The following is a 72,089-nucleotide window of genomic DNA, read 5'->3' on the forward strand; positions in this document are numbered from 1 at the left end:
TCTACATTCTTAATGGAAAGTTGTGTCATAATCTTTGCTTCTCTGGATGTTCTGGAAAACTACTGCAGATACACGCCTGAGGCATGTTTTATTAGATTCGCCAGACCAATAACAACAAAATAAATGGAAATCGTGCTTTACTTTAACCTCCTACAGTTTTGCGATGGCTTCAAATTAGCGAAGTTGCTAGATTTCAGGCAAAATCTTTTATTAGCTGTAACTTCGGACCTAGCTAAACATTTGCGGGCCTATGTTTATATTAACTCAAGATCTACAGTTCTTGTATCGCATTCGTATGCATTACATATATCGTATGTAGCACATCGATAAATATTGCAACATTGGTAGGTTACCTTCATCACATGACAAAGAGTGGGGCAAAATTTTATCTCATTGAAGACACCATAATATACATTCAAGTTGCTTTTTTTAAAGGAAATATATATTATTGTTATCCAACATAAAGTAGGTTTGTCTTTAACATTTCTGTTATCTGGAACTTTCCCTTAAGGCGATGAGTAAAAGATATGAATTTTTTTTCTTAATAGCTCCTCGTCCCTTGAAGTCGCGAGGTCTCTCCAAAAGTCCTGTTTATTCTTTCCTTCGATCCTCAGATCGTATATACACTGATCTTTTGGCCACTTGAGTGAATTTCTGTTCATTTTGGGAAAAAAAGACTTCGTTGTTTACGCTGTCCCTCTCCTGTTGACGTCAACTACAGGCTGTCTGCGACGAATTAATTAATGGATAACGACTTTTATTCCTCGCAGAGCTACTGCTGTGACCGTGTGTCGCCAAGCGGCATGTGCAAATCTTAGTATAACCAGGACTCGGATGAACGCGCAGTAATACTCATATAAGGCAAATCTTCTGCTTAAATACTTTTCTTCTTCAGCTGACCGTTCCGCTAATAAGGCAGACGCACGGATGATTTGAAAGTAGAATGCTGAGTTACGTCCGTGGGAAAAGTTTGCAATATCGCGAAACAAACAAGGACTCCATACATCGATGTTCAAACAACACAATCTCTGATGTCATAGTCCTCTTTCATGTAATTCTTTAAAGACAGAATTTAAGGGTACGCTTTTTCTTGGTACGTAAGTGTTTAAATAATTCACTTCATATGAAATCATTGTCCGCAGCTCGTGGTCTCGCGGTAGCGTTCTCGCTTCCCGAGCACGGGGTCCCGGGTTCGATTCCCGGCGGGGTCAGGGATTTTTCCTGCCTCGAGATGAGTGGGTGTGGTGTCCTCTTCATCATTATCATTCATCCCCATTACGGTCGGAGGAAGGCAATGGCAAGCCACCTCCACTAGGACCTTGCCTAGTAAGGCGGCGCGGGTCTCCTGCGTCGCTCCCCTACGCTCTGTAAGGAAGTATGGGATTCATCATCATCATCATCATCATCATCATGAAACTGCACCTCGTCATTATAGTTTAAATGTCAGTGTTCACGTCAGCTATAATAGCAGTCACAGATAACGCTCCTGTTGATGATCGGAATAATACGTTTTCAAATATCACTCCGACGTTACTTCTGACTTACAAGCCAAAAGCGAACTACCAAAAATCACAGTTGTGTAGTATACGTTCTTCAGCAACGCCTAAGTGCCTTTAATAATTCTGTTCGATTCATGTTTTGAATCCACAATCGCTGTAATATCGTTCATTGATTTTTCTCTAAGCATCAGATCACTATTACGCTGGCTACACAGCCATTAACAGTTCGCAAAGCTTAATTAAGAATTCAGAACGCGTTGAATATAGAAGTGCAAAATAATGAGTCTAAATCTTTGCAATATAACTGCTACACTTCCGATCCTATTCTGTGCTTAAGAATACTTTTTGTCGTTTAACTGTCTATTTAAGCTATTATTAACGTCCACTGAGTTATAGGAATAGTCATTTGAAGTTGCCTGACTAATCTTAATGGAAACGGAAAATCTCAAAATTAAAAATTGCCGTATCAACCAATTCTCGCAACTAAACTATCTTAATTTGCCTTCTCCGAACTTTTTACGTACAAATCAATCACCAATACGCACAGACCTGTCGCAACGTTTTAATGGTACCAGTCGGACCTCAGATACAGAAGTGAATACAATACTATGTTCATTTATTAGCAAGACATTTTCAATAACTAAGTTCAGTCTCGACAGTGTCTTCCAGGTCGTCTGCCGCTAGCTGGCGGACCCCAATAACGCTCAGTACATCCACTGTTACGTCAGAACAGCAATGGGACGGGACACCTTGCTGAACTCGAACGTGGGCCATGAAAGAAATACAAAACAAACATTTTCAGTGCACTAACTCATACAAAAATCTATAATACAAAATTATAACATTTATTTCTATTGGCCTGGCGTCGCAATATATCGTAAACACTACACGTTATGCCACAAAGTGCAGCCCTCATAGTAGCCAGCATCGGTGTGATTGTGGTCTACGTTTCTCTCGTGTTTATACATGTTCTTCACTGTTAATAAGAGTGCACGTGGAGCATAATGGTGAGCCGGTGAGGTGCATTGTGCATAGTTTGGAATTCGTTGGAATTTTCCCACTAACCTCGGTTTACCACTGGGCTCTCACACTCGTTGGTAAATGTTGCTTATGAATGGTGTCGCATATCACTTGCCAGTTTGTGCCTTTGTACTTCTCTTCTGCAGTGTTCACAGCCTTGTTAATCTGTAGTATAAATCGCTTAAGTTTCTCTGTTAAGTGATGTTCTCACTTGCTTGTAACTGTATTCCACGAGAAAGGGCCTTAAATGATAGAAGTCTGTTCGATATGTGGTTAACATTTATAGGTGGGATAGGGCTAAACAGTACTACTTCAGTTACTACAGTACTGGCCATTAAAATTGCTACACCACGAAGATGACGTGCTAAAGACGCGAAATTTAACCGACAGGAAGAAGATGCTGTAATATGCAAATGATTAGCTTTTCACAGCATTCACACAAGGTTGGCGCCGATTGCGACACCTACAACGTGCTGACATGAGGAATGTTTCCAACCGATTTCTCATACACAAACAGCAGTTGACCAGCGATGCCTCGTGAAACGTTGTTATGATGCCTCGTGTAAGGAGGAGAAATGCGTACCATCACGTTTCCGACATTGATAAAGGTCGGATTGTAGCCTATCGCCATTGCGGTTTATCGTATCGCGACAGCGCTGCTCGCGTTGGTCGAGATCGAATGACTGATAGCAGAATATGGAATCGGTGGGTTCAGGAGGGTAATACGGAGTGCCGTGCTGGATCCCAACGGCCTCGTATCACTAGCAGACGATATGACAGGCATCTTATGCGCATGGCTGTAACGGATCGTGCAGCCACGTCTCGATTCCTGAGTCAACAGATGGCGACGTTTGCAAGACAACAACCATCTCCACGAACAGTTCGACAACGTTTGCAGCAGCATGGACTATCAGCTCGGAGACCATGGCTGCGGTTACCGTTGGCGCTGCATCACAGACAGGAGTGCCTGCGATGGTGTACTCAACGACGAACCTGGGTGCACGAATGGCAAAATGTCAGTTTTTAGATGAATCCATGTTCTGTTTACACTATTATGATGGTCGCATCCGTGTTTGGCGACATTGCGGTGAACGCACATTGGAAGCGTGTATTCGTCATCGCCATGCTGGCGTATCGCCGGCGTGGTGGTATGGGTTGCCATTGGTTACACGTCTCGGTCACCTCTTGTTCGCATTGACGGCAATTTGAACAGTGGACGTTACATTTCAGATGTGTTACGACCCGTGGCTCTACCCTTCATTCGACCCCTGCGAAACCCTACATTTCAGCAGGATAATGCACAACCGCATGTTGCAGGTCCTGTACGGGCCTTTCTGGATACAGAAAATGTTCGACTGCTGCCCTGGCCAGCACATTTTCCATATCTCTCACCAATTGAAAACGTCTGGTGAATGGTGGCGTATCAAGGCGTTATTACGGCGAGAAGTGGTTGTTCTGGGTACTGATTTCTCAGGATCTATGCACCCAAATTGCTTGAAAATGTAATCACATGTCAGTTCTAGTACAATATAATTGTCCAATGAATACCCGTTTATCATCTGCATTTCTTCTTGGTGTAGCAATTTTAATTGCCAGTAGTGTAAATGTTCGCTGAGGTTAGTAGTCATGTTTGTCCACTGCTTAAGTGTGTCGCTGAAGTGCTAACCTGGTGCATTGTTGTAGACGGTGGTAAGGTTGAGGCTGCCTTTTTTGGTTGCTCGTGTCAGCATGTTATACGTACTAGACTTTAAAACCATGACTTTTCTCCTGTGCATTTGTCCCGTAGCGGTGCAGGATCAGCATGGTTATTAACGAATTTGGCATGGTTAATTTAAGGGACTGGCGAATGTCCTTCCTTATGTCACCTCGTTATCCTCCCCCCCCCCTATCTCCCTTACCACAGGACATCATTTTTGTAGTGTTATTGACATGAAAGTGAGCGAAAGTTTTATTAATGTTTGTGAATGGTGTTACTGAGTCACGACTTGAGAACCAACTCAGAATTCATCTAGTTGTTTGTGGGAAACTACCTGAAATCCACATCCAACCTGTCCGTCGTTAATCCGCCTGGCGGAATCGATACTGAGCCGGCGCACATTCATGTCCCAGATGCGGCGACTTAACGTGCACGGCTATCCGGAAGGCAGTCTTCAAAAACGTGACCGCGACTTATAAAATGACCTAGAGGCCATATAATTCCTTTGGTGGTGTCAGGAGTTGGTGGAGGGATCTGGGCCACGTAGTTAATTTTGGATACCAGTTACACTTTGCTCAGGTGCTTTTTTTCCAATTCGTTGAGTTTTGTGATGCTATGATTTTGGATGGAAGCACGTATGCTGTTGAATAAACTATACTACTATTTAAAGGCAAGACGTTGTTTACCTTTGTATGCAAAAATCTCGAAAAGTTATTGACTGATTTTCTTGAGATCTTCATACAATTGTCTAATAAATATTCGGAGTTATGTATGGATAAATATAGGCCGCGTATTTTATTAAAAACATTGTACAGGTTTTCTATTAAAACCGAATGCGAGAAAGGAAATGCTGTGCTGTGCTGTGCTGTGCAAGTGTGCGGTTTCGTTTACATCTTCGCGGTCAGTTTTAATTACAGCACCAGGGCATTTAATCCATTACACAAAGTGTTTCTGCCATATGTATTCTTTCTCATTACACAGGGTGTAAAGGGTATAAGTTCTGTTATTCCTATTGGTGACTGAGGCCGGTGTACTGAACAACCTTACATCAGTAACTACGTCATTTGCAAACTAATAATTATAGTTATTACAAGTCGTACGTTTTTAGGTTGGGTCGTGCCTCCAAGTATGTATGGCAGGAGCAAGCCGTTAGGGTTCATCCTCGCCTGGGCAGCAACAGGTCAGGTATTGAAGTGTGGTCGCATCACGGTTACTCTATACTGACAGGTGCAGCTATGACCGTGCAGAAAACATCAGGTAGTAAATTATGTGACGTGCTAAACAGAGAAGTTGTAGTTACGGCTTATTTGCTTGCGTTTAGAATACTATTACGGAATCTGATTCGTCTGACTCTTTGAAATCTTACCCCATTTGAAGATTCAAAATACACGAAATATTGTCATTGAGACTGCTGTCTTCACGGGTACAGCAGCCATACCCCATACACCAATGATCTCAACAGCTTTAACCATTCATTTAAAGAGACTTCAGTTCCCAATCAAGCGTTGGTTTGCAGTACCAATAAACAAGGTTCAGTGCTAAAGAGTGTGAGAGGTATGAGGAAATGAACATAGAGTGGGAGGGGGGGGCATAGCGAGGGAAGGAGGACAATGAAGGGAGAAAGTGATATACAGAGAAAGGAGGGAAAGTGGATATAGAGGATGAGGAGAAGGAAATGGACAATGAGAGGGAGAGAGAAGGAGATTAGGATGTATGTCCAATTTCCGAACATATTAAGCAACAGCGAAGCATTTCCTACGATTTGCAGAAAATCTTTGTCCTATATTCCATCTGAAGTCGATGCCCAGGCAATGTGTGCTGTTTTTTTCTATAAATAATACTTGTACTTGTGCGGCTATTCCTCTACCGATGTTCACGTGCCCTGACTTGCTGATATTCAGGTTTGTGCAGGACGCTATCTCGTGTTTCTTTATAATGTCTGTGGCCATCGTTGTATCATTATTGATCAAGGCTAGGAAGCCTACAACATCTGCATAAATCTTGCAGTCGATCCGTTGTCCTTATGATTATGCCTCGAAGTAGCTGTGACAGGGTTGGCAATAAGTGTTCAATAGCTATTGCGAAAAGTGCCATTGACACTCGACAGTCTTGTCTTACCACTGATCTGCGGAGGCGGACTGAACAGTAGTATCGAAGAAATCGTAGGCGTATTTGGGGCAAGGCATACGTGTAGACGCTCGCAGCAGGGCGTGCACTAAATTTAGGTGGGTACACGTGGGCGCGCGTATTTCCGCTCGCGATCCGAAACTGCGGGGGCGGCTGCAGAAGCGGTACGTGATTCGCCGTCGTCGGCCCGTGGCCGGGACACGTCAGCAGGCAGCAGGCAGCAGGCGGCGGCGCGGCGAAGCGCGGCGTGGCGTGAGGAGAGGACGCTAGCGGTTAGGCGCAGCTGTCCCTGCGGGGCGGCCACACGCGCTGCACCACCTTGCTACGCTCCACACGCAGCACCAGCGGCATGCAGCACCACGAAGCACGGGGGCCCTATCCACCAGCGTGCACTCAGAGCAGGCGATGCTTCTTAAGACTCTGCCTGTTATTTTCTCCATGTCAAGGAGCAGCCTTATTGTGCTAAGTGCTGACTTTTCTACAGCTTGGCCAATCTTTTGAACTTCCACTATAGTTGCTCTACTTGTCTATTGCCCTCGTAAAATCTCCCCATCTCCTGTATCAGAAATGAGATACCACCCCTCTTGTCCATTATGATGGACATGTAGACTATTCTGTTTACTTTTCTATCCATTTTTACGTCCAAGGTCATTGTTCCTACAACTGTATATATCATTGATCCCTGTCTCTATGTGAACATTCACAAAGAAGTCAGGTCTGTTTCAAGTGCGTGAATTAGTCGTCGGTATTATCGCATGTCTACACTATTTACTAACCCACTGCGAGTATGGTGACAACAGAACGCCGTTTCAGCAATTCAAAGACAGTTGTTGTGGGCTCTGTCATATTATGTACACTGTACGTGTCTTCCTAGGTCCACAGAACGTCGCCATCAATAATTACCCTTGCTGCTTGCAACAGTGCTCCAAGAAAATATGGTGCTTCTAAGTAATGTCTTTAGAGTCGTTCATTTTTCATCTTGGAATGGTGCGTATTCTATGGTTAACGACGGGAAAAATGTCATAAATTACAAGTTTTAGGGGCTGCGTACCCTTACACGTTACGCACAATCTGATGGAAAGTATCCGGATACCCGTACGTAATGCGGAATTGACCAACAGATGCCACGCGAGATGATACGCCAGTACAGAAGGAGGCGCGGAATATTATGTTTCCGGTGTATGAACAGTAACAGCAGAATGGTTCGGTCAGGAGAGCTGAGTGACTTCGAACGTGGAGTAGTCATTAGCTGTCACTTGACTAACAAATCTCTCACGGACATTTCAGTCCATCTGTAGTTGCCGAGTTGGCGAGGTAATTATGAAGTGGAAACGTGGACGAACAACCGTAGCTAAATCAAGAGCAGCAGACCTCATACTCTGACAAACAGAATGCATCGAGCATTGCGGAGGGTAGTTGTAAAAATCGTATGAAATTAGCTTAAAAAATCACTCGTGAGCTCCAAAGTAGTAGTAGCAGTTATAACACTTCCACTGCTATTGTTATACCATAACTTTAAAGACTGGAGGCAGTACGTATTACCAAACACAGTACTATTAACTTTTACGTTTACCTGTTTTTGCAACACAACTTTCAAGCAGTACTGTTCCAGAAAGCAAAACTACGTGTGGCACCCGTGCTGCCTCTTATTCACGTAATGAAATTATTTTGTTAACGAAATATGGTATAAAAAAGCAGTGCAATGTTACCCTCTGAAAGAATTTTGTTGTTTAGACTGTGATGTGCCTAAAGGGTCAGGATTACGTAATTGGTCAACAGGTAGCAGATAATATTTTACTTACTCAAACTGTTCAAATAATGAAGAAACAACGGTCACCAGCATAAGTAGGCATAGAAATATTTAACATTCCTGTTCAAGAAATGGGTATAAATAACTTCGGTGGAAAGGCACAGCCTACACTTTCTCGTTTGAGAGTACAATGAGCCCAGTCACACGCATATGTTAACGTTAAAGAAAGTACTGACAGTCATAGCAGGACAAACCTATCTGCATGGACACAACAGATACTGACACACTTTAGTATTCAAGGCTTAGTCAAACTAAATAGCTTTAATAACGTTACTGTTGACATTCACTGCTGAACTGTAAATTTGCGCATAGATTTGGTCTTATTTTAACAGGTGCTTTTCTGCTTGACATGAAAATTAAGGAGAGTTCACTAGTAAACACATTCTCACTGTCCTTTCTTTTTACGGAATTTAAGTGGCATTATTCAATAAAAACTTGGGATTTAATAACTTCACTTTCCCAACTAGAACATTTGGAAGTTATAGTTGACAAGGACAGGACCCTGAGTGGTTATGTGATTACGGATAAATCAAGGTAAGATTTCAAAGTATTGTTTTTGGTTTGCCTTATTATTGGAATCAAACAAAACATCCAAGTAAGCTGATCCTTCACTATACTTTTCTACAATTCCTTCGTTCCGTTGCAGTGATTGCTCAATGTGGTGGCGAGTACATCTTAGCAGCTGGATTTGCAGTTGGTACTGTTGAGCTCTGTCATATGTTTGTGGCGATGATCCCCAAATTATTAAATACCATTTCCAAAATGGAGCTGGTTACTTAATCCATCCATCTGAGGCTTTGGCACAGTGGAAACCAGCACAAAGGCCTCTCTCAGCACCAGCACTAGTCACTGTTAGGACATAAGCTGTTGGCAGTTCGGTAGCTCGTCTCCGACTAACTCGTTGTCCCACCTCTTCCTTCATGCCAACCACATTTTGCGTGCGCTGCATGATTCCGTTCCCGAGGGTAACCACAACACATTTTATGCATATAAAGAACTAATAACCCTAAGTGAGGATCAGTATATACAAAGTAGCAACAAGACATTTTGAACAAAACATCGTTTGCACATATTGACAATTTTACAAAAAAATATTGAAACAAAATTATTTAGTCTTAAAGATAACCAAAGGGATTATGTGAGAAAGACAAAACATATCATTTTCTCATATTGTACATATTACGTAGATCACACTTCCTACAATCTAAAAGACATCAAAGAGACATCAAGCAGAGAAAATAGTATACACTTTCATACAGTACTGAATTAATCATACAATAATTACAGAAGCTCAACGATGGGATGTTGAACAAAACAGAAAGCAAAATAAATCAGCAGAGCATTAGTGCTATGGTGTTACACAGTATAGCTAGCAATATGAGTGTGTGTAGTGAGTTAAAAAATGTAGGGTTTAATGGTCGAGGAGCTCCTCATAAGTCACACATTTCTCTAGTCACTTCCATGTGACGCTTGAGGTGGTGTAAGGAGTCATCCCACTGGACAGTGGATGTCTGGAAACGCTACATCCTGGCTCAATCCAGTGGAAGGGTTCAGGTTTGGCAAACGCCTGGAGAACATTACTTGCCATCAGGTTTTGCGCCAAAAGTGAAGAATGGAGCAGGTAGTGTTACGGTATAGGATTTGGTTTCGTGATTCCTGGTTACAAAACGCCAAATCCGGAAGGATATAAACACATTTTACTGCACTGCGTACCGCGTTCAGTTGATGAACAGTTCGGAGACGATGATTGATTGTATCAGCACGACAATGCACCATGTCATAAAGCAACATCTGCCAGGCAATGGTTTGTGGACAATAACATCCCTGAAGTGGACTGGCCTGTCCAGAGTCTCGACCTGAACCCAATGGAACATCTTTTGGTGATTTAGAGCGTCGACTTAGCTCCAGTGCCGAGTGTCCAACATCACTACCTTCTCCGTTTTGGGCGCTTGAGGAAGAACGGGCTGCCATTCCTCCACAGATATTCAGACACCTCACTGAAATTGGCCCCCTAGAGTTAAAGCCGTCATAAAGGCGAAGGTTGGACGTACGCCATATTGATGTCAACTAATAGGTATGCGGATACTTTTCATCACGTAGTGTGGTGGCGGATGAAAGTTGCCTTGCCAGTGTTTGGCTGGCAAAAGGAGGAGAGGTGGTGAGGTAAGGTTCCCGATCAATAGACTTTGCACGAAACTCTGGAGGGGTTGAACTGCGAACCTCTCCGCAAGTATCTCATCAAGTGAAAGCATGTGACACTGTTGATAGTGATCGTCCTTCGGATGGGGACGTTAACCTCTGTGGCCCATGCGGCTTCATTCGAGATAAATAGGCTATGTCCTGGCGCCCGGTTTCACCCTCTCTGTTGTCATATCATCATACAGCACAAACGTAATACCATACTACACGGCATCTATTAGTCACCTATATTCCAAAAATGCACAAAAAACATGACTCTCATATATCCGGAGGGAAAAGGGCAGTAGTGCGGAGCAGAAGAAAACATTTCAGATTAAGTGGCTCAACCTACTCCTTCGAGTCTCCCAGCCACCAAAGCCATACAACTTTATTCCAGTAATAAGTACACATTGGATCAACCGTCACTTTCGGGGTACAGGTGGCATAGGTAGGTAATGAGTCAAAAATTTTATTTGAAGTTTATGATGGATAAACGTATTGTACACGATAGACAAGCCAGTGGTTAACCCAGTAAAACAAAATTTTATCAAACATTACCTTTACATATGACAGGATAAAAAAACTGGAAAATCGAAACTATTACTTGGAAACACGATATCTGATGACTGTCCAAATATCTATGAAAACTAAGCTCCACCCGAACAGGCCACGAAAGTCCAACGGTACCGACCGGACGCCGTGTCATCCTCAGCCCACAGGCGTCACTGGAAGCGGGTATGGAAGGGTACGTGGTCAGCACACCGCTCTCCGTAACGTATGTCACTTTACGAGACCGGAGCCGCTACTTCTCAATCAAGTGGCTCCTCAGTTTGCCTCACAAGGGCTGATTGCATCTCGGTTGCCAATAGCTCTAGGTAGACCAGATGGTCACCCATCCTAGTGCTAGTCCAGCCCGACAGCTGACGGGAACCGGTGTTACCACTGCGGCAAGGCCATTGGCCCAAACACCTACTTGGCATTAATATGGGCTGTGTGCAACGTTGGCCTTTATGACGGCTTCTCTGGGGGGACAATTCAAGTAGATGTCTGAATATCCGTGGAGGAATGGCAGCCCATTCTTCCTCAAGAGCCCATAACGGAGAAGGTAGTGATTTTGGATGCTGGGTCTGCAGATAAGTCTACGTTACAACTCATTTGAGAGGTGTTCCTTTAGGTTCAGGCCAGGACTATGGAAAGTCCAGTCCATTTCAGGAAGGTTACTGTCCACAAGCGACTGCCTCAAAAATGCTACATTGTCGTGCTGATAGAAACAGTTATCGTCCCCGAACTGTTCATCTACAGAACGCAGTTCATAATGCAGTAAAATGTGCTCATAGCCTTCCAAATTTAGCGTTTTCTAAACAGCAGTGAGGGGAGCACTCTCTAACTAAGAAAACAAACTCCATACTGTAACACTACCAACTCTGTACTTCACAGCTGGCACTGTACATGATGGCAGGTAACCTTCTCCAGGTATTCGATAAACCTAAACCCTTCCAACGCATTGCCACATAATATAGTGTGATTTATTCTCCAAATCATGCGTTACCAGTCATCTATTGTCCAATGGCATCGCTCTTTACACCCTCAATGTCGGGTGGAATTGACTAGAGAAATGTGTGGCTTATGAGTAGCTGCTCTAACATTATATCCCATTCTTTTTATCTCACTACAGACAGTCACTTTCGCTTCATAACCATGTCATCTTCAGAAGGTGGCAGGGGTAAAATACAGGGAGCGAAAGGCTATTTACAATTTGTACAGAAACCAGATGGCAGTTATAAGAGTCGAGGGACATGAAAGGGAAGCAGTGGTTGGGAAGGGAGTGAGACAAGGTTGTAGCCTCTCCCCGACGCTATTCAATCTGTATATTGAGCAAGCAGTAAAGGAAACAAAAGAAAAGTTCGGACTAGGTATTAAAATCCATGGAGAAGAAGTAAAAACTTTGAGGTTAGCCGATGGCATTGTAATTCTGTCAGAGACAGCAAAGGACTTGGAAGAGCAGTTGAACGGAAAGGACAGTGTCTTGAAAGGAGGGTATAAGATGAACATCAACAAAAGCAAAACGAGGGTAATGGAATGCAGTCGAATTAAGTCGGGTGATGCTGAGGGAATTAGATTAGGAAATGAGACACTTAAAGTAGTAAATGAGTTTTGTTATTTGGGGAGCAAAATAACTGATGATGGTCGAAGTAGAGAGGATATAAAATGTAGACTGGCAGTGGAAAGGAAAGCGTTTCTGAAGAAGAGAAATTTGTTAACGTCGAGTATAGATTTAAGTGTCAGGAAGTCATTTCTGAAAGTATTTGTATGGACTGTAGTCATGTATGGAAGTGAAACATGGACGATGGATAGTTAGGACGAGAAGAGAATAGAAGCTTTCGAAATGTGGTGCTACAGAAGAATGCTGAAGATTAGATGAGTAGATCACATAACTAATGAGGAGGTATTGAATAGAATTGGGGAGAAGAGGAGTTTGTGGCACAACTTGACTAGAAGAAGGGATCGGTTGGTAGGACATGTTCTGAGGCATCAAGGGATCACCAATTTAGTAATGGAGGGCAGCGTGGAGGGTAAAAATCGTAGAGGGAGACCAAGAGATGAATACACTAAGCAGATTCGGAAGGATGTAGGTTGCAGTAGGTACTGGGAGATGAAGAAGCTTGCACAGGATAGAGTAGCATGGAGAGCTGCATAAAACCAGTCTCAGGACTGAAGACCACAACAATAACAACAACCATGTCACCACAGTCGACGTTGACAACTATAGGATTGAAATGTCCCTGATGTACTTGTTACTCAGGTGATATCGAATGACTATTCCACGTTCGAAGTCACTAAACTCTTCTGACCAGCCCATTTTGCTGTCACTGGCCGTCTATTGGAAACACATCACTCCACGCTTACTTTTATACTGGCAGATCCACCTCTCGACATCTAGCGGTCAGTTCCGTATTACATCTGGGTGCCCGGATGCTTCTGATCAGATTGTGCGTAACGTGTAAGGGTATACAGTCCCTGATACTTGTAATTTCTGATATTTTCCGCGCAGTTAATGAAAGAATGGACACTGTTGCAAGATGTAAAACGAACGCCTCTAAAGACGTCACTTAGAAACACTTTATATTTTGGAGCATTGTTACAGGGCAACGAAGGAAATTGTTGATAATGACGTTCTGTGGACCTAGGAAGAGACGTACATTGTGCTTAACATGGGAGAGCCCATAACAATTGTATCTGATTTGTTGAAAGAACGTTGTGTTGTTACCAGAGTCGCAGTGGGTTAGAAAATAGTGTAGACGAATTCACGCAGTTGAAACAGACCTGGCTTCTTTGTTAATGTTCGCATAGAGATAGGGGTCAATGACTGAATATAGTTGTAGCAACAATGAGCATTGATGCAAAAAGGGATAGAAAGTGAGCAGAATAGTCTACGTGTTTAGTAAAATCGACAAGTAGGTTGTTATCTCATTTCTAATAAAGGATGTGGGGTCATTTGATGCAGGCAGTAGACACATAGAACAGCTGTGGTGGAAGCTCTAGAAAAGTATGCACTTAGCAGAATAAATACGGGTTCGAAAGCTGCTCCTTGGTATGGAGAAAAAAAAAACAAAAAAAAAACAGTAACCGACTTAAGAAACATAACCTGCTGAACAAGACATCGTGGGAATTAAAATAGCAATATAGTAAGATGGATAGCAAATAACAAAATCTGAATTACTTTGCATATGCAGTAGGATTAAAGGTTGCTATCGCATTTCTAATAAAGGATGTGGGGTCACTTGATGCAGGTAGTAGACACGTAGAACTGATGTGGTGGAAGCTCTAGAAAAGTATGCACTTAGCAGAATACATAAGGGTTAGAAAGCTGCTCCTTGGCATGGAGAAAAAAAACAGTAACCGCCATAAGAAACATCATCTGCTGAACAATACATCGTGGGAATTAAAACTGCAATATAGTAAGATGGATAGCAAATAATAAAATATTAATTACTTTGCATATGCAGTAGGATTCAATTTATCGGCGATTTGGGGCCGAACAGTGTCCAGTTTTGTCTTTGGGTGATGCGCCACTGTCTGATGTCGCACAAGGAAAGCTGAAACAGCAGTCGTCGTGCTGACAGCCCGCATTGCTCCAGATGTCGTCGTACTATCCGTGTGGAGACTTACACTGCTGAAAACAAGCCATTTGTCAACTAAAGTTACGTGAGGTAGCTGTACAATCCTGCAAGGGCAAGCGAACAATATGTCTGTCCTTGTGGGCGCAAGTCGCACGGGATCGTTTAAATCGTGCTTGGGGTTTTAGCATGAATCTCTTGAACCCATAGATTCCATATTCACACTACAGTGGTAGTACCACAATTAACGTGCGCAGGAATATCACTGAACGATAAGCTGCAGTCTCGAAAGGCCATGATCTGGATACGTTGCGGTATACGTTTCTCCTTGTTTTCACGAGGCATAACATGATCCTCAGCTAACAATGATGGAGGTGTGGACAGCAATCACTCACCCTTTTTTCCAAAATACACAACAAAGGCTAATAAATATTTAGAACTGGTGACTGTGGTTACCAGGAAAGATAGGACAATTTATCCTGGTGTTCACGAAATCAGTACTGGACGATGCGAGCTGAGAGAACAGGGCATATGTCGTCCTGGAAGACAGCATCACCATTGGGGAACAAACGTTGTGCCGTGGGGTGGACCTGATCAGCCAAAATGCTTGGCAGTAATGCGACCGTGCAGGGCAACTGTGGGGCCCACGGACTACCACGATACGACTGCCTAAATCATCACCAACCTCCACCATGTTTCACTCTTCGGGGTGTTTGCATCACTGATGAGTGGTTCTGGAATTCCAGCTCGCCCTGCAGTTCCATGCTTACGCAGCTCCCTTCGCGGTGCTTTGGAGCTGACAGGGTTCGCGAGTGCGATATTCAGTTCTGCAGTGACTTTTACAGGTGTCGTCCTCTTATTTTTCTTCACAATCATCGTCAATGACCGTCTGTAACGATCACTCAACACACACAACCAACAACCATGCAAATGTGATGTCTGAATGGGTGACGCGCTGAGAAATTTCTCCTTATATACACCACGTATATGGCGCTACACCAACCTACTTTCTGCAAAAGCGGTGAAATGCTAATCATTTGTAAACCGAAGCATGCAGTCCACGTCATGCGAATTTGACTTTTAATGCAAGCCGCTTTCATCATGCAGCGATTTTAATGGTCAGAAGTGTACGTACGAAACAAAACGTAAAGCCGTGGATGAAACTTGCGCTGGACTGGATGGTACTTCCGAAGAACTGCACTACCCGTTGAACGTCAGATTTCATCAGTATGCTAATTTATGTTCTCATGGTCCAAAAAAGTTGCACATGCTAGTCTAACCGGATATGGATGGCTCTCGCTTACAGAATAACGTCTCGACCGCTCGTTCATATGAAGAAGCACTGCTGATCATACCTAAAATTAGCCCAAATGTTTCATCCAGAACTATTACCTGGATAGCCAAGAACCGTTTGCTGCCAACAGGAATGAGAGCAAGCGTACGCACCTAGGCTGCCTTTCGCAACTGAACACCGTGTACTTAGCTTCCGCGGTGTGATGACAGGCATAAAAACCGCGCAGTTCTGTTTAGTAATGAGAGATAGTGACTTATCAGTATGGTCGCCTGAAAGCGCAGCGACGACCAGGAATGCGGCAGTTAACTGACAGCATCAGGCAACGGCATACGGGAACAACTCCAAGAATCACGCTGTGCCGAACCATACCCTACAATGTTCTGGAATTCCTTAAACAACCACTACACAGCAAATGACGGTTTCAGAACATCATCCATCCCAGTCTGTTGGCGTACCTACAACGTCAAGACGTGTTCTTTCGCCGGCCGAAGTGGCCGAGCTTTTCTAGGCGCTACAGTCTGGAACCGCGAGCATGGTTAGTTAAGTTTAAGTAGTTCTAAGCTCTAGGGGACTGATGACCTCAGAAGTTAAGCTTAGGTTAGTTAAGTTTAAGTAGTTCTAAGCTCTAGGGGACTGATGACCTCAGAAGTTAAGTCCCATAGTGCTCAGAGCCATTTGAACCATTTTTGTGTTCTTTCAGCAGGCCACTGGAACTACAAACGCACATTTTCTCTTTACCGAGCCAACTGCCACAATTTCAATTAACTCTCGTGGCCAGTTCGACCACCAGACCTGACCACCACTTGGCCAACATTTTTTGACCAACTATGGCAATAGGTGGAAGTATCATGTAACAGTTTCTAAGTGGGACTGGCTCTAAGTGTGATCGATTGGAATCCTGAATTGTCACGAGGGGACGGCAAACGTGATACTGAGATTGTTCTCGGTCCTAAAGTGAATGGCCCTCTAATTATTGTCATTTATGGAATATTTAGTAATAGCTTTGCATGGCTCAGATTTTATTTTCGACTAGAATAGAAGCTTTAAGGAAAAGAATGAAACCACAAAACTGTAGAATATTTATTTTGGCTCTTATTGAAACTACAGGTGACAAGAGATTTGTAAAACCAAAAAACTGATATTTCATCTAAGTTATACCTGTGAGATTTCTAGAGTCCAGACTTCATGTAATTACATATTCTGTTCCTTTATATGTACGTATAAGAAAAACTAAAATGTCGATGAACTGCACTGAAAGGACCCTTATTTCAAAGTTTTAAATCAATTATTTTTTTACCTATTTTGAGCTATAATACATATTTCAGAATATACTACATGATTTAACATATTTTAATATTATTGTGGAATTAGTATACATTTTCGTAAATCCCAGACATTTTCATTACATAGCAAAAAGAGAAAAAATTAAGTTTTATTATTGTGCTTCTCATGCGGTCGTCACAAAGCTAAACTGCACAACTTGGATGCAGATAATTATGACTCGCTTTACACGCTTTACTTTCTTGTTCTCAAGTGCTTCAAGATGTGTAACACGTCAGTTGCATTTAAGTTAACCATGGCACCTGCAGCGTCTTCGTTGTCAGCAAAGCTGAAAACATGGATTTCTATTGACAGTGCTTTAACAACTGATGCTAAAATAGTCCTCTGACAAACTTGTGATAAACGTGTAGGATGTACGATGAAATTTCAAACTGAATACATTTACGAAGGAATATACACACTAGGAATAAACAACGTATTTTTTCCAAGAATCAGGTTCTACTTACATATTTGCAAGGATAGCCTACACCAGCTAATAGTGAATTTTACAAAGGACTGTGTTTTGCATTGGTTGCAGAGAACATACCCTAGATCAATCTTCAGATACCTGAACCTAAACATTTCTTACAGAAATACTGCGACCGCAACATTCCCGACTAGCCCACTCTCACGTAGATTCTTGCTATATTGACATACTAGAAAAAAAATCAAGGCTGATGTTGACAGATCATCTATACAGGTTGTTGCTGGTCAGACGACGGATGTGTAGGCCGTTTCATCGGTACTGTAATTGTATGTGTTGTATCGTACTATAAATACAATCACAGAAAGAGGTTTTACTCGTCGTAACCCTCAATTACTTACATTTATATGGCAGAGGGAAACACTATGAGAGGAGAACGAGGAGATCACTGAAACACTGATAATGATTAGAGACAAGAACATACACATTTATGGATAAATATTGAAATTTGTACAAATCGGCTCAGGGAGCAGATCTTGTAGTTCAACTACTGTTCCAGAAGCTAAGGCTGGATAGTAAACAGTTCTTGTCCCACTGGAATGTTCACTGAAAGGGCAGGTGTGGACTCACTAGAAGCAGGCAATGCGGCACGAAGTACACAAGTAGAAGGCGGTCTTCTAGGTGGTCGGGCTGACTTGGAACTGCCGTTCTACGGAGGCGCCGGCGCGTATCACTTGTCTGGCAGCGCCACCGCTGAGGCTTCTTGGTGAGGCAATCGCTGGGCTGTACGCCGCCGCTGGAGTGGGTTGTCGATTTATCGAGGCCTGTGGTGCTGTCTGCTCATGCGTGCTGTGCTTTCGACACCACAGCAAGCAAGTTGGACTCTCAGACTGTACCTAACCCTCATTTAATTTATTGTACACAAGAAGTGAAACAATTGTTAGATTCATTAACAATGGACTTCAGATACTACGGCCGGGTTGTGTGAAAAAAAAGAGGGCCCTATTGATGTACACAAATGCAGTTCCATACATGTTGAAAGCTGTCAAATCGCTTAATATACACTACTGGCCATTAAAATTGCTACACCAAGAAGAAATACAGATCATAAACAGGTATTCATTGGACAAATATATTATACTAGAACTGACATATGATTACATTTTCACGCAATTTGGGTGCAGAGATCCTGGGAAATCAGTACCCAGAACAACCACCTCTGGCTCGTAATACCGGCCTTGATACGCCTCGGCATTGAGTCAAACAGAGCTTGGATGGCGTGTACAGGTACAGCTGCCCATGCAGCTTCAACACGATACCACAGTTCATCAAGAGTAGTGACTGGCGGATTGTGACGAGCCAGTTGCTCGGCCACCATTGACCAGACGTTTTCAATTGGTGAGAGACCTGGAGAATGTGCTGGCCAGGGCAGCAGTCGAACATTTTCTGTATCCAGAAAGGCCCGTACAGGACCTGCAACATGCGGTCTTGCATTATCCTGCTGAAATGTAGGGTTTCACAGGGATCGAATGAAGGGTAGAGCCACGGGTCGTAACACATCTGAAATGCAACGTCCACTGTTCAAAGCGCCGTCAATGCGAACAAGAGGTGACCGAGACGTGTAACCAATGTCACCCCGTACCACCGGGGTGGCCGTGCGGTTCTGGGCGCTACAGTCTGGAACCGAGCGACCGCTACGGTCGCAGGTTCGAATCCTGCCTCGGGCGTGGAAGTGTGTGATGTCCTTAGGTTAGTTAGGTTTAATTAGTTCTAAGTTCTAGGCGACTGATGACCTCAGAAGTTAAGTCGCATAGTGCTCAGAACCATTTGAACCATTTGAACCCCGTACCATCACGCCGGGTGTAACGCCAGTATGGCGATGACGAATACACGCTTCCAATGTGCGTTCACCGCGATGTCGCCAAACACGGATGCGACCATCATGATGCTGTCAACAGAACCTGAATTCATCCGAAAAAATGACGTTTTGCCATTCGTGCACCCAGGTTCGTCGTTGAGTACACCATCGTAGGCGCTCCTGTCTGTGATGCAGCGTCAACGGTAACCGCAGCCATGGACTCCGAGCTGATAGTCCATGCTGCTGCAAACGTCGTCGAACTGTTCGTGCACATGGTTGTTGTCCTGCAAACGTCCCCATCTGTTGACCCAGGGATCGAGACGTGCCCGCGCGATCTGCTACAGCCATGCGGATAAGATGCCTGTAGTCTCGACTGTTAGTGATACGAGACCGTTGGGATCCAGCACGGCGTTCCGTATTACCCTCCTGAACCCACCGATTCCATATTCTGCTAACAGTCACTGTATCTCGACCAACGCGAGGAGCAATGTCGCGATACGATAAACGGCAATCGCGATGGGCTACAATCCGACCTTTATCAAAGTCGGAAACGTGATGGTACGCATTTCTCCTCCTGTCACGAGGCATCACAACAACGTTTCACCAGGCAACGCCGGTCGTCACTGTCGCCAACCTTGTGTGAATACTCTGAAAAGCTAATCATTTGCATATCACAGCATCTTCTTCCTGTCGGTTAAATTTCGCGTCTGTAGCACGTCATCTTCGTGGTGTAGCAATTTTAATGGCCAGTAGTGTATTTTATCCAAACTTAGTGTATCTAACACGCACAACTCATGCATTGCAACGATTGGCAGTGACAGTTAGACAGCAATTGCCAGAAGTAAATATGATCAGCAACAAAGAAGGTTTCCCTGAAATGAAATTTTCTTATCGTGTACACTGCTACAAGCAGCAGCTGCCTGACGTACCTCTGCCCCTGGAGCCAGTGATAACAAAGTGTGCAACATGGACCGCAGCTGTGATTTTCTACAGTAAGCGCTTTGAAGCTGTGAAGTCAGTGATGGAGAACTTTCATTCTGATCCAGCAGCGTCTGTGAGTGAATCCTCGCCAGCATTCAGCAGTTCTAAAGTTTCATACATCACAAGTCACTTCAGCTGGCTACCAGACAATCATCAAGAAACTGGAGCCTCAAAGTATGTCTCTCCAAGAGGCTGTATGAATAATCGAAGATGCTGATCGGAAGGCCAGCGTTGTACCAGGGGGAATGGGTGGTGTAGTTTCCAGTAAACAGTAGTCTGCGCTGGGTAAGAGCCCTGGATATCTTCATCTCGTTATTTTGTCTCGCTAATTTAATAGTGAAATTGTAGAACTCCATAAGAACGTGCGAGGTGCCAGGGCTAGCAGTGTATTTAACACTAAATTCTTCTAGAATCTACAGATGTAAATGATGCTCTAAGCCCCCCCCCTATTCTAACTCCGACTTTTGCTGTTGCACAAGGATTAAAAAAAATACGCGAACTGACTCTAATCAACCCTGCCAGTGGAGTAGAAGAGAGTTTGGCACCTGCAATAATTTAATTTGATAAATAAGTTAAATAAACGAAGGTTTCATTAACATAGTGAGGAATGATAGGGTTGTTCTACCGATTAACAGAATGAAAGTTCTGTCCAAAATAACAATATGATTTATTAAGACTAAACACAAAATAATAAACAAAAACACATGAAACATTTATAATACATCAAATTGGCTCAAATTGGATACACAAACAAACGCTGTGAAGGTGAAGTTGTCCCTAAACTACACTCCTGGAAATGGAAAAAAGAACACATTGACACCGGTGTGTCAGACCCACCATACTTGCTCCGGACACTGCGAGAGGGCTGTACAAGCAATGATCACACGCACGGCACAGCGGACACACCAGGAACCGCGGTGTTGGCTGTCGAATGGCGCTAGCTGCGCAGCATTTGTGCACCGCCGCCGTCAGTGTCAGCCAGTTTGCCGTGGCATACGGAGCTCCATCGCAGTCTTTAACACTGGTAGCATGCCGCGACAGCGTGGACGTGAACCGTATGTGCAGTTGACGGACTTTGAGCGAGGGCGTATAGTGGGCATGCGGGAGGCCGGGTGGACGTACCGCCGAATTGCTCAACACGTGGGGCGTGATGTCTCCACAGTACATCGATGTTGTCGCCAGTGGTCAGCGGAAGGTGCACGTGCCCGTCGACCTGGGACCGGACCGCAGCGACGCACGGATGCACGCCAAGACCGTAGGATCCTACGCAGTGCCGTAGGGGACCGCACCGCCACTTCCCAGCAAATTAGGGACACTGTTGCTCCTAGGGTATCGGCAAGGACCACTTGCAACCGTCTCCATGAAGCTGGGCTATGGTCCCGCACACCGTTAGGCCGTGTTCCGCTCACGCCCCAACATCGTGCAGCCCGCCTCCAGTGGTGTCGCGACAGGCGTGAATGGAGGGACGAATGGAGACGTGTCGTCTTCAGCGATGAGAGTCGCTTCTGCCTTGGTGCCAATGATGGTCGTATGCGTGTTGGCGCCGCGCAGGTGAGCGCCACAATCAGGACTGCATATGACCGAGGCACACAGGGCCAACACCCGGCATCATGGTGTGGGGAGCGATCTCCTACACTGGCCGTACACCACTGGTGATCGTCGAGGGGACACTGAATAGTGCACGGTACATCCAAACCGTCATCGAACCCATCGTTCTACCATTCCTAGACCGGCAAGGGAACTTGCTGTTCCAACAGGACAATGCACGTCCGCATGTATCCCGTGCCACCCAACGTGCTCTAGAAGGTGTAAGTCAACTACCCTGGCCAGCAAGATCTTGGGATCTGTCCCCCATTGAGCATGTTTGGGACTGGATGAAGCGTCGTCTCACGCGGTCTGCACGTCCAGCACGAACGCTGGTCCAACTGAGGCGCCAGATGGAAATGGCATGGCAAGCCGTTCCACAGGACTACATCCAGCATCTCTACAATCGTCTCCATGGGAGAATAGCAGCCTGCATTGCTGCGAAAGGTGGATATACACTGTACTAGTGCCGACATTGTGCATGCTCTGTTGCCTGTGTCTATGTGCCTGTGGTTCTGTCAGTGTGATCATGTGATGTATCTGACCCCAGGAATGTGTCAATAAAGTTTCCCCTTCCTGGGACAATGAACTCACGGTGTTCTTATTTCAATTTCCAGGAGTGTAGATTGTGAGGTTTATGACGAAGTGGTATGTGGAGCCAATTCCTTGCCACTCAAATCTTAAGAGAGATACACAGCTAACCCAACATTAATTGCTGCTACTCAAGACAGAACAAAGAAAAAGACGGACAGGCGCGCTCTGCTGAGCTCTGATTATTACCTAGGAAAATCCCTATCTGCCGGTGCTGCGGACATACATTACGAAACTGTCTTCTTAACTGCCAGAACACGATCTGGCGTACCGGAGGGGATGGCTGGTTGCTTCGACGTCCTCGACCGAAAGGCGAGAGCCGACTACCTAGAGCACCCATACAGGCCGAACACACAACATTCCCGCCCCCACGACAGTGGCCGTGGTTAAATGTTCCAATCAGCAACTCGAAAACCGGCGGAAAATTCCACTCCATTGCCGGAGCACTACCATTCCACCAATGGAGATTCTTGGCGCCAATTTCTGCGCTGATTTTGCTACGTCACGGAGCTATGCCCTGAGCAAGCCAATCACAGTTACTATTTTGCAGAAAGCGCGGGAATTTTCCCACCACAACTGCCCGGGTACACAAGTCATTCCCACGCCTCGCTGGTAGCCCGCCAGAAAGTGTTTTCGCTAAGTTTCTGCGAAGTAACGGAACCTCTAGCCCAGCCGCTACTTCAGGCCCCTCCGGGCGTGTCTTTTGACAATGTCGGCGTCTGGAAAGCATTCACTTGACTCCCTCACACCCTTTCAAAGTCAGCAGAGCCCGCCTGTCACCGGACCACCCGGGTGACGAGAGACGCTGCGTGGGAAGTCCGCGTCTGAAGGAATAGCAACTTTCCACCGCATGCAATTAGAGAGGAGAATCGTAAGACAGAAATATGAGAGGGGGCTCATGCCACCTCTCAAACGTATTCCTAGCACAGTCCCTCTATATAAATGTGCGACGTTGACTTCTTGCGAAGTTCAGCGATTTTTCTCTATTTATAGTAATTTGTCAGACAGAAGACTGTGCATGGCACCTAAACATTTGGAAAAGTATGTTGTAATTAATTGTGCACCCCTTTCCAGTGTGACTTAAATGTTCGAATAGGAGACACTTGGACTTCAGTGCTTTGTAGCAGAAGTGAGCTGATTAAGAATTAACATAGATATTTGACTAGCCTACCCGTGAATTTACATTTTATAGCAAAAAATAGAATTTTGGATTTTACATATAACTAGTTCATTAAATATTAATTTACGTATTTCAACAATTTTGTTTACATATTCATTTACGAATTTCTTAATTTTACATTACGAAAAAGTAGCGCTCTAAATTGCTTTCAAATACGAGTACGAAAATGGAGAGGAGAACGCTGCTGCGCCTGGTTTGTATGCATCCCTGCACAACGTGAGTACGAAATTGCAGTATCAGTCCCTATCGTTCTTGTAGTTCATTCCGTCGTACAAGAACCGCTGCTTTCAAGATTTGGCACTTTTTTCTTTGCGGTATCTTGTTTTTACTGGTTGTGAATCGATTTTTTCCGAGGAAAGTGTTGACGACCATGGCAGCCTAAACGAGCTTGGATTAAAAGCGTTAAAAGCACATTCTAATGGCCACTTATATCATAGCCTGTCGTTAATTTGCAGTCGGCACTAGCAGGTTCACCTGCCCCTCTTGCATGTTAGGTCGTTGCGCAGTTGCTTTCTTTATAGGACGTCCATCCTACATTTTCACTCCGCCCCTATGCTTGCGATCTTCGTTGGCGTAGGGCTTTTGGCCCTACCATTTCACCTTCACTGGCGTTAGATGTGTTGCCATAAAACTGAGTAAATAAAATTTCTCTCTAAGATTTATCTTGTAGCTTTAATTGTATTTATACAGGAAATAAAACAGTGTGTGCCAAACTGGCACACACTGTCGTTGCTCCGTAACTGTGAGACAGTAAGTTACTTGTTTGCTACCACTGCCGAATGGACGAAGAGCAATTATTTTCTTTCATTCTTACTGTGGATGAAAAATTATTTGGTGCGTCCATTTGGTTGTCTAAAACAGCTATCCGTCACTAGCGACATGTTCAGGAGTTTGGTAAAAACATGAAAACAGAGCGAGAAATGCTTCCTGGTATATAAATGCAGATCCCAGCAAAGCCTAAAGGTGACAATGTTGTATTTTATCCTGAACGGGACCAGCGCAATGCCGTCAATACGTTGCAAGTGTGTTTCAAGACGAGGGCGCCCCTGTTCACACAGGTCGCATTGTTCAGGACTGGTTTTGTGAGCACCCGGATGGACTGTCACGTCTCCCCCGTCCACCACAGTCACCAGGTCTCAAAATTGGTGAGTCTTTGTGGTCTACTTTGGAGTAAAAGGGTGAGTGATGGTTGTACACACCTCCGCCATCGTTAATTAAACTTGCCACTATTTTGCGGAAAGAATGGTAAAAGATTTCCATGAAAACCACACAGTACCTGTATTTACCCATTTCGAGACGACTGGAAGCTGATTTGAGTGCTAAAGACTTTCGTTCATCGCAATGGGCGTGCTAATGTGTTTTTGGTTTTTCTATATTTTTGCCCACCCCTTGTACATTCACGAAAACTAATCTTCAGTCTGAAGTACGTCTTACAAAAAATCTTGGGAACTGTATCCGGGACACAGTGGAACAGTGTCAATAAAACAGTAACCCTACTATCAAATACCGTTCAAAAACATGCGCCTTTCATCCACAAGTATAAATGAGATCTAGAGTTATCTTGATTCGCAACAACGTACGCTCATAAGCGCATCGGACACCACGCACAGGAGACATCAGCTAATACCGTGTAACACCGGCTTCATCTATCATAATCGCCCCAATTAGGCGAGAAAAAGTGTTCGCAAGTTTCTTCAGGTGTGTCATACCCATCTGAATCATTCATTGACTGTTAGGTCCCACAGACCTACCAAGTTTTGAAGATTCAATCCTCTGTTCCAAATAGTCTCACACATTTTCTATGGGAGATATCAGACCAGTCAATATGCAATACGGTGCCTTAGTGTTCGCCAAGCCAGGAACGTATGCCTGGAGATCTGCGTACACTTCTGCTGTCGTCTTGAAAGACGCGAGTGCCCGCAGCAAACTTATCACGAAGGCATACAAGAAAGGGCAGCTCTTGGTCGCCAAGCATGTTTAAATGAACCACCTAGTTGACGTCCACGGTAACCTGGACGAGTGGGCCATGTGGATTTCCTCTCGTCAGCAGCTGCTTGTGACTGCTAAAGCGTGACTTTCACTTCCGGCCACTGGTGGTTAGCATCTTTTTACGACTAGTGTTCTTATGCTGCGTTGCGTGGATGCGAGTACAACCCCATTCTTGTGGGCAAATTAAATAGTTCTCGCTGTTACACCAAAAAGCCGGGCAACTTCATTCACGGTGTCGTCAACAGCACGACGAAACAAAGCAGGTGCGTTGCACCTTTGTGCCACATCCCCATGTCTACCGATCTTACTGCGCTGGCGCTATACAGCAGACTGGCGTACGGACACTCCCTGAGCGCCGTAGTTTATGTCACCCGTGGAGGGTCAGGTAACCATCTGGTACCAGTACTACGACATATGCAGCGCTCCATAGACATTAGTGTGCTATTTTTAAGGAAAGAATAATATTTTGTGGAATGAGGTTATGTCTAAAATCTGGCCTCGTTTACATTTCTCTCGATTCCTCAACACCACGATCGTTTGGAAGTAATGAAATTATTTACTAGGATTGTGATTGAGGGCAAAAATGATTTGTTACGTCGATTTGCGATCTGAAACAGCTATCTGCTCTCAGAAAATTATATTTTCCGAAATTCCAAAAACCACAAAGTGAAATAACACAAATAAATGACAACAATGTTGGGGATGTAGCGTATTTTTGAAGCTACGAGTATCCCTAATATTTTAAATCTATTATCAAGTAGTGTACAAAAGAATTGTGCCTTTCATAACTGGCGGCTCATATACCTGAGATCTAAAAGAGGCGACAAGAAGTTTCCGTTTGAGGGCGTTGCTGTGGCGTATATGCAATGTAGCGCGACTCTGATGTGGGAATGTAACCACCAAGATGTAGGCAAGGAATTAGTGTGGCTTTCCTGTCATTCCGGCGTGCTTGCGGTAAATGTAGAAACATGGGCTATGGCGACGTTATTGCCAAATGCTCTCAAACGGAACCAACGTCATCTTTTTCTTTTCCTGGCTCCCAAGGGACAGATATCGACAGACATCCATCGGGGAGTGAAGAATGTGCATGGGGCGGCATGTCTGTCGAAACCACCGTTGGGAGATGGTGCAGCAAGTTCCCTGCTGGCCGCGATTCGACACAAGACGCCGTTCGATATGGTAGGCCAGCCTCACGCATTGCGGAGACACTGGGACACATGCCCAATGGTTCTGATCTCTCCCCGTGCGACTATGACGCCTTCGGTCCCTTAAAAGAAAGCTCTGAAGGTCGACGATTCCTGTCGAATGAGACTGTGCAGCAGGCAGTTATTGAATTCTTCATACAGCAGCACAAAGTGTTTTACCAAACGGGTATCTTCAGCCAGGTGCGCCGGTGGGATGAGCGCCACGATGCTCATAGCGATTTTCCCTGATTGGCACACCGATCCTGGACTGGACGTCCTGTGAACGGAATCTTTTTGATTCGCCCTTATACAGGGTGTTACAAAAACGTACGCCCAAACTTTCAGGAAACATTCCTCACACACAAATAAAGAAAATATGTTATGTGGACATGTGTCCGGAAACGCTTAATTTCCATATTAGAGCTCATTTTAGTTTCGTCCACCTACGCTCAATGGAGCACGTTATCATGATTTCATACGGGATACTCTACCTGTGCTGCTAGAACATGTGCCTTTACAAGTACGACACAACATGTGGTTCATGCACGATGGAGCTCCTGCACATTTCAGTCGAAGTGTTCGTACGCTTCTCAACAACAGATTCGGTGACCGATGGATTGGTAGAGGCGGACCAATTCCATGGCCTCCACGCTCTCCTGACCTCAACCCTCTTGACTTTCATTTATGGGGGCATTTGAAAGCTCTCGTCTACGCAACCCCGGTACCAAATGTAGAGACTCTTCGTGCTCGTATTGTGGACGGCTGTGATACAATACGCCATTCTCCAGGGCTGCATCAGCGCATCGGGGATTCCATGCGACGGAGGGTGGATGCATGTATGCTCGCTAACGGAGGACATTTTGAACATTTCCTGTAACAAAGTGTTCGAAGTCACGCTGGTACGATCTGTTGCTGTACGTTTTTAGTGTCATTTGAAGAAAAGTAATAAAATGAGCTTTGACATGGGAAGTAAGCGTTTCCGGACACATGTCCACATAACATATTTTCTTTCTTTGTGTGTGAGAAATGTTTCCTGAAAGTTTGGCCGTACCTTTTTGTAACACCCTGTATAATTATCTGGATTGACTACAACTCACCTCATGTACTTCCGTTCGCTCTGTACACGCGGAATACGGCCAAAGCTATCGAGTCGAACATCTCCCCCTCTCTGTCCCCTCACCCTACAATTCAAATGTCGCATTCACACTCTTCCTCTATCTTATAGAACAGTTTGATTCTCAACTTATTGGATGTCGTGTAGCATTTCTAAATTGCCTGATGTCCCATGCTGCCTACTTGTGTTCAGAATCTTGTTTCACTTTAACGTATATGCTTAGAGAAGGCGTATATGCGTTAATCTGTCGATAGGTGGTTGATGCGCTTCTTTTCTGGTCGATCCTTAGTTGTACACAGTCTGTCATATACGAGGGTTATTCCAAAAGTAAGGTCCGATTGATTGCCAAATTGAAACCACAGTGAACATCAGAAATGTTTTACTTGTAACAATTAGCTACACCTTTCAGCTACTTCTCTACGTAGTCGCCGTTCTGACTTAGACTTTTGTCATAGCGTTGTACCAACTTTTCAATAGCCTCATCATAGAAGGCAGCCGCCAGTGCTTTCCGCCAATTCTCCACGCTGGCCTACACCTCGTTGTCTGTGTCAAAATGTTGTCTTCAAAGACAGCGGTTCATGTGACCAGCGATGAAACTCAGGGGGAGACAATTGCGGACTGTATTGTGGGTAATCTAACATTTCCATTTGAAAACGATGCAGGAGCATCTTCATTGCCCCTGCAGAATGCGGCTGAGAATTGTCGTGAAGACGAAACAGCACGACAGTTATGTAATGTTGGCTGCATAGCTTCAGGCGAAATTTCTCACCAGGCCCTCGTACTTGGCGGCAGACACTATTTTCTAGACATCTTTACGCACTCACTGCGAGCTCAGAAATGAGAAGAGCGACGTGATGCTAACTGGGGTTATACTAGAGACACTACCCAACACATCTGTGCAAAGCTTTATCGGATTTTCATAGTCGTTTCCATTTCGCGACCGATCGGACCTTACTTTTGGAATAACCCTCGTATTTCCTAAGTTCCACGATGTGAAAGAGACATCCGCATTCAGTGCAGAAACGCTACAGGCCCCTTCAATGAACACGAGTCGTACGCTACACTGTACTGAATTTGGCGCCCACGCACACCTTGTCATTCGTTACAAACAGCCCCCTCCCCCCCCCCCCCCGGAGGGCGTGACTTATGACGCAGTGTTCCGCAGCAGTGGCGTCGTTGTGCGCATGCGCTGTGTCCCGTGGGCGTCGGCAGGACACTGGTCGCATTGTGCCTTGTTCCATTTGAAGTCCGCCTCGCGTCTCATTTTGGACTAATTAAGAGCCACGTGATGGCGAGACAGGCGGATCAGATCAATCTGGCGGCATAAATAACGGGGCCACGGCGGGCCTGCCAGGGCGCATCCTAAATAGCTCCGAACGGCCTGACGGCCACGTCTCTGTCCGCCGCATCTCCGTTGCCACACACACAACTGCGCAGCAGCGACACCCGGTGTTGCAGTGCCGTGGCTGGATAAATCTAAAGAACTAAATCTCGTAACCTCTTCACAAAAGCAAACGACAGGGAGATGGTTTATCACCGTTACTTTTCAACTGTGAAGTCGAGTCTGTTATGAGAGAATAAAACCAGAAAAATCCGAAAAACCTAAGAATTCGAACCAAGGAAGGTCAGATAAATTTATATTCGTTGCGATTCGCAGATGACGTAGGGTTACTAACTAACAAGAAGGCCAAACCATCGCAGGCGCTCCTGTCTGTGATGCAGCGTCAAGGGTAACCGCAGCCATGGTCTCCGAGCTGATAGTCCGTGCTGCTGCAAACGTCGTGAACTGTTCGTGCAGATGGTTGCTCTCTTGCAAATGTCCCCATCTGTTGACTCAGGGATCGAGACGTGGCTGCACGATCCGTTACAGCCATGCTGATAAGATGCCCGTCATCTCGACTGCTAGTGACACGAGGCCGTTGAGATCCAGCACGGCGTTCCGTATTACCCTCCTCAACCCATCGATTCCGTCTTCTGCTATTGGATCTCGACCAACACGAGCAGCAATGTCGCGATGCGATAAACCGCAATCGCGATAGACTACAATCCGACCTTTATCAAAGTCGGAAACGTGATGGTACGCATTTCTGCTCCTTACACGAGGCATCACAACAACGTTTCGGCGGGAACACCGGTCAACTGCTGTTCCTGTATCAGAAATCGGTTGCAAACTTCCCTCATGTCAGCACGTTGTAGGTGTCGCCACCGGCGCCAACCTTGTGTGAATGCTCTGAAATGCTAATCATTTGCATATCACAGCATCTTCTTCCTGCCGGTTAAATTTCGCGTCTGTAGCACGGTAGCAATTTTAATAGCCAGTAGTGTGCCTAGTAGAAAGTCTAACAACAACGTGGACGAGAAACCTGCATGACAAGTAAGAACTAATAAAATGATAAAAGATCAAGTATTAATATGGTCTAAATACAATAAAAAAGTCTATCAATCAAAATTAAATTAAAATATTAAAAGACGGTGGTTTAACCAGAGGTGACATGCGGAAGTGAAACTCTTCTCAAAGTCACACAGAAAAAAAGAATCGAGAAAATCCTAAAAGTAGAGAGAAGAATAGCTAGAACACGCATAAATAAGAAATATAAAAGAGCTGTACAATGGCGGATAATGAGAAATGAAGTGGTGTACAGCGAACAGGAGCCCATTACACGTACTTTAAGAACAAAATGCATCTGTGTTTTTGGTGTCTTTATGAGTACACAAGAAACCAGATTAACAAGAAAAGTTACACATAAACTTCGGAACATGAAGCAACAAGTAGGAAGGATAAAGAAAATCAGGGAGCATATAAAGGGCTACAATTAACCCTGAGCGATTTACAAAACAAATCTGAAAACTTAAAGAAGCTGAAAAATATGAAAATAATGTTTAAACCAAAGATATACACACGACAAACAATGAAAAGCCTATTTACAGATGAGGACCAACAAAAGAGATTAGACCGCATGAAAAGATGCTGGGCATTTCGGAAAGAAAACCTATTAAAGAAGATAACCAGAAAATGATTGACTGAAGTGGGTCTATGAGGCCGTAAAAGTAGAAGACGGGAGTCCACCTCTGGAAAGTTCGGCGGCCCGGTGAAACTCTTTTTATTTGACGCCACTTATACGACTAGTGGGTTGGTGAACTGATGATTACGACAACCCACACATTCAATACCGAGCAGAGAAAAAGCCCCATTCAGCCGGTAATCGAGCCCGGAGCCCCGTGGCTGAGAGTCAGCAGCGCAAATCATTAGACCACGAGCTGATGACAAGAAAAGTCCCTGAATAGAATCGGTGGTACCTCGAAAAGAGGTTATAACATGAACATCAGCAAAAGTAAAAGAAGGGTAATGAAATGCAGTGGAATTAAACCAGGCGTTGTTGAAGGAATTAGATTAGGTGACGAGTCACTAAAAGTAGCAGACGAGTTTTTCTACTTGGGTAGCGCAATAACTCACGATGGCCGAACTACATAGGACATAACATGCAAACTGGCTATAGCAAAAACAGCGTTTCCGGAAAAAAAGGAATTTGTTAACATCTAAAATAAATCTGTTAGATAGTCTTCTCTGAAGGTTCTTGTCTAGAATGTAGTCTTATACCAAGGTGAAACGTGAACGGTAAGCAGTTTAGACAAGAAGACAATAGAAGCTTTTAAAAAGCTGCGCTACAGAAGAATGGTGAACATTAGATGGGTACATAGAGTAACTAATAAGGTACTGAATCGAATGGGGGAAAAAAGAAATTTATGGAGCAGATTCATACGACACGTCATGAGGCACGAAGTGATCGTCAAAATGGTAAATGAAGAAAATGTGTATGTGTGAGGGGAGGGAGGGGGGCGGTAAAAATTGTAAAAGGATACCACTGCATGGATACTGTAAGCAGGTTAAAATGGATGGTTGCAGTAGTTATATAAAGAGGCTTGAATAGGATAGGCTAGTGTGAAGAGCTGCACTAAACCAATAACAGGACTGAAGACAACTACAAGAATAACATTTAGTTAGTCGAAAGCAGTTGAGTATTGACGTTTCTGCCTTTGCAGAATACGCCGCTGCGATGAGACGACTTGCTTGGTCTCATTTCAGAGCAACAAATCACAGCGGCGGTTTATGAAACATGTTCAAAAATGTCGAGTACTGCTTCATGAAATGGAATTCATTTCAAATTTAAACCGTAAAGCATACTTCTACAGGCAAATCTGCATCTTCGTCTTCACCTGTACTCTGCAGGGAATATTCAGATTAAGCCAGTGCACTCATCCGTGATAAGCAGTGTTCAAATTCTCCTGCGCACGTTCAGTTTCCCGTTGTTTTCTTAAATCTGGATGTCGAGATGATTCTTTTTAAAAGGACATTGCTGATTTCCTTTACAATTCTGTTTCACTCCAAGATTGTGCTCCGTCCGTAATTAGCTTGCTGCAAACGGGACGCAACATCATATACTGCTTTTCTTTCCGTCCACAACAAGCCGTATAATATGTGGCAGACGGTATATATCGTAACAGTATTGCTTGTTCCTCTCCAAGTACATAACTACTTCAGAGCATTTGAATGCTAACCATTGTCTTGAAACTTTAACTTGAATGTAACAAACTGTTCTTAAACATCCTTTAACTGATTTTTAGCCAGTTCTAAGGCAAGCACAAGTGATACGATAATCCGTCTTAAAATAATCAGTGACAACGATTAAACTTTCGCAAGGACAACGTAAACTTTGTTATTGTGTTTCAGAAGGAAAGAAATTAGTTATTATTAGCAAAGGAGATCTGCAAAGCTAATACATTATTTGTGTAAAAATGTTCGTTCTATAGACTCGTGAAACACACACACACACACACACACACGCACACACACACACACACACACACACACACACACACACACACACAACGAAAAAAACTACAAAGGACGAAACTTGTCTAGCTTGAAGGAGGAAACCAGATGGCGCTATGGTTGGCCCTATAGATGGCACTGCCATAGGTCAAACGGATATCAACTGCGTTTTTTTTAAAAATAGGAACCCCCATTTTGTACGTAAAGAAATATGAATGCTTTAGTTAGACCACTTTTTTCGCTTTGTGATAGATGGTGCTGTAATAGTCACAAACATATGGCTCACAATTTTAGACGAACAGTTGGTAACCGGTATGTTTTTCAAATTAAAATGCAGAACTTAGGTACGTTTGAACATTTTATTTCGGTTGTTCCAATGTGATATATGTACCTTTGTGAACTTATCATTTCTGAGAACGCATGCTGTTACAACGTGATTACCTGTAAATACCAAATTAATGCAATAAATGCTCAAAATGATGTCCGTCAACCTCAACGCATTTGGCAATACGTGTAACGGCATCCTCTCAACAGCGACTAGTTCGCCTTCCGTAATGTCCGCACATGCATTGACAATGCGCTGACGCATGTTGTCAGGCGTTGTCGGTGGGTCACAATAGCAAATATCCTTCAACTTTCCCCACAGAAAGAAATCCGGGGACGTCAGATCCAGTGAACGTGCGGGCCATGGTATGGTGCTTCGACGACCAATCCACCTGTCATGAAATATGCTATTCAATACCGCTTCAACCGCACGCGAGCTATGTGCCGGACATCCCTCATGTTGAAAGTACATCGCCATTCTGTCATGCAGTGAAACATCTTGTAGTAACATCGGTAGAACATTTCGTAGGAAATCAGCATACATTGCACCATTTAGATTGCCATCGATACAATGGGGGCCAATTATCCTTCCTCCAATAATGCCGCACCATACATTAATCCGCCAAGGTCGCTGATGTTCTACTTGTCGCAGCTATCGTGGATTTTCCGTTGCCCAATAGTGCATATTATGCCGGTTTACGCTACCGCTGTTGGTGAATGACGCTTCGTCGCTTAATAGAACGCGTGCAAAAAATCTGTCATCGTCCCGTTATTTCTCTTGTGCCCAGTGGCAGAACTGTACACGACGTTCAAAGTCGTCGCCATGCCATTCCTGGCGTATAGAAACATGGTACGGGTGCAATCGTTGTTGATGTAGTATTCTCAACAGCGACGTTTTTGAGATTCGCGATTCTCGCGCAATTTGTCTCCTACTGACGTGCGGATTAGCCGCGACAGCAGCTAAAACCCCTATTTGGGCATCATCATTTGTTGCAGGTCGTGGTTGACGTTTCACATCTTTCTGAACACTTCCTGTTTCCTTAAATAACGTAACTATCCGGCGAACGGTCCGGACACTTGGATGATGTCGTCCAGGATACCGAGCAGCATACATAGCACACGCCCGTTGGGCATTTTGACCACAATAGCCATACATCAACACGATATCGACCATTTCTGCAATTGGTAAACAGTCTATTTTAACACGGGTAATGTATCACGAAGCAAATACCGTCTGCACTGGCGGAATGTTACGTGATACCACGTACTTATACGTTTGTAACTATTAGAGCGCCATCTATCACAAAGCGAAAAAAGTGGTCCAACTAAAACATTCATATTTCTTTACATTCTACACGAATATGTCATAAAAAATGGGGGTTCCTATTTTTAAATAAGCGCAGTTGATATTCATGTGACCTATGGCAGTGCCATCTAACGGGCCAACCATAGCGCCATCCGGTTCCCCCCTTCAAGTTAGACGAGTTTCGTTCTTTGTAGTTTTTTCGTTTGATGCTTATTTCGTGAGATATTTGATCCGGTCACTATCAATGAATCGGAAAGTGAGGAACGATAGGTCGCGAAATGGAAACCACTGTGAAAATCCGACGAGGCTCTTCACTGACATTTTGCACAGTGTCTCTAGTATGCCTGTGGATGGCATCCTGACGCTGTTTTGAGTTGTGAGCGCACTGTGAGCGAGTAAAGGTGCCTAGAACAACAATGTCTCCTGCCAAGTAGGAGGGCCCGCTGGGAGGCTTCGCCTTAATGAATGCACCCCACCTAACACAACTGCCACGCACTTCCTTCTTCATGGCAATTCTTAGCCGCACTCTGCAGGGGCAGTGAAGACGCTCCTGCTGCCTTTTCGATGGGAAGTGTTTGATCACCCACAACACAGCCCTAATTGGCTCGTTCTGGGTATCATCTCTGTTCACATGAAACACTGGATACGAAGACAGTGCTTGGGCGCAGGCTACGTGCAACAAACCAGCATAGAGAATTATCGGAAAGCACAGGCGGCTGCCTTCTATGACGATGGTGTTGGAAATTTGCCATAACGCTCGAAAAATGTCTGAGCGGCGACTATGTAGAGAAGTACCTGAAGGTGTAGCTAAATGTGCAAAGAAAACAGTTTTGATTTACAAAAAAATGGTTCAAATGGCTGTGAGCACTATAGGACTTAACTGCTGTGATCATGAGTCCCCCAGAACTTAGAACTACTTAAACCTAACTAACCTAAGGACATCACAAACATCCATCCCCGAGGCAGGATTCGAACCTGCGACCGTAGCGGTCGCACGGTTCCAGACTGTAGTGCCTAGAACTGCTCGGCCACTCCGGCCAGCTTTGATTTTCACTGTGGTTTCTACACTCCTGGAAATTGAAATAAGAACACCGTGAATTCATTGTCCCAGGAAGGGGAAACTTTATTGACACATTCCTGGGGTCAGATACATCACATGATCACACTGACAGAGCCACAGGCACATAGACACAGGCAACAGAGCATGCACAATGTCGGCACTAGTACAGTGTATATCCACCTTTCGCAGCAATGCAGGCTGCTATTCTCCCATGGAGACGATCGTAGAGATGCTGGATGTAGTCCTGTGGAACGGCTTGCCATGCCATTTCCACCTGGAGCCTCAGTTGGACCAGCGTTCGTGCTGGACGTGCAGACCGCGTGAGACGACGCTTCATCCAGTCCCAAACATGCTCAATGGGGGACAGATCCGGAGATCTTGCTGGCCAGGGTAGTTGACTTACACCTTCTAGAGCACGTTGGGTGGCACGGGATACATGCGGACGTGCATTGTCCTGTTGGAACAGCAAGTTCCCTTGCCGGTCTAGGAATGGTAGAACGATGGGTTCGATGACGGTTTGGATGTACCGTGCACTATTCAGTGTCCCCTCGACGATCACCAGTGGTGTACGGCCAGTGTAGGAGATCGCTCCCCACACCATGATGCCGGGTGTTGGCCCTGTGTGCCTCGGTCGTATGCAGTCCTGATTGTGGCGCTCACCTGCACGGCGCCAAACACGCATACGACCATCATTGGCACCAAGGTAGAAGAAACTCTCATCGCTGAAGACGACACGTCTCCATTCGTCCCTCCATTCACGCCTGTCGCGACACCACTGGAGGCGGGCTGCACGATGTTGGGGCGTGAGCGGAAGACGGCCTAACGGTGTGCGGGACCGTAGCCCAGCTTCATGGAGACGGTTGCGAATGGTCCTCGCCGATACCCCAGGAGCAACAGTGTCCCTAATTTGCTGGGAAGTGGCGGTGCGGTCCCCTACGGCACTGCGTAGGATCCTACGGTCTTGGCGTGCATCCGTGCGTCGCTGCGGTCCGGTCCCAGGTCGACGGGCACGTGCACCTTCCGCCGACCACTGGCGACAACATCGATGTACTGTGGAGACCTCACGCCCCACGTGTTGAGCAATTCGGCGGTACGTCCACCCGGCCTCCCGCATGCCCACTATACGCCCTCGCTCAAAGTCCGTCAACTGCACATACGGTTCACGTCCACGCAGTCGCGGCATGCTACCAGTGTTGAAGACTGCGATGGAGCTCCGTATGCCACGGCAAACTGGCTGACACTGACGGCGGCGGTACACAAATACTGCGCAGCTAGCGCCATTCGACGGCCATCACCGCGGTTCCTGGTGTGTCCGCTGTGCCGTGCGTGTGATCATTGCTTGTACAGCCCACTCGCAGTGTCCGGAGCAAGTATGGTGGGTCTGACACACCGGTGTCAATGTGTTCTTTTTTCCATTTCCAGGAGTGTATTTCGCGACCGATCGTTTCCAAGTTCTAGTGATTATTGAGAGAGCAGATCTGAGAAACAGATCCGCCAGCTGAACTGCGTTATCAATAAACAGCGACACAAATATTTAGTCAAAGGCTGAAATACACTAGTGCGCAAAACTTGAGGACGAAAGGAAGATTTGCACGATGCATCTGCCAAGTAACATCGTTGGATGAAACTTGGACGACACATAGAAAGAACTGCTACAGGGTAGTACAGAAGGTAACTGGAAGAAAAACGCGATGAGACGAACGGAAATCACTTATTCAAAGACAATAATTACACTGAGGTTACAGCAATTCGTGATGGTCTCCGGTGCATGGTCACCACGGTGGCAATGCAAGCGCTGCAGCGCGCTCCCATGCTGGTCGCAAGGTTGGTAAGAAGTTGCATGGGGGCTTAATTAAATAAAATGCAAATATTTTTAGTAGCTGTATGTCCGACTACGCTGTTTCGTAATCGATTGGCCCTGACTAGTATTTGTACGCAATCTGACTGCATAGAACAACAACAAAGAATGAAATGAAAATTTCCTGTTAACACAATTAATTAATTAAGTCCCCAGCAACTATAAAACCTATGAAACCAAAGCACAAGTGTAATTGTTCTGTGTGTGGGAGTGTGACTCAACGTACACATCTGGCACGGTTCTTCTTCAACAAGACAAGAAATTTCAAATACCATTTATACTGACGTGATAAAAAAATTAGAAATACTATAATTGCGCAAGAAACCCAGAAACAGACTACTACGAGTTCTCCCCAAGCACTGCCAGTGGAGGCGGCTGAATAAAACTCTTTGGCGCAATCTCTGGCGCAGTGGCTCAGTGTAGCCACCTTTCATATGCCCCTCCTCCACGGGCCAGAATTTGATGGTATTTTTGCCAGCATTGGTGGTCAAAATACCACCAAATTCGTCCACAAAAATACAGACAAAAATAAAAGATATTAATACTTAAATATCACATAATTAGATAAAATTTTTGGCTTTGCACTGACCTTTCAATAACCTACTATATAAAATACAGTAAGCAATACAAGTTCTTTTCATACATGTGACTTTACATAATAGTTCACACAATACACAAAAAGTCAGTTTATACAAGAAAAAACACCAACAAGTGACATCTTTTCAGTAGAAGCAATCCATCAGTGGCACCCAGCAATGTTGAGTAGGTGCAGACAGCAAGAAGTAACGTCATTTCAGTAGAAACAGTTCTAACAGTGGCACCCAGTAGTGTTGAACAAGTGCAGACACCAACAAGTGACGTTATTCCAGTACAAGCAGTCCATCAGTGGCACCCAGCAATGTTGAACAGGTGCAGACAGCAACAAGTCACATTTCTCAGCAGAAGCAGTTCCATTAGTGGCACCCAGCAATGTTGAACAGGTGCAGACACCAACAAGTGACATTATTCAGTAGAAGCAGTTCCATTAGTGGCACCCAGTAATGTTGAGCAGGTGCACACAGCAAGAAGTAACATCATTTCAATAGAAACAGTTCCAACAGTGGCACCCAGCAATGTTGAGCAGGTGCAGACACCAACAAGTGACATCATTTCCATAGAAGTAGCTCCATCAGTTGCACCCAGCAATGTTGAACAGGTGCAGACAGCAACAATTCAGTAGAAACAGTCCCATCTGTGGCACCCAGCAATGTTGAAGAGGTACACACAGCAACAAGTCACATTTCTCAGCAGAAGCGGTTCCATTAGTGACATCCAGCATTGTTGAACAGGTGCAGACAGCAACAAGTGACTTCATTTCAGTAGAAGCAGTCCATCATTGGCACCCAGCAATGTTGAACAGGTGCAGACACCAACAAGTGACTTCATTTCAGTAGAAGCAGTCCATCAGTTGCACCTAGCAATGATGAGCAGGTCCAGAGAGCAGTCCATGATATTCACTATCACTGATCACACTGTTCATCAGAGTTTATAAGCAGAAATTAAACATGTCCTAGTGGTACCAATCATGTAGAAAAAGTGCAAGTAACAGTCCATAATATTCACTATCACTAATCAGACAGTTCATCAGCAGAAATTAAACATTTCTAAGTGGCACCCATTATGTTGAAAAAGTGCAGCTAACAGTTCATAATATTCACCATCACTGATCAGACAGTTCAGGCATGAACAATAGTTTGAATCCACATACAAATGCTTTTACACTAAACATACAAATCATAACAAACACACAAATGATGTCAGATAATTGTCATATTAACTATTACAAATACTCAAATATCAGTAAACCTATAATATTTATGGGTGTCAGTGCAAGCCACTACAAACAAATAAAATAATATTTAGGAGATAGGTGGGTAGGATTAGGAAAGGAAAACACACAAAACACACTCACTCATCTTTCATCCACATTAAGTACTACTGTGTAATTGAATAGTGTTAACTGTGTAAATATAACTCTGTCCAAGATTTGATGTTCGACATGTGTATCAAGTAGGAGTGGCAGCAATGTATAACAGTCAATAATAGTTAGTCAACGTCATAGTCATCATGTCTAGACCAATATTTGCCAAGCCAAATCAAATGTACTGTTGCTGAACAACTGTCAGTGTGGCAAGATATGCAAATACTTCCTCTCTCCAAAAAAAAAAAAAAAAAAAAAAATATGTACTGCTTATTGACTTAACAAAGTGTGTGTAGACAATCTTTCTTCTACTTGAGTGTTCTAGTCTGCTATCTTCATCCTCCTTGTTCCATATAGACCAACAAAAAAAATATGCTCCTCACTTACTTTACCTCTTATACACCAAAACTCCAATAATCATCAGCATCACATAATCTCAATACTTCAATAATACCTCTTACGTCGATACCTATAAATCTTATCATCAATATCATTTACCTTACCTTTTGTCCACCAAAACTCCAATAATCATCAACTTCACATAATCTCAATAATACCTCAATAGTACCTCTTCAATACGTCGATACATATAAACCTTATTACCAATATCATTTCACTTCCATAAGAACTCTTTCCTCTAGTCAGTCTCCTCGAACAAGTACAGATAAAATCCTAATGCAAACCTCATCATCCCATACAATCCGAAGACACATTGTCAACACACAACCTCTGTGTAATCCATCTGACCCAAATCTTCTACTCATTATGAATTATAAACAAAGAAATGCATACATGACCTCTAACAGACTTAGTTCGAATAACTCTCAGTAATTAAGTACGATTACGGAGTGTGAATGATCATAATATTTCACAGTGTGTACACCACTTCAAGAATCATGGCAGAAGCAAACATGTGGAGTATTTCTTGTGTCAAGTGTCACTTCCTATTTCAATTGCTCACGAAAAATGCAGTGTAATAACTGTCAATGGTCTAAACCTAGTTTTGGTATGTCATGTCGTTAGCTTCCTTCCTATTAGCCTAAATTTATACAGCTTCCATAAAACCTCCAGCTCATGTGACTTCTATGAAGTTTCTTGTACTAATGTCGTTTATGTCGAATTATAGCAGTTCATTTTCTTATCTTAAAAATATAAGGCACTGAGCGTAAGCAAAACAAGCAATAGCGAGTAAATATACCAGTAGAGAACAGAATGTCAACAAGTGGATGCAGCACAATTCTTACAACGAGGCTCTGCCAAGCGAACAATCTATAATTAATACAATAATGTGATCTAAACTCTATGTTCATACACAGTATATCAGCATTTCTATATACCAAATTAAAGAGTAGTTATGACAACAAAACAGAAATGTGTAAATATGCAATCCATAAGCAAGGCAGCAAATATGTTATCTAACATAATAAAAAGGTCATTAGCATCATATCAGCATAAGCAAATAAATGTTCATATGTAATCTTAATAAGTAAACATGAAGGCGCAAGCAGATAAATCACAAAGTATAACTTACATACCCAACCACATCAGCACAATTAATCAGGTGACAATTATAATTTAAATAAATAAGCACAGCAGGCACATCATAAAAAAAAATATGACATCAGTGAAAAAGCAGTGCAGCCAAGCGATGCATAATATATACAAATAACAACCCTGTTCATTAATAATCATTGTCAAAATCAGTTTACGTACGCAAGCACGTCGCTTCACAAGTAAATTCATAGAACATGAAATTAGCACAAAGTATGAATCACGTAATTGCGAGCATCAAATTACGTCTAAAGTACGTACCTAAGTGGAAATATGTTACCTGAAAAATGAACTCAATTAAGTTACCTTTTTTTAGTTTATTAGTTTCTTCTTCGAAATTACATTCTTCCTGAAAATTTCTCGATAGCAAGTCGTCTTAACGTCGGACACGCACAGAATTTACCTGAAGTTCTTAAATATTTTATAGAACCGTATCCTGAAAAATACTGAACGTTAATAACATAATTCATCAAGTCACTATAGCTTTATACTGAATTTAGTCGGAGAAATTAGACTGTGTATTTGTTTACGGCTGTCAGTGCATTCGCACTGAGCGCTCGATCAGCTGTAGGCGCGTGACGTAGGAAGCAATTGTTTGCGGTCAACGACTGCCTTGTGCGGCGCGCAGACTTGACTGTTGCTTTGAGTATGTGCCGCCGCCAAAACACAGCGCGGTATCCTTGTACTCTCCGCATGTTTACATGTAGCTGTTGGTTTCTCTAAAGTATGTCATTCCACAAAAATTTTTCAAAAGTATATCATTCCACAAAAATTTTGGAAACTACGAACCTCACGTTTTGTGGTAGGAACAGCATAGTTACGAATAGCGTCTAATTTTTCTGGATCCGGAAGAATACCTTCTGTAGAAATAATGTGACCGAGAAATTTCACCTGAGAACGACCAAATTCAGATTTTTCTAAGTTCACTGTAATGCCAACTCTTGCAAAGATACGTAATAATGAATCCAAAATTTTGTTGTGTTCACTCCAAGAACGTTTAGCAATAAGAATGTCGTCAACATATGAAGTAATATTGTAACGAAGATAAACAGGTAAAATTTCGTTTAAATTAGGAATGAATGCTGCTGAAGGTACAGTATAAAGTCCAAATGGTAATTTTCGAAATCTCTTTTGGGTAAAATCGTCATATCCGGTTATTGTTTACTTACTCTCTAGATAGATTGATAGTCGAAGAGTTGTTTTGACAGAAGCAAAGAATAGTAAAAGAGTAGGCAGCGGTACAGAAAACTAAAAGAGAAATAGCACCACTACAGCTCGGGGCCCTATGCTCGCTACGGCACATATTCACTTAGAGTAGTGAATCCCCTGAGGACATTAATAGCCGCACATAATTTCCAGTTTGTGACTTAGTGGCAAATTTGGCGGAAGTGCGTACTTAAATTGATCTAACCATGAACATGGATGTATGTCATTCGTAGAATTGCGGAAGATCTTAAATTTCCGAACAGTCAAAAAGTGTTTATAGTCAAAGTTTTCGCCTCGTGGCGACAAAGACCTACCGCGTCTGTCCCAGTCACAATGACGATTATTGTTAAATTCACGCGCCTGGCGCTCTCTTGTTGCATCCCGTAAATGAAACAAATTATTTTCTTCAAACCCCTCTGGTATCGGTGACTCTAAATTTCTTTTGCCGTCTTTTCCTACGATTTCGCCTTCAATTTGTTTGACTTGCTTTTTTAATGCCTCAAATTCCCTTTTCACGCGTTCATTAAATTTTCCTTGATTTTCAACATGCTTATTTATGTTCTGGTACTCTTCGGTTTCTGCAAATGGCAATGGTGCCGTATCATCTGAATCTCTGTCCCCATTTAAACTAAGACTTGTCAATTTGTCTGAAATCTCCTCAACTCTTTCCGATAAATCACCTATTTGTTCTTTCTGTTTATTTACGTCTTCCGTAAGTGTCGCGACTCGCGTTTCAGTATTAACACATTTAGTAGTTAACTGTTCATACTGTTTTGTTAGGTTATTTAATCTGTCATTTGGTACGGATTCCTCGATTCTCTCAAATATTTCTTCCTTATCTTTTGCACGTTGTAAATTTAACTCTGAAATTTTCTGTACTATCACGCGATCTCTTTCTTCCTGTTCTCTATTCTGTTCCCTTTGTCTAATCTCTACTGCAACTAATCTATTATTGTGAGCATTCAAAATCGGTTGTACTTCTTCTCTGATTTCTTTCTTTAATTCATCTCTCATATTTTTGAAACATGTCCCTATTCGTGAATCTAACCGTGTTTCCAAAGTTCCCATCTCTGTTTTAATTGTTCCAATCTCTGTTTTAAATTCAGATCCTAACCGAGTTTCCATTGTTCCCATTTGTGAGTCTAACCGTGTTGCCAAAGTTCCCATCTCTGTTTTTAATTCAGATCGTAACTGTGATCCCAAATTTAATATTGCACTCATCAACTGCTCCGTACTAACTTGTTCGAAATTCTTTTCGCCCCCAACATTTCCCGCAAAACCAGTTTCCTTCGTCATAGCTGTAAAGCTATCTGTGTTCGATACTATTCCAGAATCTTCTATCGTTAATCTCGTATTCTGTGAATTTTCTGATTGAGAAAAATGTTGAACTGATTCCGGACTATTTTCCCTGGTTATTAAATTGTTTTCAACACCATTATTCATGATACTGTTTTCCTCTGTTGGCGAGTTCGCCATGTTAACAATTTCGTCATTCTCACTATTCATCATTTTTGCCTTTTTCATCGATCGCGTAATCATTTACAAAACATACAAAACTCGTCACTGTACGAAAATTACACACAATGACTCTTTATCTCCAACAATACCATTTACATGAAATGTTTCCCTCAAACACGATTAATCGAACAATTGAAATAATTGCCCTAAATTGTCAAACCCATTGACAAGACAATAAAAATTAAATTTTGAAAAATACCATTAGAAGAATGCCAATTACCAAATCTACACATGCAAAATAGACTACAATTACTAAACTACAAATTACTACAACAATACTACTGTCTACTATTTTTACAATCAGAATAATTCCAAGGGACGATCCGAAGCAGCGGGCGCCACGTGCGTAGGGGCTTAATTAAATAAAATGCAAATATTTTTAGTAGCTGTATGTCCGATTACGCTGTTTCGTAATCGGTTGGCCCTGACTAGTATTTATACGCAATCTGACTGCATAGAACAACAACAAAGAATGAAATGAAAATTTCCTGTTAAGACAATTAATTAATTAAGTCCCCAGCAACTATAAAACCTATGAAACCAAAGCACAAGTGTAATTGTTCTGTGTGTGGGAGTGTGACTCAACGTACACATCTGGCACGGTTCTTCTTCAACAAGACAAGAAATTTCAAATACCATTTATACTGACGTGATAAAAAAATTAGAAATACTATAATTGCGCAAGAAACCCAGAATTACACTCTAATACAAGAACACACGCCAGATGCCCTGTTGACTGAACCTGTAATGACACATTATTTAAGACATTGAGATAATAAAAAGAAAAGGAATTTCTTTTTTTTTACCTTCATATATTGACGAAAATCACTCTAATCATTACAATATATCTCCACACCGACTCTCTACTACCACATCTCAACAAGAACTCTCCAGTATCACATCTCAGCAAGCACTCTTCACTACGACATCTCAGCACAGACTACTAAGAGTTCTCCCCAAGGCACTGCCAGTGGAGGCGGCTGAATAAAACTCTTTGGCGCAATCTCTGGCGCAGTGGCTCAGTGTAGCCACCTTTCAAAGTACTTGCTTTAGGCCGTTCCATTCCTCCACCAGCGCGGGTGACAACCGCTGGAATGTTGTTGGTGCATGTGGACGTGCTACGTTATATCTTCTCAATGCATCTGACATGTGCTCGATGGGGTTAACTGGGAGCAACGGACGGGCCAATCCATTTACAGAAGACCCTCTCGTTCCACGAGCTCCTCCATCTGGGCTGTCGTGCATTGTCATGCATAAAACGTAAGTCAGGGACGAATGCATCCCTGAAAAGGCGCATGTAGGGAAGAAGTACAGCGTCACAGTTACGTTGAACGGTGAGTAAGCCGAGATCAAAGATTTGGTGGTCGGTACGTCCGTGCAACACTATGCCTCCCTGTACCATAACATCTCGACTACCAAAACGACAGACCGAGCGAGGTGGCGCAGTGGTTAGACACTGGACTCGCATTCGGGAGGACGACGGTTCAATCCCGCGTCCGGCCATCCTGATTTAGGTTTTCCGTGATTTCCCTAAATCACTCCAGGCAAATGCCGGGATGGTTCCTCTGAAATGGCACGGCCGACTTCATTCCCCATCCTTCCCTAATCCGATGAGACCGATGACCTCGCTGTCTGGTCTCCTTCCCCAAAACCAACCCCCCAACCCAACCAAAACGACAACATTCCTTGGTGTATTATGTATTCTCACCTTCCACCACATGAGGTTGCGTCCAGCAGTGTCGAACATAACTGTTTTAGTGATCCAGTCGTGGTGTGGGGAGACACAATTTTGCGTGGGCGTACTGAGCCTCAGCTCTTTGAACTCGGCACACTGACCGGTGAACGTTACTGTGACACTGTTCGTCCTCCCCAACTGCGTCTTCTCAGAGTAATTTCTTACCGACTTTGCAGCCAGCATGGGATCACGTAATGACACACTCAGGTAAGAACCATCCCCCAGCCCTCCTTGTAATGTTCGGGACACCACCATGAATCGTCCTGATTTCAGTGTAGTCTCACAGCCGTTTTCTTTCAGTTACCTTCTGTACTATAGTGTGGCAGTTTTTTCTATGCAAGGTCCAAGTGACATCGAGCTATGGCACTTGACAGGACACATCATGCGAAAGATACTTTCGTCCTCTAGTTTTGCACCAGTGTATTACGTGCAACAAACGAATAATGTGTGACTGCGAAACGAAGTGAGTGCATTGATAGCTTAAACTGAGCTGTTAAATAGGACAAGAAGTCAGAACAGTGTTAGTCGTAAACAGGCAAACGATGTGGTTCCATTGCTAGCAAACGAATGCAGATACTATTCCAAATTCAGTCTAATGTTCACTATTTGAGATACATAATACGCAACTTTACACTGGCGGCAACCGGTCTCAGGCATCGCACAAAGGGACACAATATACACTGCCCAGTCACATTAACATCACCACCTGTCAAAAATCTGACTAACCACCTTTTTCAGCGCAGACCGCTGCGAGGCGCCCCGAAAGAAGGTTTTGAAAGATACCGACATGGATGTGGTACCATGCTGACTCTAGTGCCTCGATCAGCTGCGCTAGGTTTCTCGATTAAGGAGCAATATCTCAAACAGCCCGATCGAGGTGGTCCCACACATTCTCGATTGAGTTTAAATCCGGGAGTATGTTGGCCAGGAGAATACGGTGCTCTTCGACAACGCACGTACTCTGCGAGCTGTGTGATACGTTGCATTGTCCTGCAGGTAGATGCCATCGTACCAAGGAGTGGACATGGTGCACAAGATAGATAATTACTTGTGTTAATCCATTTTGCCTGACAAAATGAAGATATCACCCAGGGAATGCCACGAAAACATTCCCCAGACCGCAACGCATGCAAAGTGTTTGCTTTCAGACGTTTCACACCTACGCGCCAACGGACCGATAACTTCAGCAGTTTGGTACCTTAGGAATTCACACACACGCCAGCGAGCTTCGGTTCGACGGAGCATAAAAGGGGTATTACGCGACGATTCGCCGCGAACGATACTGGTCTAGCGCGACATTCATCTAGCGGTAGGGCGGGTGAAATAACGAAAATAAGCAGACACATTACCCACGCGCTGGAATAGAGAGCAGTTCTAAACTGCCGTCAATCCGCGCATGCGCACTCGGCAGCAGAAGGGGGTACCGTTCTGCTTGTTATTTTGTTATTGTTAAGTGGCTGTTTGCTAATTTCAGATTTTCGTGTTGGAGATTGCCGCATTTTTTATAAATGCAATTTTTTTGTGGCCGGTAGGCTTTTTTTTATACTAACTGTTTGTGGAAGCATTTTTTCTATTGATTACTTCGTAAAAGAAATGGAGCAAAGAGACGTTGAGCGTCCTAATTCAGGCATACAGCGGGGACAGGTGTATGTATGAGCCACACGACCCGCTGTATCATAATAAGGTACGCCGGCAGTCGTTTACTTCTGAGCAATATGCATGTAACGTCACGCGGTGATTTTCGATTTGTATCATAATGCCTTAGCTTACGAAAGGTCATGTTTGATTTGAAGGCATCTCCTGCTTTATTTCAGCACGACAGGAAAGAGGAACTGGCATTGAAGGCGAGAGAGTCCGTGCAGTTTCACCCGGTGCGACAGACGAGGGCTGCAAAACTCTGACTGGCACATATACATTCGAAACACGGAAAAATAACCCAGGTGCACCTTTAAGTACTGGTCCTTTAAAGTGTTGCAAATTGAAGTGCGTACATCCACACCAACTTTTGAAATGGTGGGTTGTGCGTTTCTGTGGCTAAAAGCCAGACTCTCAAAAGATTCCCAGTCGCCAGGAAACGTAACGTTACAACCGTCTGCAACTTAACAGGGCCTCTACCGATATTTCATCAGTGATCTAGGTTTGTATGATCACAAAATATATGATTTAATTCTTACTTTCGAGAACGTGAGATAGCCTCCCTCATGAATGTGTCACACTTGCTAATTCCATCTTTTATCATAGACAGCAGCTTCTCGAGACGGGCCATGTCCATTCTCACGAAGGTCCGAAATTCTTGCGGAACTTCGTGCCTCAATGCTTTTATAAGAAGTGAATGTACTCCGCTGGCTTTGTCCCTTCTTTTAATCCGGGGTTGAACCCAACTACTTCTCGCTTTTCGTTTTCGTCGTCGTTATGTTCCAATACGAAGATTTATTGTCGCTGCCAGGGCAATAGCTCGAGAAACAAGTGGGTCCTCCATGTGCAAAATGTTGTATAAATGTAAATTTAGATATACATATACCTGTGTAACCAAGTATTGCAATATAAAACTAACTGTTTAGTCTGTAATTCAGAACAGAAGTAACCTAAATATGAGAATAACAATTACTTAATAAGTAATGATAAGAACAATTTCTTATGAAATAGGAACATTTAGCTCACAGAAATAATTTGAGCGAATGACGTTACAATGTATCACACGTTCGTACTTGTGTTTCGCGCGGTAGAACGAAAGACTTTTCAAGAGATCAGACAGTTCTGTTTGCGTTTCGCGCGTTATTACCGTCTACTGCGCATGATCGCCAGGTGTATCCCTTGTGGATGGTGTAATAGGTTATTTTGTTTGTGTGTAGTGTGGACTGAAGAGATCTTTCTTGATGACTTATTCTTCTAGGATGGGATGTAAGGATAAAAGGAAAACACTTTATGACACATTTAGTTAGGCTTGGGCATGCAATGAGTCCTTTAGCCTGCTGTCTTTGGTGATGTCTATCTCCTGTGGAGGGTGAAATGTGTCGAGGCTGTTATGTGTGACTGCTTCCTCGTGTTATGACAGATTGCCTATGGGGGGGTGAAACGTTATTGACTTGGGTACTCGATACTTGTGCCATCTTGAAGGGTTTAACATTCCTACCGATTCTAATTGTCGAACTTCGTCCCTAAGGGCATCGATTTTATCAAAAACTCGTAGAGCCTTGTCATGGACCTTCTCTTGTATAATGGTCTCGTGGAGTGCGGTGCGGATGTCGACGTTTCTTGTCCACCATGGAGCTCTGTGATCTATCGATAGCAAATGTTTTGCAGCGCTTGGAGTTTGTTGTAGTTGGAGACGCACGTAGTTCCACGAGGTGGAGCCATATAACATTGTGGGTTCCACCGTTGCCTTATACAATTGGAGTTTAGTCTTAGGGTTGAGATCCTTACTCTTCAGGAACGGAATCAATGACCTTGCCATCTTCTGGACTGCCGTCGTCTTGTCGTCAATATGCTGCGTAAAGAGTAATTTTTTGTGAAGGTAGACACCGAGATGCTTCACTCCCAGCGACCATGGGATAAATTGATCAGCTATTTGGAGTCTGTCGTTCAGAACTGGTTTCGTCCGTGTGAACAGAACGACTGCCGTCTTCGTTGGGTTGATCATTATCTTAATTTGCAGCGCCCAGCGTTCCATTACAGCAAGTTGCCGTTGCATCCTAGCGATTAGCTGGTCCAAGTGTCGTCCAGTTGTCAGAAAGGCCGTATTGTCCGCATAAAAACTCGCCGTAACAAGGGAGACTGTTGGGATGTCATTTATATATAAGTTGAAACGCAGAGGCGAAATGACAGAGCCCTGCGGAGATCAGTTTCATTTCGGAGTTTTTATCGTCGACTCGGACATGCAGTTTCCTGTCCTGCAGAAAGCTGTCTATGAGTCCAATGTACCCCTATGGGTAGTGCGAGGTGTAATAGGTCGACTTGAACCAGGCTGTAGTTACAGATATGCACGCTTGGAGCGCTGATGCATATGTGTGCGGTTTGGGCGCTTCGTGTAATAGGGGCTTAAGACGTCATTCTTCTGAAAAGGCCAGATGTCGCCACTCAGTGGACACCCAGTTGCGGCACTGGCGTACAAATTCCAGCCTTAGTTGCCGATGAACAGCAGTCAGTATGGGTGCATGAACCAGGCGTCTGCTGCAGAGTCCAACGTTCGCTGAACGGTCGTTGAACCCCTGTTGGTAGCCCCTTGGTTCATCTGGACGGTCGGCTGCTCAACAGCTGCTCGTTTATTCGTCTGTACACATTTGAACAGCCGCCTTTCACGCCGGTTTGAATAGTTTAGGAAATGCTTCCACCCTTGGTCCGAAAGACAATGATCATGCCCTTTGCACGTCATATAAATCGTTGTGATTCCGCTTTGCAACAAGGCTGCATTCTTTTCCGTGTCCCCCCTGACACACTTTATATACCATCCACTGCTAGGGCTGCCACGTGAGTCGTTATTGAATGTTGACGTCAAACATAGGTGGTGGTAATACACTACTGGCCATTAAAATTGCTACACCAAGAAGAAATGCAGATGATAAACGGGTATTCATTGGACAAATATATTGTACTAGAACTGACATGTGATTACATTTTCACGCAATTTGGGTAAATAGATCCTGAGAAATCAGTACCCAGAACAACCATCTCTGGCCGTAATAACGGCCTTGATACGCCTGGGCATTGAGTCGAACAGAGCTTGGATGGCGTGTGTACAGGTACAGCTGCCCATGCAGTTTCAACACGATACCACAGTTCATAAAGAGCAGTGACTGGTGTATTGTGACGAGCCAGTTGCTGGCCACCATTGACCAAACGTTTTCAATTGGTGAGAGATTTGGAGAATGTGCTGGCCAGGGCAGCAGTCGAACATTTTCTCTATCCAGAAAGGCCCATACAGGACCTGCAACATGCGGTCGTGCATTATCCTGCTGAAATATAGGCTTTCGCAGGGATCGAATGAAGGGTAGAGCCACGAGTCGTAACACATCTGAAATGTAACGTCCACTGTTCACAGTGCCGTCAATGCGAACAAGAGGTGACTGAGACGTGTAACCAATGACACCCCATACCATCGCGCCGGGTGATACGTCAGTATGGCGATGACGAATACACGCTCCAATGTGCGTTCACCGCGATGTCGCCAAACACGGATGCGACCATCATGATGCTGTAAACAGAACCTGGATTCATCCGAAGAAAATACGTTTTGCCATTCGTGCACCCAGGTTCGTCGTTGAGTACACCATCGCAGGCGCTCCTGTCTCTAATGCAGCGTCAAAGATAACCGCAGCCATGGTCTCCGAGCTAATAGTCCATGCTGCTGCAAACGTCGTCGAACTGTTCGTGCAGAGAGTTGTTGTCTTGCAAACGTCCCCATATGTTGACTCAGAGATCGGGACGTGGCTGCACGATCCGTTAGAGCCATGCGGATAAGATGCCTGTCATCTCGACTGCTAGTGATATGAGGCCTTTGGGATCCAGCACGGCGTTCCATATTACCCTCCTGAACCCACCGATTCCATATTCTGCTAACAGTCATTCGATCTCGACCAACGCGAGCAGCAATGTCGCGATACGATAAACCGCAATCGCGATAGGCTACAATCCGACCTTTATCAAAGTCGGAAACGTGATGGTACGCATTTCTCCTCCTTACACGAGGCATTACAATAACGTTTCACGGGGCAACGCCGAAGTCCCTGACCCACTCAGCATGCCACGCGCATCGCATCACAGATGCCACAAGCACCCAGTGCATGGTAGCGCATCGACAAAATTTCTTCCTCTTTGGCAAATAGTTAAATGACAAGTAGTGTGCTTATGAAATGGGTCGATGTGAAAAGCAAAATTGTCTGAAACTCTGTTGTTGTGGTCTTCAGTCCTGAGACTGGTTTGATGCAGCTCTCCATGCTACTCTATCCTGTGCAAGCTTCTTCATCTCCCAGTACCTACTGCAACCTACATCCTTCTGAATCTGCTTAGTGTATTGATCTCTTGGTCTCCTCTACGGTTTTTACCCTCCACTCTGCCCGCCAATGCTAAATTTGTGATCCCTTGATGCCTGAAAACATGTCCTACCAACCGATCCCTTCTTCTAGTCAAGTTGTGCCACAAACTTCTCTTCTCCCCAGTCCTATTCAATACCTCCTCATTAGGTATGTGATCTACTAATCTAATCTTCAGCATTCTTCTGTAGCACCACATTTCGAAAGCTTCTATTCTCTTCTTGTCCTAACTATCCATCGTCCATGTTTCACTTCCATACATGGCTACAATCCATACAAATACTTTCAGAAACGACTTCCTGACACTTAAATCTATACTCGATGTTAACAAATATCTCTTCTTCAGAAACGTTTTCCTTGCCATTGCCAGTCTACATTTTATATCCTATCTACTTCGACCATCATCAGTTATTTTACTCCTTAAATAGCAAAACTCCTTTACTACTTCAAGTGTCTCATTTCCTAATCTAATCCCCTCAGCATCACCCGATTTAATTTGACTACATTCCATTATCCTCGTTTTGCTTTTTTTGATGTTCATCTTATATCCTCCTTTCAAGACACTGTCCATTCCGTTCAACTGCTCTTCCAAGTCCTTTGCTGTCTCTGACAGAATTACAATGTCATCGGCAAACCTCACAGTTTTTACTTCTTCTCCATGAATTTTAATACCTACTCCGAATTTTTCTTTTGTTTCCTTTACTGCTTGCTCAATATACAGATTGAATAACATCGGGGAGAGGCTACAACCCTGTCTCACTCATTTCCCAACCACTGCTTCCCTTTCATGCGCCTCGACTCTTATAACTGCCATCTGGTTTCTGTACAAATTGTAAATAGCCTTTCGCTCCCTGTATTTTACCCCTGCCACCTTCAGAATTTGAAAGAGAGTATTCCAGTTAACGTTGTCAAAAGCTTTCTCCAAGTCTACAAATGCTAGAAACGTATGTTTGCCTTTTCTTAATCTTTCTTCTAAGATAAGTCGTAAGGTTAGTATTGCCTCACGTGTTCCAACATTTCTACGGAATCCAAACTGATCCTCCCCGAGGTCCGCTTCTACCAGTTTTTCCATTCGTCTGTAAAGAATTCGCGTTAGTGTTTTGCAGCTGTGACTTATTAAACTGATAGTTCTGTAATTTTCACATCTGTCAACACCTGCTGCCTTTTGGATTGGAATTATTATATTCTTCTTGAAGTCTGAAGGTATTTCGCCTGTCTCATACATCTTGCTCACCAGATGGTAGAGTTTTGTCATGACTGGCTCTCCCAAGGCCATCAGTAGTTCTAATGGAATGTTGTCTACTCCCGGGGCCTTGTTTCGACTCAGGTCTTTCAGTGCTCTGTCAAACTCTTCACGCAGTATCTTATCTCCCATTTCATCTACATCCTCTTCCATTTCCATAATATTGTCCTCAAGTACATCGCCCTTGTATAAACCCTCTATATACTCCTTCCACCTTTCTGCCTTCCTTTCTTTGCTTAGAACTGAAACTCTATGTAGGAAAAACTATTGGTACGTATCTGTTCAAGTCCGAGTAACAGTTGAGCACTAGGCCAGATGTAATTTGGAGTAATATGTTTCTTGACTCATCTAGCACCAAGGCTCTCGGGATTGCGTGTACGAGGCTTTTCACGAGCACAATGCCTGCCGTATAACCTTTTCCATTAGAATCTGTTGTGCAAGTAAGGACGCTCTCGTGATGACTAAACAAATATGTAGCCAATTGCACTTATCTTCTTTGAATCTTCTCCAACTGTTCAGTTTAACCAACTTGATAAGGTCGGTAGTGCCAAGATGATTACACAAAAATTTGTGAAACGATGGTTCTATAAGCGGCGTTCTTCGTGAGTGCATAGACTGCCCTAGGCAGATTCTGGTAACTCGGACTCTGATATTTGCCTTCCTCGCAGCGATGTGTATGGTATAAATGAGTTCATGTCTCCTTAAATAGCTTCGAACAGAGGTTTCTAGGTATTTGATGGGTACAACTGATTTAGTGAGTGATCAGCGGTCACTTAGTCAATTGGTATATGGTTCGTCTGTTTACACCTACAGGAATAATTCTGCCTACATTATTGTTACGATAAACGTCAGGGGGAAATAAAAATGAATAACATGGTGCAACAAACCTTGAAACGTCACAGTACCAAACGTGACGAAGGAGAAAAAAATACATACTCAATACTTCTAACTATCTTTATTACAGTGAAACCAGTCTCTATTGAAAATTATTGTGATTTCTAGATATACAGGGTGGGCAGAGACAGTTTAAAAGGTACTCGAGGGCGCTAAGATGCGACAATGCTCGGGCATCTGTGGGTCCATGTGTTATCACTTGTTCAAATACTCCGTAAAAATATGCCTTTTTCGGAACTGATAAGTTAGGAAACCAAGCGAAGACCACATCTGGAGACAGTGTCTCTCGGAGGCTGCTTATATTTGTGCGCGCAACGACATGGTTGCTAACTTCAGTGCCAAACAACTTGGAAATAGCGCAACGTGTCGATATTTTTTCTTAACAATTATTTAGAAATTCTTCTAATCCATATGTGGCAAACAGCTAACCAGTGTTTAACAGTATTCGTTAAAAAACAGTCTTGGTTGCAATTTATGTTTTTTATTTTTCAACGACGCGTTTCGCCTTATTTAGGCATCTTCAGGTTATCTTTTCTAGATGGACGGGAGAGGCACCAAGCTCTGCATAACGCGTTCCCGTTCACAGGAGCGAGTAACAAGATGTGGGCTCAGGTAGTAAGCATAATGCATTATACTTACTACCTGAGCCCCCATCTTGTTACTCGCTCCTGTGAACAGGAACGCGTTATGCAGATCTTGGTGCCTCTCCCGGTGCCTCTCGCGTCCATCTAGAAAAGATAACCTGAGGATGCCTGTCTCGCGTCCATCTAGAATAGATAACCTCAAGATGCCTAAATAAGGCGAAACGCGTCGTTGAAAAATAAAAAACAAAAATTGCAACCAAGACTGTTTTTAACCAATACTTAACAATTATTTCTTAGCAGAACCTTCCCTGCAACACCTTTACAAGGTTTTCAGAATGTTTCTGACGACCCTTTACATTGCTGCCTTCTCAAAAATAGATTCTCCGATCGTTAACTACTTGAGATGTTGCACAGCTCAGAATAACTAAAAGATCAGCAGTTATAAAAATTAACGTAATTGTAGTATTCATTACAAGTTTAGTTGAACAGCATGATTGTCGATTTCATGGTTGGGTTTAATGGAGCCCTAAATGACAGAGTTCATCATTGTGGAAACTTGGACTCCTCTCTCCCTGTTCGTCAGTCGGTGGAAACAAGAGGATCACGAACCAGTAGTGTTTTTACTCTTTAATTACTGCATGCCACTGCTATCAAACAATATCCAGTATGTCGCAGACAAAAATATAAAATCTAGAGTATGTGTAAGTTATTAGGATACTTCGGTATGTGTATGCATAGAAAAGTTGATGATTTGTTCGACATATGCAGTGTAGGTATATCGCTCCGGATCACAGATGGCGACGTACCAACTGTTCGTCTTTGAACCTGTACTTCAATTTGTCGTTATTAAGAAATTCGTATTCCATAAAGACTTACTTTTAAGAGTGGAGAGAGGTAATTTGTGTGCGACACTGCAAACTGCAAGAGATGACGGCTGCACCTGCCACTAGAGCGGGACCCAGTGTACGAGGCGTGAGGAAAAGCACGGGCGACCCTGGCCCCCACACCCCGCGAAGCAGCCGTGGCATCTTCCCTACTCGGTCTCTGGGCCAACGCTTACGCCGGCAGCCGCGCGTGGCGCTGCCGTCGCCGGCGCCCTTGGCGGCGATTATTCGCGGCGCGCGGCTACTGAATAGCAGTTGCTTGTTTTGCTTGCGAGCGATTGCATCGGAAAACTGTCAAACGCTTCGCTCCGTGGCAACAGTGTGTTCGTGCTCACTGATCGGGCTGCTGGGTGGTGATTCTTACAGGTATGGGATCCAGTTTTGGTACGCGTTGTCACTGAGAGGGTAGTTCTGTCTTCAATGCCATCGAGTTGTGTTGCTCAGGTAGTTTTGTGTACGTTGGCACTCTTACTTCAGAAGTGCCGTGCGCCAAACGTTGGAACATCCCGAAAGTGTTACAAAAACTTGCAACAAAGAAGCCAGCGTGTTTGAAATTGCTGTCATTATTGTTACTTCACACACTGAGTTGTTTCGTAAGTTACTCGTCTTTAATGGCGCCAATCACCAGTTTAACAGCATGTACTGATTGTCTTTTTAGCGTAATAACCAATTCGTGTGGAGCTCAGCTACGGGCATACAATCTGCCGTCCTGATGCACTAAAATAATTTGAGTTTTATGTTAATTTTGATAAAGTGCATTTCAAGAGTAGCCCATTAATCTGATTCTCCCACACTTACACTGGAATATCCGCTCAACTATACTACCGTGGGAGTATCACCAAATAATAAAATTTTCTGGCAGATGACAACTGTGTGCTTAACTGGGAGAAGAACCGAATACGTTGGTCATTAGTGACTGAGCTGTCCTTGAAGCTTCAAAGCAGCGCACACTCCACTGCAAGGCGAATGACTCAATCTGGTAACAAATGAGTTTTGCCGACACACCGACGTGCTTTGAATTCTTTTAATCTATATTTTTATAAATGAAAAAGTTTGTAGTACTAACGTTGATACTGCTGTACATTATTTGTTTTTAATGAATAGAAACAGATACTACATCATTAGTTACATTCTTGCTTCTCGCGGGTTGATACACGATTTAAAAGAGTTTACTCTGTACGAAAAATTTTCCTGTTGACAGAGTCCCATACACTTCATGCGTTCTGACAGAATGTTGCCTTTACATCCTGTTACGCAATCATGACCCCTCGAATATTGAAAATCAGAAAGACCTATTCAGGCAGCGTGCGGTGTACCTAACAAGAAGACTTGGCACGAGATTCACTAGCCAGAAATCGTCAAATGCTGATGAGATATTGCTTTCAACAGATTACGCAAGTACATTACTACGACAATTTACTGTGAGATACTGACATCTTAATACCAGCTGTACGCCTTAGTTAAACATTGTTTACAAAGATACCAAAAGTTAGTTTTTGGAAAGAAAACCGTCGACCAGCTACAAACCGTTCTACTCAGATGTCAGCCATACGTAAGAGCTGTGCGAAATCACTTTGCTTGTATGTCCTTAGCAGGCGACGATCAACTCATGGCAGCTATTGTTGCACATTCGAAACTAGTGCTCTTTATCTAATGACATCTAATTTCGTGCACTTTATGAAGAAAATTTCTCGATCATCGTACTGTGGTTTAGAGTTTGATAGAGCAACATGACAGCCTGTTAAGCTATTTATGACGTCGTCATAGCAGAGATTGTGCCGCTCTCTCTCTCCGTAACACAATACTATGCTCAGGAAAACACTGTATGGACCGAACACGGAAATAGCTAATTGCCTTTTTGTGTTTGTATGGAATAACGTATAAATGTTAGGTTCAGAAAGTGTTCAGTCGACATAATATCATATAGGTGGACAACGATATAACAGCAGTGAGAACGCTGTCTGAAAAGAAAGGTGCAAACTTACTTGTGCTATCGATTAAAAATATCGTGCTTATAGTAATATAAACCATCTATCAAAAAAGTTCCGAAACTGATTTTATTCCTGGCGACGTCTGCGCAGTGACTATGGTGGCGGTTTGAACTAATAACTGTGAACAACAGATGTGTATTGGATCCGTCAGTGGTGAGCAGCGGCCGTAGTGTCAACGTCATTTTGTTACAAATGGCAATAGAGCTAAATCTCTAAATCAAGTGTTCAGGGCATTCTCCAGAATCTTTTGAAGAAGAGAAAAGTGTGCAGAAAGCTTTTCCCGGACACAACTCCCAAACGAAAGCAACGATGCGCTGACGCCTTACGCAACTTGATTGAAATGCAAAATGCGGAAATTCTTTTCCGGGAAAAAATCATCATCGGTGACAGAATTCGACGTTATCAATACGAACCTACTACAAAGTGCAGAAATTCACATGAAAGGTTGACGCTTTCACGACATAACCGACACTCAAGCCAAAAAGACGCTCGAGTTGAACAACATCCCAAAGAAGAACATTTCTGAGTGTTTCACGTTGTTATATTAACGTCCTCTGCGTTGAATTCGAGTGGAGGGAGACTCTGTAGAATACATGAAGCATGAAGCCACCATCGTTACTTTTATCTACTATCATTAATCCAGTCTCGAAGCTTTTGGGACCGATGGGATGCGAGAGAAGGCTTGATGCTCCTAATCCTGCCAGGTTAAATACACAAATGTTGTTGTTGTTGTTGTGGTCTTCAGTCCTGAGACTGGCTTGATGCAGCTCTCCATGCTACTCTATCCTGTGCAAGCTTCTTCATCTCCCAGTACCTACTGCAACCTACATCCTTCTGAATCTGTTTAGTGTACTCATCTCTTGGTCTCTCTCTACGATCTTTACCCTCCACGCTTCCCTCCAATACTAAATTGGTGATCCCTTGATGCCTCAGAACATGTCCTACCAACTGATCCCTTCTTCTAGTTAAGTTGTGCCACAAACGTCTCTTCTCCCCAATCCTATTCAATACCTCCTCATTACTTATATGATCTACCCATCTAACCTTCAGCATTCTTCTGTAGCACCATATTTCTTGGCTACACTCCACACAAATACTTTCAGAAACGACTTCCTGACACTTAAATCTATACTCGATGTTAACAAATTTCTCTTCTTCAGAAACGCTTTCCTTGCCATTGCCAGACTACATTTTATATCCTCTCTACTTCGACCATCATCAGTTATTTTGCTCCCCAAATAGCAAAACTCCTTTACTACTTTAAGTGTCTCATTTCCTAATCTAATTCCCTCAGCAACAGCCGACTTAATTCGACTACATTCCATTATCCTCGCTTTGCTTTTGTTGATGTTAATCTTATATCCTCCTTTCAAGACACTATCCATTCCGTTTCAACTGCTCTTCCAAGTCCTTTGCTGTCTCTGACAAAATTACAATGTCATCGGCGAACCTCAAAGTTTTTATTTCTTCTCCATGAATTTTAATACCTAGTCCGAACTTTTCTTTTGTTTCCTTTACTGCTTGCTCAATATACAGATTGAATAACATCGGGGAGAAGCTACAACCCTGTCTCACTCCCTTCCCAACCACTGCTCCCCTTTCGTGTCCCTCGACTCTTATAATTGCCATCTGGTTTTTGTACAAATTGTAAATAGCCTTTCGCTCCCTGTATTTTACCCCTGCCACCTTCAGAATTTGAAATAGAGTATTCCAGTCAACATTGTCAAATGCTTTCTCTAAGTCTACAAATGCTAGAAACGTAGGTTTGCCTTTCCTTAATCTAGCTTCTAAGATAAGTCGTAGGGTCAGTATTGCCTCACGTGTTCCAACATTTCTACGGAATCCAAACTGATCTTCCCTGAGGTCGGCTTCTACCAGTGTTTCCATTCCTCTGTAAAGAATTCGCGTTAGTATTTTGCAGCCGTGACTTATTAAACTGATAGTTCGGTAATTCTCACATCTGTCAACATCTCCTTTCTTTGGGATTGGAATTATTATATTTTTCTTGAAGTCTGAGGGTATTTCACCTGTTTCATACATCTTGCTCACCAGATGGTAGAGTTTTGTCAGGACTGGCTCTCCCAAGGCCGTCAGTAGTTCTAATGGAATGTTGTCTACTCCCGGGGCCTTGTGTCGACTCAGGTCTTTCAGTGCTCTGTCAAACTTTTCACGCAGTATCGTATCTCCAATTTCATCTTCATCTGCATCCTCTTCCATTTCCATAATATTGTTCTCAAGTACGTCGCCCTTGTATAGACCCTCTATATACTCCTTCCACCTTTCTGCTTTCCCTTCTTTGCTTAGTTATCTTAAGTATTTGAAACATGTCAGCTCTTGTCGTGGTTTATGAGGAATGGTCACTACACCACGTAGGTACCCCTGTCGTCTGCAATGAGGGCTTGACGACTGGACTTCTGTGATTGTATTCCTATGAATGACGCTGAAAATGAAAGGGAGGGTTTATAGATGAAACAACACATCAACGTCCTGTCCAAAAGAATGATCACTATCAAAAGTGCAACTTTAATGTTTCTGCTCTGGGTCAGAGTTAATCATTAAAAATGTTAACTAATGGAACTGAGCCGGCCGAAGTGGCCGAGCGGTTCTAGGCGCTACAGTCCGGAACCGCGCGACCGCTACGGTCCCAGGTTCGACTCCTGCCTCGGGCATAGATGTGTGTGATGTTCTTAGGTTCGTTAGGTTTAAGTAGTTCTAAGTTCTAGGGGACTGATGACCTTAGAATTTAAGCCCCATAGTGCTCAGAGCCATTTGAACCATTTGATCATCGTGCCACTTAATTTGTGCCTGAAATTTTTTAATAAATGTTAGGGAACGTGTATATCAAGTACACGAAGTAAAGAATGACGAGTATGCTCTATCGTCCCGTCAACAATGAAGTCGTAAGAGAAACCGGCAGTGTCCTTTTTAAGGACGCGACTCAGGAAAACCGTCGAAAACCTGTATCTCGAAGGCCGGACAGGGATTTTAATGGCGAAGGGAGTGAAGTGTCTTACCAGCGCACCACTTCGTCTGGCCGCTTAGAAGAGGAATACTCGCTCGTCTTGTGCCAGGAGTAGATTTGGAAGATGGCAGTTCACTTGCAGGGCGTGTGCCCGTAATACGGCACAAACACTGGCACGGGCTGAATAGCCGCGTATCTGCGGACAGGCGGCTCCGGCGCTCCCTTTTAGACGCCCGACGGTGGGCGAGGCAGCCGCCAGCTCCGGACGCGCCTCGCGACATTCGCAAGGCGCGCCAACCGCCGGCTACGCCATTGTCACCGCTGCGTGTTTGCCCTCTGGTATTCTCTCTCCGTTCCCCCGTCCTCAGCCGTTCTATCTTCCCCGCGCGTCGAACAAAACAAAGAGTTACAGGGACACGTGGATAGCGGAAACAAAGGCAATTAATTTGTCAGCTGTCAGAGGGGAGCCAGCCCACAAAAGAATTTAATGAGGGCTTAATTTACCTACACATTACCAACTTTGTGTCGTTTATTCTGAGATCTGCTGACAGTTCCGATTGATATTTGATGTATCTCAATCTAATTCACAACTATATTTAGTTACTTTCGTAAGAAAAACGGTGGAGTTCTCTGGTTGATAGTAGAGAAATCTCGATCAAGCAAAACAACGATATGCTTCCTGTCGGGAGCCACGCCCTCCCGTAATCCCCAGTTTAAACCCATTGACTTACTTATATTTTTCCCCATAGTCGACCTCACATTTACTGTTTAAATTTACGAAAATCAGCATATTTTGTCTTCAACACTTTTCTCAAAATTATATAACTTTTTCCATGGAAATTCTTTTTAAATCTATCCTTACTATTTATTGAAGTGATGAGGAGTCAAGATAATACTACATTAGAAGTTTTCCGGGCGGGAAGGAGCGCCGGTCCTCGACACGAATCCGCCCGGCGTATTTGTGTCGAGGTCCGGTGAGCCGGCCAGTCTGTGGATGGTTTTTAGGCGGTTTTCCATCTGCCTCGGCGAATGCGGCTGGTTCCCCTTATACCGCCTCAGCTACACTATGTCGGCGATTGCTGCGCAAACAAGTTCTCCACGTACGCGTACACCGTCATTACTCTACCACGCAAACATGGGGGTTACACTCGTCTGCTGTGAGACGTTCCCTGGGGTGACCACTGGGGGCCGAACCGCACAATAAGCCTGGGTTCGGTGTGGGGCGGAGGGGTGAGGTGGACTGCGGTAGTCGTCGTAGGGTTGCGGACCACTGCGACTGCGGCGGGGACGGAGCCTCTCCGTCGTTTCTAGGTCCCCGGTTAACATAACATAACATAACATAACTTTAGAAGTTTTTGTTGCTGAGGTATACCCGAAAAAATACAGGCTTCTGCAACGCCACTAGACATTTCTTACACTCATGATGTGTATCACATTTCTTCTTCCTTGCTTTGCACACTACATAATTTCTGGAGCGTGTTTCTTGATACGACTGTGCGGGATAAACCTAACAAAACCTGACCACAGTTGCTTGTAACTCGAAAAACCGAAAGAAATCGGGTGTATTATACACCACTAAATAGACAGATTTCTCAGCTTTTCAATGGTATGTATGTCATTGTCCGGCCCGTCTTACAGCCGGCAATGTAATAACGGGCTGGAAAACTGTGACCGGCTGTGAGCCGCCTGTATAAGCCAATGGGTTAATGTACAGTGCTCCCTCTCCCTCTCTCCCTCCTTTTGTTGAGCTTTACTGTCACGTCTACAATAATGCAGCTGAATAACAGCTATTTGTGTCATCCGTGGTCAGTAAACAGTAGCGTCTAACATATCGAGTTGTCTCAGAACGGTCCGCAGCTCGTGGTCGTGCGGTAGCGTTCTCGCTTCCCGCGCCCGGGTTCCCGGGTTCGATTCCCGGCGGGGTCAGGGATTTTCTCTGCCTCGTGATGACTGGGTGTTGTGTGCTGTCCTTAGGTTAGTTAGGTTTAAGTAGTTCCAAGTTCTAGGGGACTGATGACCATAGATGTTAAGTCCCATAGTGCACAGAGCCATTTGAACCAATTTTGTCTCAGAACGTATGAGCTTCAAATCACCAGTACAACCGCCAACACACGACTCCTATTATTCTCGCGTCAGAGGCTTTTATGCGTTGAAATCATGGTTAGATTATCATTGATTGTTAGTAACACGAAAACAAATTCACAGTTTCCTAATCTTCTTATGCAGTGTCGCACCAGTAAACAGAAAAAAGGAGCAAAGAAACACGCCCTCAATGGACTACAGTGAAAGGCACGTTCCACCAACGCATATACTCTTCCCTATCTTTACTTTCCGGACACTTAAGGTCTCCGTTTTGGATGGGATGAATTCGGAGTTTCAGTGCGGTATCGAATTTGCACAATATCTCGGTACGTTACCACAAACACCAATTACTCTGCTTTAAACTTTCACCGAGAACACAGACGTTTTACTTCACAAATATGTTCTCTTTGGTTGATTCAACGCAGGAGGCCGTTAGGTATCCTCATAGCGGAGGAGAGGGGAGATTGGAGTTTAACGTCCCGTCGACAGCTAGGTCATTAGACACGGATCACAAGCTCGGGGTACGAAAGGACGGGGAAGTAAGCCGTGCCCATTTTAAAGGAACAACTCCGGCATTTGCCTGGACCGATGTAGGAAAATTACAGAAAACCTAAATTTGGATGCCCGAACGGGGATTTGAATCGTCGTCCTCCCGAATGCGAGTCCAGACCATAATGCCGCTAGGTTCCTCACAGCGGAGCTGAACACCGAGCGAGTGGTTACCACGCTGGAATCTTTGCGGATTCAAATGCCTGTTCGGCCATCCAGATTTAGGTGTTTTGGTTTTCCCTTAAATGCAATCTCTAATCCAGCCGTAGTGAAATGGTGCCAGCAATGTGACCAAGGGGGCACAATCGTAGTAGCTGATGCTGATCGGGAAGTCCACATCTTGCACATGCGATTAGCGTGTTTCCGGCAAACTGAAATAACATCTGGGGGGGGGGGGGAACCTATTTTCAACGATTAGGTAGTTCACACAGCCGTTCTCGAATGGCTCCGTCACCAATGAGTTGGTAGAACATTCCACTCTTAGTTACAAAGACTGTTAAAAAAGTAGTGTCCTGCATGTATATCATTTTGACGTGTAGTGCAGCAGTCAATAAAAATTACTTGTGCTGCTGTAATAACGTGTAACTTGCTTTCTGAAGCAACCTCGTAAACTGGTTGATTTGTCGATGGTGTTTGCAATACTAGTGTCTGCATTTTCTGACTGAGCGATTGGACCAGAGAAAAAATTTCTACTCATGTACACTTTTCGGTTTGCAGCGTACATCGTACTTTTCAGACTATCGTCTTTCAAGTACTTTTACGTGTTTACTTACGTATTTACATTATGTTAAGCCTTTTTTTACTAGTCCGAAACAATGATGCAAGTGATTTTCATTCGCTTAAGTTTTGAAGTCTGGCTGAGATATAAACGTTCATAAATTATTCTCAACAGGTTTGACACGTGGCACAATTCATTTTATTTCCTTTTCAGATGCGGTGACAAGTTTTTGGGTAAGGCGTCTTGAAAAACCTCTGCGATCGCTTGATGTAACACCTATTCCGATAAGGAGACTTTGGACTACACGTCATGGCAACTTGTCTTTAGCCAGGTGAACTGTAAATGATGGTAGCATACCAATTTTCTTCTCGTAAGACACATTCATGAGCTTTGACCACCAACGTGGAAACAGGTGCGTATTCGTTGCGGGATCGATCGCAGCTCACAACGCGCGGAGAATTTGTATCCACCACCTATTAGTACAAAAACTCGAAAGGTTTTCTTATGGAGAAGTGAATGAACAGAGAATCAAGTGTCCTAAAACCAGAATTTGTACAAGATCCATAGATTTAAAGGAAATCTTACCTGACCTCCGAGGAAGCCGAACACATCCTACTTCAGATTACCCTCATAATGAAATAACTTCTGCAGCTGAAGTTTTCTACTTTCCCACAAAAACATTCACTGGAGCAGAGAATTTAGTAAGCACCTGCACTGCTGATAACTTCCAACGGTGTTTCGAGATATATACTGACTGCTCCAAAACCATTAGTAATGACGCAATGGTTCCACGTTCTTGTGGCGAAGCATACGATACTTCGAGTTCGTATTGCTTCACGGTGAAGCTTCTTGTTTTTCAGCAGAAGTTACACCTATACTTGCAGGTTTACATTACCTTCATAATCTCACAATGAAAAAGAAAAAAAGAAAAAAAGAAAAAAATGGACATTATGGAAGGCACCAAGGAAACAGAACATCTCTGGTAGACGGTAAAATTTATACAGTACGTTTCAAGAGCCACGGTAACAATTGATATAACGAAATAGTCCACGACTTTAGTAAGAGCGCTGCTAAAAACTAGAAATTTAAAGACCTTTTATTTCCGGCATCAGACCTAAAGATTACCTTACATAGAGGAGGACGACGCCATTGGGCAGACGAATATCAGTCACCGATACGCAATAAACGGGAATATTACAGACAAATGCATCCAGATAGTCCCTCGATGCTCTGGTTCTACACAATTAAGGCAAATAATATAAGTCACATAATTAACCAAGCCATACGACTTTACTATCTTTTAATACTTTTCATCCCAAACAAATCATTTGTTAAATGTTCTTACGTCAGTACTGACGCACAGTAAAAATTCATATGGTAGAGATAGAAAACCTGTTTCACATGGTGAGTGATCGGAAATCTCATTTGAGTGCCTCATTTGTTCACTAAATATGCCATACACATCATGTGCAGCCTTGAGTCTCATTTCTACACTAGCAATGTCCGCTACGTGGATTCAGTAGCGACAGGTTTGAGCATCACGGAACGTAAAAATAATGCCAGTTATTAAACGACAGGGTGTATGTAAATCGTTTATACACAGAACGGAGACTGTACAAGATTAGAGTGGTGGCGGCAATGAAATCTGTGCTAATAGCCCGGCAACAGAATTTGGATATCGTGTGTTATTGCACGATATGGTTTAGTGTGGAGCAAATTTTTACTATATTCTCAGAAGAGAATAACTGATTCGCAACTCTTGTCAGGGCGGAAAGATTATCTGACCGTAGCACATGACCGTGTATTGCTAGGCGTCACACTGCTGCAGGTGAGGGCTCGCTCGGAATTTTATTTGAGCAAAGCTTATGTCCAGGTACAGCTTGAATTAATTTCTGTAACCGCGCCATCATAAAACGGGTTCTCAGAGCAAAAATCGTGACAAAAAATGAAAAGAAAATTTTATGCTTGGAAAGGTTGAAAAAATCGGCCCACCAGTTGCAAATAAATGTTTATTGGAACCCTTGACCTAGGTCCGACAATTTTAAAATTGTTTTCTTCACAAGGTGTAATGGACCTGATGATGACACAGTACGCATATGCAAATAGCAAAAGACAGATGAAATCATTGTGTTTTATTGTACATAAGTCACAAAAGCATATGTGAACGGGCCACTACACTTGGCGTACGGCCTTCACACCTGCAGTACCACGCTGCTTCAGTCTTAAGATATGGCTTGTGATTTTGTATGTGTTTTAAGATGAATGTCTCATATGACAAGAGCCGTTCGCTTTCTTCAGTGTGCTTGATTAGTAAGTGATGTAACAAGGTCCGTTACATATTCTGAAAAACACAATTTTAAAAAGGTCTAAAATTGTGTCAGGGGTCCAAAAAACCATTTATTTGCAACTGGTTGGCTGATTTTTTTTTTTTCAATCTCCTCAAGTTTGCTGTCGCACAGTTACTAAATTTGTAGCCATGTTTAAGATTTTAAGAAAATTTTAGAAAGTGTTCATTATACTGGAATTGAATTTTAGATTTATTCGCCTGCAATTGCAAATTAACACCACATAACGCATGAAACAAATTAGGCGTGAGAAAATTTATGTGTAACTTACGTAATATAGTTACTCTATTTGAATGAGAACGTGTTTCACGCACTTCCAGCTTTTTTATTAATGGAAAGTAATCTGAACCATTAAAATGAAGTGTAACGACCTTACACGGAAGCAGTCACATCAATCACACCCTCTCTTCTGAGAGAAAACGATATAATTGCCTCCGAATATTTATCTGAGTACACATAATTTGCAACGTTACTCTATCACAGTGCCAGGTGCCTTGCATTACAAGTTCTCCACGATCACTTAGCACAGTTTTATGGGAATTTATGGATTTCGTTTGTGCTAGAATTTGCCATGAATCTTGTACAGAGAAATAAGATACTTAGCTGCGCGGTCTAGGGCGTCTTGTCACGCTTCGCGCGGCTCCCCACCGTGGGAGGTTCGAGTCCTCCCTCAGGCATATGTGTGTGTGTGTGTGTGTGTGTGTGTGTGTGTGTGTGTGTGTGTGTGTGTGGTGTCCTTAGCGTAAGTACAATGAAATTGTTTATGTGTAAAAAGTGCAAGAGCGGTCCTGTCGCACTTCCTTGGGGTACTCCTGACAGTAGCCTTGTCTCTGATCAACACTCGCCGTCCAGAAAAACGTAGTGGGTTTTATTACTTATGAAGTCTTCGATCGATTCACATACCTGGAAACTTGTTCTGTACATTATTATTCCCAAATATTTGTGTGCAATGACTGGCCCTAATTGTGGCTCATTAATCTTATTATCCAAGTACAACACACTTTTCCTTTTCGTGAAGTGAACAACTTTTCATTTCTCTACTTATTTTGTACTCATTTAATTGTATATTACTACAACGTTTAATGGATAAAATTCCATCATAGGTAACGGCATCATCTGCGTAAAGCCTGAGATTACAACTAATGCTATTCGTTTATTCATTAATGTATAATACGGAATGTAACGGTGTAGGATATTATTTGAGTGTCTGTAAGATGAATCTCCTTCTACAAATACGTATTGCGTTTTGTGGTATTGGCAACGCGAATCGATACCCCAGGCGTTAGCGAGAGTTGGCAGCAATCTGATGGAGTCAACATCATAGTAACCGACCAGCGCGATAGTTAAGATTTTTGATGGACTTGTTCATTTAAATGTGGAACATTGTACTGCGAGAGAACAGTGTGTTAATCTACGGAGCAAGTAATGCTTTAATGGTCAATAACACTTGTAACTTATCAAGCAATCCTGTAGCAAAGAAGTGTGTCAGAGTTAAGTACATCTTTTGTAAATCTTTTATTCATTTATATAGTAGAGCGAACTAATATTTTGTGTGTTCTAGTGTGATGAACCTTCTCACAGAGTAATCAAAGAACTCACAGTTGTAGCCGCACGAAAGTAGTTTGACCTGGTCGCAATACATTGTACCTGTCAAGAAGGTTTTGAACCATCATTTTGTAAACCTGTTAAGATATCTCGCAAGAGCCTATTTTATTTAGAAGGCCTCGATGCGATACTGAATGACAAGTCACAAACTTTTCGAAAGTCTTGACACATCAAATCACCCTAGTTTGCTATATCCGCAGCCCTAAAGACAACGTGTGTGTGTATAAGTGTGAATCGACATTCGTGCAATAGATTTTTTCGGAACCCCTTTGGTTTCCACGCTGAAGATAATTACGTTGAATGTAGATCATTATGTTTGAACTCAGATAATGTTCTATGATTTTGTAACACTTAGTACACCTACTCTCAGACATTCAATGGATCTGACTACATCCACAGATTGTTTTGCAATCGCCTATTTATACAATACTTATTTATGCGCACTGCGTTAAATTACATTTTGTTCGGGGTCAACTGTCAGACCCTGCGCCATACGTCGATCCTCTGCTGATCTTCCTGCATTTAGCTACAATTTTCTGGCGTTTCGAATCCTCATTATACAACAGCACCATTCACGAACATCCTCGTGGAATTTCTGACGTTATCCACAATCTTATCTCTGTACAGTATACTGTGAGCAGTAATGGTCCTGTAACACTCCCTCGGCGTAGGCCCGAAGTTACTTTTAAAGTCTGAAGATTTCTCCCCTGCTATTAATTATTTGCTGTGCTCGGAACTCTTCAATGCAAACACGAAACTGGTCAGTTATCCCGTAGGCTAGTGTTTTGTTCAACAGGTGATAGTTCAGAATGCTATTAAACGCCTTCCATTTGTCAGGGAAAACGATGACCGCCTTTGCGTTGGTACCCTCTCCCTTCTACACTCATGCTCATAAATTAAGGATAATGCTGATACATGGTGAAACAACGCTCTGGTGGGCGGTTTGTGGGTTTAAATCACCTCGGGGTATGACCATGTGGTGCATTTGAACTGCGGTCGTCGCACGGTGGCGCTGGCAGCAGTCCACATACGCAGAGGTGTGTTGGTGCGTGTCAGAGTACGGTGCAGCGAGTAAGTTTGCAGACGTTTTCAGACGTGCTAATGGTGACTGTGTGTTGAAAATGGCTCAAAGAACACATATTGGTGACGTTATGAGGGGTACAATACTACGGCGATTGAGGCTGGTCAAACACAGCAGGTCGTGGTACGGGTCCTCCATGTGCCACAAAGTGTGATCTCAAGATTATGGCAACGATTCCAGCAGACAGGAAACGTGTCCAGGCGCTACAGTATGGGACGTCCACAGTGTACAACACCACAAGAAGACCGGTATCTAACCATCAGTGCCCGCAGACGGCCACGGAGTACTGCAGGTAGCCTTGCTCGAGACCTTACCGCAGCCACTGGAACAATTGTCTCCAGACACACAGTCTACAGACGACTGAACAGACATGGTTTATTCGCCCAGAGACCTGCAAGCTGCATTCCACTGACCCCTGGTCACAGGAGAGCCCGTAAAGCCAGGTGTCAAGAACACAGTAGCCCTACATGGTCATTGGAACAGTGGTTCCAGGTTATGTTCACAGACAAGTCCAGATATAGTCTGAAAAGTGATTCTCGCCGGGTTTTCATCTGGCGTGAACCAGGAACCAGATATCAACCCCATAATGTCCTTGAAAGGTCCCTACCTGTATGGAGGTCGTGGTTTGATGGTGTGGGGTGGGATTATGATTGGTGCACGTACGCCCCTGCATGTCTTTGACAGAGGAACTGTAACAAGTCAGGTGTATCGGGACGTCATTTTGCACCAGTATGTCCGTCTTTTCAGGCGTGCAGTCACCTTCCTCCTGATGGATGACCACACGATCGTTATTTCCAGAATCCATTTTGGTCCCTACAGAATAAATTTTAGGACACCAAAAAGCTCATAATACGCAAGTATAAAATGTGTTCGAGAAATGTGCAACAGACTGACGTCAACGATCAGTGACTGTAGTTGTGTGCGTCCGTTTGACGGCCATTTTTTCCAATCATTCGGATCGTCAGCATGACTAAAGTGCGCGTCATTTATGACGGCGGCCGAGTTTAGGTTCGTTCTGCTCATCTGACGTCACAAATCACAGTCAGCCAGTGAAGAGAGAACGACGTTGCCAGAGCTCGACTGCAGTGCTGAGCACGGACGAGTGTCTTCAGTTTTAGAAACGTTCAGCCATAAATAAACTGAACGAAAACAATGTCTTGATAGCAGAATTTCTTTAACAGAAAGTTTGGAAAAAGCATTCTTTATACCAATTGCTTCATATTCTATTAATTAATTAAACCAAACAAGCAATAAGCTTCCTAATTCAGGCGATAGCAAGGAAAGGTGTTTCTATCATTCTCACTAACCGCTTTTTCGCAATGAAGGACGATTATGGTTTATTTCCTATTGTACTTCGACGAAACGTGAGTAATTCATAGTCATACCAACAGTGTTTGTCGGTATTTTGCGTCCTAGTTTAAAGTCCTCCAGGAAGTATATTGAATGACCAGCTGCGTTAGCGTAATGGTTAAAGTGTTTGGCTACTAAAGGTTCCGAGTTCTAAACTTGTTCAGTGCTTAATATTTTCTTTATTTAAAAATAATATCGAAGTGTCTTACTTCATGAATTTTATTCGTTTAAATGTAATTTTTTGAAATTTCTAGTGGCAACTGAAATCAACCATACGGAAAGTATACGCAATGGACTTTTACCTCTGCAAATTCTTCAAAATTTCGTGCAGTGGTTTACCACATTTAATGCTGCACAATAACTGCGTTGAATATCGAAACAAAATTAAGTCATTTATGGGGGGAAGGTATCAGTCAAGAAGATGTGTAAAAATCAAATTTTTGGGCCAAATAGTTTTTGTGAAATCGAATGATAAGTGTGTCAAAGCAGTCGGAACACCATGTGTCTGCACAGGCGAGCAGTGCAGTGATGACAAAATCGCACACAGCGCGGAACGCGGGGAGCACGTCTCTGTAGCAGCGAAAGGGTTAATGCGGCCGTGGTGGCTTTACTTAATAAACTCCGCGCTCTCCCCTAAACGTAAGTTTGCTTGGCGCGTGCAACTGGCAACGCAGCGATCTCCCGCGTTTGGGCGGGCATGCGCGAACCACCAAGATAAAAGAATTGAACTATAGTATCTATTACTATGTCAACATGTAACTGCACATTTCCGACAATGGTACCACAAGTCCAAACACGGTAGCCTTACGTTACAAAAGCAAAGTGATACTGTCCACATACCTCTTTCGCCAGTGCACATCAGGCTGCGTACTTTACCCATGAGTTAGGAACTGCGAAAGTCATACCTAGAAGGCGTTGACACACTGTCGGAAATGGAAATAGTTACATTATGAAGCTCCAGTCCGTCGTTTTTCAAAATTATTGGAGAATAACGCGTGTTAAATCATTAGACATTCCTTCTGTACTTAAATGTCAATCATCATCATCATCATCATCATCATCATCAGTACGAGGTCTGAAGCATAAGTTCGTAGCGTTTTGGTTTCGCATGATGGTATTTCGGTTGCTGTGGGTTTAATTATCGATTGTAATTTTTGTAATTTTTTATTTGTACTTCACTGTTGCTATCTGAGTTTACATATTGTCATTTTGTCATCTGCAGATAATGAGCGGAAATGTGAATGCTAGAAAATAAAGTGCCCAGGGGAGAAATCGGAACATTTCCGACATATTCTTCTGTTTGAGTTCCGTAGACAGGTGACAGCAGCGGAGACAGCCAGAAACATTTGCGCCGTGACGAGAATAATGCCACTGGAGAGGGCACGGCAAGAAAATGGTTTTCTCGTTCTGAGGATCATTTTGACATTAGGTTTTGATGAAGGTCTTTTAAACGCATTAATCCACAACGGTCCACATCATGTACTCGAGAGCTGCCAAATGTGATTAACCGTAATCATTCCACCATCGTGCGACATTTGCATGCAGTGGGGATGGTTAAAAAATCAGGTGTATGGGTAGTGCATGCTCTAAGCCAAAATCACAAAAATTAGTGGGTGGCCATATGTGTATCCCTGCCTGCTCGTCATCAACTGACTCGTGAACGACACCGACCATTCCCATTCTGCATCGTCACTGGTGACGAGAAATGGTGTCTCTCTGCTAACATAATGAAAACAAAGGAATGGTTGAGCCCGAAGAAGGCAGCAGTTCCCCGTGCAAAGACCCGCGCGCACCCACAAAAGACAATGGTGGAACAGCGCCGGTGTGGTGTACTACAAATTGCTACGCCGAGGCGTAACCATCACTGCTGGCACTTATTGTCAATAACTGAGACGTCTTGTAGATGCAATCCAGAAACAGCGACCAGGAAGACTGCGTGAAGTGATGCTTCTTCACGATGACGCCAGCCCGCATTCTGCTAGACTGACAAAACACACTATCAGGAGTTGGGTTGGGAAGTCATTCCGGACCCAACTTTTTCAGCTGATCTGGCGCCTTCAGATTTTCACCTTTTCCGCTCTATCGAATAACATCGCCGGCCGCTGTGGCCGAGCGGTTCTAGACGCTTCAGTCCGGAACCGTGCTACTGCTCCGGTCGCAGGTTCGAATCCTGCCTCGCGCATGGATGTGTGTGATGTCCTTAGGTTGGTTAGGTTTAAGTAGTTCTAAGTCTAGGGGACTGATGACCTCTGATGTTACGTCACATAGTGCTTAGAGCCATTTTTGAATAACCTCGAACTTACTTTCCGGATGAAAACGCGCTCAGAACGTGACTCGACGAGTTCCTTGCGTCAAAACTACATGATTTCTAGAGTCGCAGAATCGAAAAGTTACACCAGCGTGTGCAGATCGTTTTACATAATGAAAGAGAATATATTATTGCTGATTACAGTTTC

The sequence above is a fragment of the Schistocerca americana genome, chromosome 2 (genome assembly GCF_021461395.2).
Source record: "Schistocerca americana isolate TAMUIC-IGC-003095 chromosome 2, iqSchAmer2.1, whole genome shotgun sequence".
NCBI classification, from domain to species: Eukaryota; Metazoa; Arthropoda; class Insecta; order Orthoptera; family Acrididae; genus Schistocerca; species Schistocerca americana.